Source organism: Hemicordylus capensis, chromosome 5 (genome assembly GCF_027244095.1).
Source record: "Hemicordylus capensis ecotype Gifberg chromosome 5, rHemCap1.1.pri, whole genome shotgun sequence".
Lineage (NCBI taxonomy): Eukaryota > Metazoa > Chordata > Lepidosauria > Squamata > Cordylidae > Hemicordylus > Hemicordylus capensis.
Genome location: NC_069661.1, coordinates 183663550 through 183735638, shown reverse-complemented (window position 1 = coordinate 183735638; position 72089 = coordinate 183663550). Strand labels below are relative to the sequence as shown.

The 72089-nt window shown below is 41.7% G+C and overlaps 1 long non-coding RNA gene across 1 annotated transcript; it reads right to left on the bottom strand.

Annotated features, from left to right (window-relative positions):
* Positions 1–21288: 21288 nt before the first annotated feature.
* On the bottom strand, positions 21289–47626 carry LOC128327629 (uncharacterized). Its single transcript, XR_008308708.1, has 4 exons — positions 47532–47626; positions 45660–45718; positions 23164–23260; positions 21289–22621 (listed from the first exon to the last, which is right to left on the bottom strand). It is a non-coding gene; the product is annotated as an uncharacterized LOC128327629 (long non-coding RNA).
* Between the last annotated feature and the right edge of the window lie 24463 nt (positions 47627–72089).

Genomic DNA, 72089 nt, shown 5'->3' with positions numbered 1-72089 from the left:
CCTAAACGGCTTGGGCCCTGGGTATTTAAAAGAATGCCTTCTTCGTTATGTGCCCCACCATCCACTGAGGTCACTTGAGGAGGTCCATCTCCAGTTACCGCCAGCTCGTCTGGTGGCCACACGGAGACGGGCCTTCTCTATTGCTGCCCCGAGATTGTGGAATGCACTCCCTGCTGAGATGCGATCCTCCCCATCCCTGACTATTTTTAAAAAACTTCTGAAGACCCACTTCTTCACCCAAGCCTTTTCAGCTTTTTAAATGTGTAGTTTTAATTTTATACTGTTTTAGGGCTTTTAGCTGTCTTGTTGGTTTTACTGTGTTTTAATAGTTTGATTTTAATTGTTAATTTGTTTTAATTGTTTTTATCATGTTGTGAACCACCCTGAGTCATTTTTGGAAGGGCGGTATATAAATTTAATAAATAAATAAATAAATATTAAAGAATTTCCATATATGAAAATTAGATTACTTGGCCAGACATATCTCACATTATCTGTCGATGCATGGTAAACTCAGATTTAAAGACTACAATAGCCACACTTCTCTCTTAGAATCACTACCGCACACCTGAACTCTCAACAGTGCCTGTTCTTATAAAACTTAACTCTACTAGCCAAATAACAAAGGTTACTGCAGGTCAGGCTCAAAGTACGTTAGCAGCACAATGTGTACATCTGCTTGGCTGAATATAGACCAGATGATCAGGCTTTTGTAATCACAAAAATAAATGGAAGGTATTCTTTTAAACACATTTTCCCAGTCCAATCTTCCCTAGCCAACAGGCATATTACTGACCAAGCTTCTTCTTGTGTTATAACGAAGGGATGATGCAGAAGTTCACAGGTTTCAATTTCAATTTGGATCTTATTATTTTATGACACCTGAATCTCACTGAGAATTTTTGACCCACCAGCAGTTCATTCCTGATTGGGAAGAGGTGTATTTTTGCAAGCCTTTCCAGAGATACTAAGTGATGCACACATGAAGCTCCTGCACAAGCACTCCCAATGTGATGTATTATCACTGACATAGAAGTAAATGGGAAAGCCTCTGCTTACATCATAGTGGTGTTTGGGTCTCAGCTTTGTGTAAAAGGACTGTGGCAGAGTGAGCTGGACTGTGAGAAGGAGAGTACAGACTAGGAGCAAAGAAGTGGCTATTACTGTAACTATACTTACTGGAGTGTGTTGCCCTCCAGTCAATGACTGGTACTTTCATCTCTTTGAGGTGTGGAAAGTTCAGAAGAAGAAGAAAGGAAAACCACCCTCTGGGAAATTGAATAAAGGCAACATTTTAGCTACAAACAAGCACTGAATTTTCAATCAGGAACAGAACCAAATTTAGATCACAACCTATTGGTTGGTTTCATTATCAGTACACCAAATTAAATACCTTACTATACATTCCTAAAATGCAGGGACAATGTGACCAAACCATGATCCTTAATCGTACATTCTTTCCTGCCTCATTCATAACATGATGGCATGGCCTGTTTGATCCTTTTATACATTTAAAGGCTATGCAATAAAATGTCCTGTTTTAATGAAACGATGAACTACAGGCAATTCTCAGCTGACCTCATTCCTTTGTTGGGTGCTTGAAAAGCCACATTGTTAGGTTTTTTTCAGAAGTTTCTAGGGCTTCCTATGTGTACTTTAGATGCAGTATCACTAGTTATTAAACCATAAATCCAATATTGTTCAGCAAGAAGGATGACTAAACATCTTCCCCACCTTGTAACAATATTGCTTGAGAATATCATCTGTATGAAGTATAAACTACAAATGTTATTTGGGTAAATAAATAAAAGAAGATTCCAACTCATCAATATAGCAAGAATATTACCATCTTATCTCCTTCTTATATAGGGTATTGGACTAGCAGACTCTTTGGGTGCCTAGCCCATTGAGAGGCATTGCATACAATGACAGTAGCATATTTTGGATTACTTAAAGGTTGCATGACTATTATGCCAAGTAATTTGACAAATAGGATGTTTAAAAAAGAGAGAGAGAGAGATTAACCAGTGGGATGCAAAGAGGGCTGGCTTTTGTATTTCCTAAATACAAACTCATTGATAAGTAGGAGAGTGATTATTTTTCCAACCTCACATGCCATTGTGCCTCTAAAGTTGTATTCAAGCTATGATTCCTAACTCACCCTGCCGCCCCATGCCCCCACACTTTTACTTACCCATTTCTAACTGCAAGAATAAAACTCGGGATGAATCATTTACTTTTTGTTTTGCTTAGCTTAAGAATGGTGGGGGGGATGGGTGTGTCTGTGTTTTAACTGAAGTAACTATGTACCATTCACAAAATGCAAACCAGTTCCCTAAAGTGATTTCAGTAGGATTATGTGGATATTAATTTATACCCCTTTTAAAAACTGGAGAATCTAATGCATTTTTGATATTTCTTCAAGGACATGCAGTCCATGCTGTGAATATAGGATAGAGGCTAGTATTGAATCACATGTGCTCTAAGACTGCTTAATTTTTTAAGAAATGTGACCGACTTCCATTAAGAGTGCGGTGCTTTCAGTCTTGATATAGCAAGTCAAAAGCATCAAAATCAATATTGCAAAGAACTTCCTTTTAAGCCTATAATCAATGCTCGCCAATGCTGAATGAGCATCAATTATTAACAATGGATGTGGTTTGGGTTGTTTTACTTATGTCTGCTTTTAGAGTACTTGTAAAGGATTGCTACTGTCAAGTGCATCCATTAAACTGAGATCACAGCTCTGAAAGCAAGCAAAAAGGGTCAAAACTGTTGACAAGTAATGCTTACTAGGCTAGCTTAGGTGCTAAATTTCCTCCTCTCAAAGCTCTCAAATATCGTCCTCTATATCTCAGTGTTGTTGCTTCACAATAGGACTTATTGAAAGATGCAAAATATCTGAAAGCATTGGAAATCTTTTTCAGCAGCTGCAATGCAGAATTATTGCATTGGAAATAAGGAGATTCACACTACTTTCTTACCAGAACTGATAAATCAATGACACCAATCAATCACCAATTCATTGTGTAGCTATCCAGTGAATATTTGGGCGTGAAATATACTCCTGTGCTAGGATTTTAAATTATGTGCAAAAGCATTTTGTAAAGCAATCTCGTTTTCTCCATACAGCTTTCTTTCACACACAAAAACTGGATTTTATATTTTTCATCATTTCCTTGACCAACTTTGTTATCCTCTGTCACACATACAGACAAAGCCTGAGAAAGTATTGTTTCAAATTCAAACAGTGTTCTGCTATATTTTTAAGGACACTGTATCATCTTTACTGCTTCTTCCTAGAAAAGACTGTTTGGGGCTGTTCAAACAATACCCACTCTCTGATTTGGAACTGCAGCTTACAGTCTGCATCTTGGCTATGTGTTCATGGGACCATGAACTCTGCACATGTCCATTTTTGGCAAAACTCTCTTAGCACAAGCAAACATGTGACAACAATAACTCGAGCTCAGTATGACAAGCAACTGCCAGATGTAACCCTATTTCCCCTTTCTATTCAGAGAAGGAAGCTGGCTGAGCAGATGAGAGTTGAGAGAAACTATTTCTCAAAGGAATAGTAAAACTCCCTTTGGGCATAAAAGATTAGTTGCACTAATAATCCCCACAGGAACTCAGATAAGGCTGAGCACTCCCATCCCACTATTGCTGTGTTAATGGCCTGGCATGGGCCAGAAGAAACAGTCATTGGTATCAAAAGAACATTATCTTTACACCTGGAAGGTCTTCCTGGTGGGCAAGATTGAGTGTGCCTATTCACTCCAGCCCATACAATTTGTTCAAACCATTTCACTTTATTGTTCATCAATATCACACCTACCAGTGATCCAATCAATCAATATGACTTCTTTTATCAACCACAGATGTCAGCCCCAACAGCAAGGAGGTGTAACCTATGTATGGCCTGATGGCTTGATTTTGCCTGTTTCTAGCCCAAACACCAACAAATGTTGTGCTCTGGCTTTAGATATAGCATCAGCTACAGCTTTTGCTCCAGCCTTGATTCCAGTTCAGATCTCCGGTTTGGACCTATCTCCAGACCCAAACTGTGTGGATCTTGGAAACCCGATTACTTCTGGACTTTTCTTGGAACCAGACACTATCTTGATTTCCTGGCCTGTGAGTGACATGCTTGCCTCTCCTTTTTCCTGCATTGGCCCTTCGAGGAAATCCACACACTACTCTGCAAGTGTGTATTACTAATTGTCTATCTTCCTAAGTCTCCTCACTCCCTTCTCTTTACGTCTAAAGGTGCTCTTCAGGCCCTTTCTCTAAACAGTCCTGTATTGATTTTGCAATAATTCAAACCTTAAGTTAAAATGCCTCTTCATAAGATCCCAAATTAACATGATTAGTCAATATTTTATTGCCACCTTAATCAATTTTTCTCTTCCTGTACCCAATTCCCTAAAAATATCTGATTGTACCACATTTCCATCTCCTCTTCATTTTGCAAACCAAAACTTTGCACAAATTTATTCTGTAATTAACTGTTCCACCTAGTCAAGCTGATTCCTCCATGTTAGCCCAAAAGCCCAGTTTGAGTGCAAGTCAGCACTCCGGAACAGTCTCATTAACACACTGTCAACCTAATCTTATGATCTCTTGCACAATGGCAACAGAGCATGAGGTTCTTGGCTTTCAGTGCTGGTAAGAATTCTCACATTGCTAATATTTAGAGCAACTGATCCTAGTACCCTGCTCAGGAGTGTGCTCACTTTGCTTGCACTACTAAACAGATGATGAGCACAATCTATATATGATTTCCAAAGGAGCTGGAAACATTCCTGTCATTATGGATTGAGAACTGTATCCTGCAGATACGTTGGTTCCACAAACAGCTGAAGAAAAAAAAACAGGGGGCCAAACACTGTCACCAACCTCCCCCATACTAATCAATGGGACAGAATGTTCATGAGCTGACAGTCAAGCCAAGGTGGTGGGCAGAGCTAGTAGAAATCAATGGTTATCCAGAGGAAGGAGGGCTTCAGCAAAAATAACAGGAAATTTCTCAGCTTGAACAACTCTTTCTTCGTCTGAGGGGGAAAAGCTGTCTCCACAAAATAAAATGCTGAAACTCTGTGGCTCCATCACCAGTCAGGTAACCGTGTTCTGTTTCTAAAGGGAAAGGAGTTTAACAGTTAAACTTTTGGTGTTCTAAAGCATTGCCCTCCCAGGTGCAGGTGGGAAGGTTTTAAGGGAATTTCCTTACAACTTCCCAGCTTTATGGGAACACTCTCGAAGTTCAGACAACCACAGTAAGACTTAACAGAAGAAATATTCTTTAGCCCACTCTGTAGTAGTTTCACAAAACTGAAAAGCCCTGCTTCTTAACATTAATTCTTGAAGCTTTGGGGCTGGGTGAAAAGGAGCTGAGACTGAGTACAAGCACCTTAAAAGGACCCCAGAAAACAATAAAATAAAATAAAATTTGCACATGAAATAAGACTCACGTAAAGTAAGGACTCCTGTCTTTGAAGTCCTTGTTATTCTTTGCTAACTTGTGTTTTTCCATCATGCACCATGAGAGGCTCAAGTAACACATGCACATCAAGGGTATACTGCAAAATTTTGTCAAGGGTACCTCCTTGTCAGATTTAATCAGTACCGATCACCTGACTGAAGGGAGAAGAATCTAGTGAACTTTCCCTCTCGAAACAAGTGACCAGCACTGTCAGCAGGTACTTACAAAGGACCATTTCACCACACATCTGCAGTGATAATAATTGTTCTCACCACAACAGGATGATAAAGACAATCTGTCCTAGAGATAGCCATACCTAGCTACTCAGACAAGTAGGTTCGTATAGGTGAAATTGGTTTTCAGAAGCTGGATCACAGTATGTACATGCACATATTGTTGAAGTTCACAGTATCATGGGGTTTTTATTGTTTGGATTCTGAATTACTGAAGCCAACAGTTGTGGAATGGGATCAGCAAGTCTAACTATGCCAGTTGAATCTGTCCTGGCATACTTGTATCACCAATCTAAATATGTTTGCTACACTTTAAAGAAACTGGTCAAAGAGATATTTCCCTTGTGGAAAAGATAAGTTCCAATGAAAGCTGAGTAATCTATTTTTATTGACTGTGGGGTTCACTACTTAAATTTCTTTGAAACACAAACTAAAGCATAATCTAGATAAAGTACCAATTAATTTATCTAAAAGATAGCTATCTTTAAGTAGTTTCGTTTCAATCTTTGAATGCTTCATTGACCTTTGTAAAGGATACAATTAATCCCTAAACATCACAAATAGCAACAATCAGTACCCTAAACAGTCACATAAAAACAAATCTACAGATTCTTGCACTGCATTCAGCTTCAGGCACAAGGGTAACTTCTACAGAAACAAGCATTGAGGCTGTTCTCATGAGCAGTCTAGGCCCCTGAGAGGACCCCTGAGAGCATTCTAACTCCCTGGGCTAGGCTGCTTATGGGGAGAGCCAGGATCCATGCGACGCTCCCACTCAGCCTAACCCTGCTCCTAAGCTCAGGTCTTAGCCAAAGTTAAGGGAGCAAACACAGGTGTTGGACTCTTAATCCCATCATGCCCAGCTGCAATGGACAATAAGGTGATGGGCATCAGAGAACAGCCAAAGCCAACGAGCCTCAGAATCCACCCCGCCCGGGGAGCATGGCTGCCCAACTTTGTCCTGCCTACATGTGTTGGACTCCAGCTCCCATTATGCCCTACTGCTATGGATGATAGGGCAATGGGTGTTGGAGTCTAGCCACATTGCCGCTGACCTAGAGCATGGTTGCCCAACTTTGGTCCTCTTGCAAGTGTTGGACTGTGAATTCCATCATGACCTGCTGTGATAGATGATAGAGTGATGTGCGTCAGAGTTCAGCCACAGCCAGCGAGCTCAGAATCTATCCAACCTAGAAGAGCATGGCTGCCCAACTGTTGCTATAGGTGATAGGGTAACAGACACTGGTCTAGCTACAGCTGGTGACCCACAGGGAAACAATGCAATTTTAGAGTCATAAGGTACCAATATCTTTGTATAAATCTGAGCATGACCACACCACGTTCTTCAGAGAAGTTGGAAAAGGACACATGTCCAATTCTACTTCCCATACACAAAGTAACTAGTTGACCTGGTGCCAATCCCATGCTCAGATTAATCAAAATCAAATTACAAATACGAATATGACAAGTATTTCTATACCGCTTTTCAACCCAAGTTTCTAAAGTGGTTTACATAGAGAAATTAATTAAATAAATAAATTGATTATTTTTTTTTAAAAAACCTAACTTCCATACCTTAAAGCAAACTGCCTTTTTCAGAGAAAGCATGATTCTACCTCCCCTATTGAGAGAGATTAATTCCTGATGCTAAACTGGTAATAATCACCATCCATTCATATGTAAAAGACAGATTTAACCTTTCACAGAACCATCACTATACAATGAAGCATAAGGATTTCACAAATTCAAATGTTGGCTTTCTTTGAGAATATCCATGATTGAGAATTTACTGATGCAATGTTATTCTTTTAGCATTTTTATTCTGCTGCAGGTGCACAATATTAGAAAAATCAATTTGTAGAATATTCTTTTGCAAATCTAGAGAAATTCTGAGAAACAGAGTTGCCCACCAGATTTCAAAATACTGCCCCCCTGTGCAAGTTCAGGGTGAAATGACGCCAGGAAAAATTTATGGTGGAGCACAGTGAAATCTTCCAGTGAATGGGCAGAGCTGAAAGCTCCTGTGCTCAAGAGCAAAACATCATTATCGGGCTGATTCTCAAATTTACTTCCTTTTAGATTTTGATAAGGCTTATATGTCTGAACACACTTACATGTTGGATCAGTAAAATAATGTCTGATAATGTCTAATAATGTCTGGTTGGTAACCCTAGGGTGAAACTCTCCAACATTTCAGAGGAAAAGTATTTTCTCTTAGAGAGCTTGGAGGGGAGATTTATTTGTCTATCCTAGTTACCCACAGAAGTGTATAGGTACGGAGAGCACTGCTAATTGATATTGTCTGGAGACATGGAGTTAAAGTTCTAAATAAAGTAGTTTATTTAGAAAATCCATCAGGGAGATAGATTACGCCTACCTGCCTGGCTGATTGCTACATACAGGAAGTGGGGAAGGGAGAAGAAGGAAGTCTGTCTCCCAGGTGAGAGAATGAAACTATGAATCTAACAAAGGGGAATCAGAGGACAGAGACAGCATGGTCAGAGAGATAATGTCCTTATTGTCTTTCTCTACCCCAATGGCCCTAGTGGTCAATAGGGTTGCTGGTGCTAAGAGTCTATGCCATCCGGAGCTTCATATCCAACCACAGGACTATAAATGTAATTTCTCTTTATGGATATAACATATTCATTCATTCATTCATTCATTCATTCATTCATCATTATTAATATTTATAAAGCAGTTTTTGAGTAGGCACTGCACTGGGTGTATACATGCAAACATTTTCAGCTTGAAAAATGCATTGCCTGTGGCTTATTTGTGTTTTGTTTATAGCTTTAGATCAATAGGTGGAAGTCAGGGACAAGGCTAGAAGGTACACTCCCACTCATCCATACACTGAGATTCCCAGTTTTATTATCTGATCAGGCTTTAGTGAACAGTGTGTTCCTTGTACGTCAGGCAGGACAAAGAGATGGGAAATCACTCACCATAACATCCCCCTAATTCCACTGGAACTTTCCCATCATTATCGAAGAGAAATGACTTGCACTTCTTCTTTCTCAAAAGGTTTACCGGCAAGATTCATACTGTATTTATCCAAATACAAGGCGACTCTGAATTTAAGATAAGCCCGTAACAAAATATATAGGCTAAATACATGTTATACCCTTATTTACCCAAAAAGAAAAGGATTCTGAGTTTAAGGTGACCCTCTGATTTCTAACATCAAAGAAATGTTAGAAAGAAATGTTGGAAAAAAATAATCTTGAATTCAGCCAGTAAATACAGTGAGGCCATTGACACAACTGAAAACTGAGAGTATACACTTGTCCTACCCAGTTTTTGGTTGTGTGAATGACCACTGTGTCGTCTTTTCACTGCATGTATGTCATAGAAAAATCTGCTAGAAGAGGCTGTGCTTGAATTATAAAAAGTGCAGGATGTTCATGAACTATAGGAACTGCAATGTTCCTAGGTCCATAATTTTATTCCTTTGATATATGGGGGCGGGGGGACACACCTGTGTGACTTCTTGGTAGTTGTCTAAATTGGATTAAGAGAACAAATGAGTAATGCATATGGATGAAGGAAGCTATGCTACTGCCTTGACTTGTACAGGGTGAATTCAATGAAACACCTGTCTGAATAATTTATTTTTCTCTAATAATATAAACACAGTATCTAAACATGAGAGTCTTATCGATCTTTTGTATATTATTACTATTAATAATGGATGTGACAGGTTTATAAGTTTCCAAAATATGAATGTGTCAGCCTAAATAACGTTAGTAAATCACAAAGCTTACCATCAAATTGAATTTCACTAATGCATCACTTTAGATTTTGCTCCTTCTACAGACAGGCAGAGGTTTTGCATAATAGTAGCAAAGCAAAGTGTTTTGCTGAGTAGGAATAAACCTAAACATATTTTATTGAATTTAACGGCGCCCACTCTATTAAGAACTTACACTAAACTTAATTGTACATTTTTTTAAAAAAATAGCTTAGTTAGGGTATGATCCAGCTGAGGTTAAATACAGTACTTTTAAATTCCATTGATTTCACTAGGAGAGAATTAAACACACTCTTTCCTCTTTCATTTAAATCGATGGATCTAAAAGTGCTTAACTTTGACTGGATTCTACCCACTCTAATTTGCAGCACTGTTGTATGTTGCTTTTTCTATGTGTCAGCAATACCATTTCATAGGATTAGTTTAATGATTGAAATAGATGCAGAAGCAATTTAAAAAATATATACCACAGCACCTCTAACTATGGAGAGAATTGGCTGTCTGCAGCCTCCAGCTGCACAATAAGCTCACTATTACCACCTTCCCATAATAATTAGATAAAAGTCAGGGGCATTGTAATGTTGGGTTAGCTAACATGGCTCAATGGAGGCTGCAGACAACCAATTACTAGCCAATATATATTTCTACCTTAAGCTACAAATGACCTGTATATTTCAACTACTTCCTAATATTAAACAGAAAAGCAAAGAATGCTTACAAGCATTATAATTACAACCCAGAACCTATTAGAAGAACCTTCAAGAAGCAGTTATCCATCTCCACTTCATCATGACTAAAATTGTGACTGACAGATCACCTCATACAAGATTTCCTCACAATTACCTTTCACTTTAATTAGAGTGTGCCTTTGATTTAGACAATGAGCAGTCCATGTTCAATTCCTAAAGTGCTAGCAGCCATGTAAGTTGTTCCAGTGAAAATTCCCAGAACCTTTCTGTTAAATCAATCAACAATCATTTAAGAATTTTTGTTATCTGAAGCAGGCATTGATAGCCTCAGTCTCTGGGCTTCTTCAACTAGATTTATGGCTGGCTATAGGATCAGGTGTCGTTTACCTGTGATGCAAGCTGACTGCAGATGTTGTACTAGCACAACTGTATGATTAAATGGTAATACACTAGCAGCACACCATCACCAGGTGCAGCACAGTGAAGGTGTGCAGATGAGGTGGAGTTTGGCAGGCTTAGGAGACGGACAGGACTGTAGATTACATATATGCCATCCTGAAACAGATTTGGTCACTAAGGGTAGCTCCTTAGCAACTGACGTTAGCCATCAAATTCCAGAAATCTAGAATTTGGCAGTGATGCCAATGTTAGTTTAGGGCAAAACATTAAATTGTGCAACACATTTGTCAGGGTATGCTAGGCTGCAGTTAGTCCGCCCAGAGGCTTCTAGGTCCAATAGTGTGACAGTAATGTCACTGATACACACCAGTGCCCAGTGGACCCCAATATGCCAATCAGGTCTTCCTTGCCACTTGTACTGTCCAACCTTCAGAAGGTATCTGGAGAGGGCATTAAATAAACTCAGAGAAAGCTGTGATAGTGCAAATAATTTCACAATCCAAAACAAAATATACCAGCTGACAAGCAGATGAAAGCTTACATGCAGACTGAGGGTTGCAAAAATCCCTCAGACACATATTTTTGGCATCATATTTCTTGGTTTCAGAGGGAAGGGGAGGTAATTAAAAAATGTTCCTTCCTCCCCCAACTAATGCAACTTTATTTTGGAAGTCAGCACTTCACCAGTGTTTCCTTCACCACTGCTTCCTTAGTTTGCATGTCAGCCACCTACAACAACAATATTTATATGCCACTTCTCAACAAAGTTCTGAAAGTAGTTTAGTTAGTTGACATGGAAAATAAAATGAATGACTGAATCAATCAATCAATCAATCAATCAGGTGGTTCCATGTCCCCAAAGGATTCACAATCTGAAAAGAAACAAGCATAAGGTAAACATCAGCAAAAGCCCCTGAAGGGATGCTCTGCTGTGGCTGGGTTAGGCCAGTTGCTCTCTCCCTGCTAAATATTATTACATTTAGCAGGTGGATTGCAACTGGCCCTGTCACCACTTAAAAGGCATCTGTTTGCTCAGTTAGCAAGGGTCTTAGCATCTATTCTGCTAAGATGCCAAGAACCTTCCCACTTAAAATGAGGTCAGGAAGTGGTTCATCTCCCTTCCCCTTATCATACAGTGAATCAGTAATGAAATAGACTGCAGAATTTTAAATCTTAGCAAAGTGTCCCCTTTTCTTGCACCTGTTGCATGTGACCTTTCATGCAGGACAGTGAGCAAAATTAGTTTTGTGGGCAGAGTCTCCACATCAGTAGCACTGGTACCTCTTTCTTTCTTCTGCTTTCTTTCTGGGGTAGTGCCATATGCAAAGATTAGATTTGGAAGGATTTAGACTGAACAGCCTGGATTTCAGGAGGTGGGTTTTGGGGTACCAAAGAGAGTGATTTGGCACAATGAAGAGTATTTTCCATCCTCCTAGCCAGCTCTATAACTGTATCCAAGTTAAATTTCCATTCCACTTTTTCATGCATTTTGGAGCAGTTTGATTTTATAACAAACTGAACCCTGATAATTTCTTCAGTAAAGTTGGCAAACTCACAGGTTACTTACACTTAAGACATGCAATGTGTGACATATCGATCAATAGATCCACCAGGCAGTTGGGATGAAGAATAGAACCTGTAATATTCAGCAATCACATCCAAAGTAGGCTTGAAATGATCATCTAAGGCTTGAAGAGCAGCTTCATAAGGGTTGACATCCCCTTCCAAGTTGGCAGGAAATGGCAAACGATTATTTGGCCTTCAAGGCCCAGGCAGTTAAGCAATATAGCCTTCTGCTCTGCTGGAGTAAAATCAGAGATCTGTATGATCAGGAGGTAATTGCAGAAATAGGGCCTCCATTGTTTCCAGGGAAGAGTAGGTTCTCCTGGGGTGCACAAGAAAAAGGCTGGTGGTGACAATTGAGCCATGCTACCGTGGGCATCCAGTGAACAACAAAGTCCAGGATTGGTAAGGGAAAAGTACCTTTGGGGGTTGTACAGGTCAGGAAGCTGGAGAAACCATCAGCAGCAATAACAGAATGCAGCAGTTCAGGAATGAAGGCCCAATAATACAATGAAATGAAGGTGCAGGAACCTTCACAAACTTTGCAGGTTCACACAAATCGTTGGTTCAAATCTTTTAGCCAAATGTTTTATAACTGCTTCCCTCTTAAACACAAATAAATCTTACATAGGTTCAACATGTAAAATAAAGTATGCCGTTGAGTCGGTGTCAACTCCTGGTGACCACAGAGCCCTGTGGTTGTCTTTGGTAGAATACAGGAGGGGTTTACCATTGCCTTCTCTCGCTCAGTGTGAGATGATGCCTTTCAGCATCTTCCTATATTGCTGCTGCCCAATATAGGTGTTTCCCATAGTCTGGGAAACATAACAGCAGGGATTTGAACAGGCATCCTCTGGCTTGCTAGTCAAGTCATTTCCCCACTGCACCATTAGGTGGCTTATGTAGGTTTAACTAAGACTTTATTCAGAAAACAACTCCATTTCCCCCCTTTCCTTTCCTTCCTTTTTCTTTCTGACTCCCCACTCCACCCCCAACACACACAAACACACTCTCCACAGGATCCCCACCGGAACAAACTTCTAAAAGATAAAACCTAAAAGACTTCTGAATAGATACTTACCTGATACTTAGGACAGCTGCTGCCTGTCAGAGTGGGCAGCACAAGCAGACAGCTTGATCAAAAGTCTGATTACATTTTCAGCATCTCCAAGTTTTCATGCATTGGTTCAGATGTCATGCAGAGTCAAGCTTCATGGTAACTTAAGGGTATGTAACAAACCAGAATGTGTGACACAGCCAATTACCAAAACTTTGTTTGGCTATGTCTCAGTTTGTTTGGGTCCCATCGCCCTCCTGTCCTCCCATGAAGTACCTGGATTCTGTTGCAGTCTGCTTTGCCCTGCAGTACTGCTGGAAAGGTGTCATCTTGTCAGCTACTCTGTCACCTTTGGTCCAATTAGAAAGAGATTGTGGGCTTCATGCGCAAGCTTCTTTGGAAACACAGAAGCTACTTTCAATACTGCCCTGCCCCCTGACACTGGCCTATTTCCTTTTTCCTATCCACCATTTCCTAGCCACTCCAAGACTAGCAGAATGCAATGCCAATGTCTGCTGAGGAAGCTGAGAGACATCAGAGACTTATTAAATTTTTGAAAGCACCAATTCTTCTTGTGGTTTTGTTCTTGAAATGCTGTACACAGCTATTCTCAATAATTTTTGTGCCTGAGTATACATATTTATTTTTATTCCGCGATGAAAACCTAAAATCTATTCTACTTTATCCTGCATCACAACATTCACAACTGTGCATGTGATTTCTTTTTGTCAAGAACTCTTACAGCAAATGCAACCCAATATAGTCATTGTCAACCCAATATGCAAACTCAGACAGAGAAATGATATTTCAAAGCCTATGTAATGGCTCTTTAAGCTGTTTGCATTTTTCAGTGAGATAAAATTAGCCTTCCAGCATTTCACTATATCAGTATTATGTTTCCTTTAAGATTTCATTGATCTCTAAGTATATGAGATATATTTTCCAAAGGTACATTTGTATAGCCTTTAAAGTCAGTAAACCAGGTGTCATTCCAAATATAGTTCTCTCTCAATTTTCAGCATAATTATAAAGGTGGACGTTGTTTTATCAGCGGATTCCATATCCGCACCCAGTTTCATTATTGGTAGGTAGAAAAAGAGATGAAACTAGTGGCTTGAAATGATCCGGAAATGACTTCTGATGTCATTTCTAGCTGCCTCTTTCCAGAAGAGAGCCATTTTGTGGCTCTTAATTTTTTATTTTTTATTTGGCAAATATTTGACCATTTTCGGGGTTTGTGGGGGCATTGCTGGAAAGCTGGAGGGCTAGATAATAAGGCACTGTCCTTTTCTTCGCTTATTCTGCCCCCTCCTGCTTTTTTGGCCCATCCCCCCCCATTCCCATTGACTCAAGGTTTTGTTATTCACAGTTTCTATATCCGTGCCTCCTTTTGAAAGCACCAGTTCTTGTGGTTTTATTCTTGAAATGCTTTACACAGCTATTCTCAATATTTTTTGTGCCTGAGTATGCATGTGTGTGTGTGTGTGTGTGCACGCCTCCTGTAGGTTTGACTTGTTAAATTCTCAAAACATGTTGTAATGAAAATATGTTATCAACATACCCATATCTGTGTTGAAAAATGAAGTTTATGCAAGAAACAAACTTTTTGTATTTTGATCACTTTTTGAATTTTCGTAGTGCTATTCATACATAAATACTACTAGGCCTTAGTTCAGATAAAAGACAGTAACAGGATGATAACAAGTCCAGTATGCCCTGATCTACCCCCCCCCCCCCGCAATTTCTTTAAATGGCTTAAGTCTTACTTGGCACCAGCGATGTTTCTAGGTACTTTAAAGATCCATGGCCCAGGCCCACAGCCTTGTTTTTGATAATTAAACTCAATCATACCTCCCAAGATTACTTTCTTATGTTTTTTTAAAGCCTCTATTAGAATACAGAGGCGGAAGGAGCAGAAAACTAGCTAAGTGAGGCTAGGAGCTCTTTCCTATGTTCTGTTCAGATGCATCCTTCACTGCTCTACTTCCTTTCTGGAAGAGGTTATGAAGGAGGGGGGTGACTGGTGTGATTCAGTTCTCCGAGCAATTCGTTGAGGGCCCATGCCTCATGGACCACCCCTAAAGATGGCTCTGCTTGGCACACCAACTACCTGGACCAAGCCCTCTTATCTCATAACCTCTATCTCCAGGCCCATCTCCAGAGCAATAAACCTTGTTAACTGGTCCTAAATTTTCTCCAAGTCATGGCTAAATTAAAGTCAGTCCAATAGGCTAATGCCCTGCACCCTCATCCCACAATCTCCTGAGTTTGTCTACTATATATTGACCCACTATTCTTGAGCTATTTCTGAAATCTTGTTCCCTTTATTCTCATGTCCTTTTATTCTTCCTCACCAAATTAATTTATTCAGTTGTACAATTCTATGCAGCTCTTATAGCCATCAGGGTTCGATTGCCAATGAGCTGCATTCTTGCACCAGCACTAACATATACAGTACAATGCATTACATGGCTGTATAAATCTTTTTTAAAAGGCCATTAGTGGCATTCTCTGGAATAATAATACTAGAAAAAAACATCTGGAGTAAACTGGAAGCATTAGTCCAGTTGTGTTTAAATATTATTATCCTGTTGATCATGAGCCAAGATTAAGCAATATAAGAATAATGCGACTAGATATGGATAAGTATTTCTTTTTCTTGGCAGACTTTCCATGCACTGATGGGAAGAGGGCCATTAATCTTATTTCATCTTGCAGGTGTCAAAAATTCTGAAAACTAGTTTCACTTGCATTTCTTTTCAGGATAAGATGTAGAACACTGAGTCTGCTTCTTGTCCTGTACTCAGTTGTACCTCCCATGGAGATCAACAGAATTTACTCTTGAGCAAAGATATTTAAAAACCCTGCAACACACGACATTAAACTCAAGATTGGGGAACATCAATTATCTGTTGAGGTCATTGCTTCCACACAATTAAAAATTGGGAGCACACACAGCTCCCAAACCCGAGCAGAAAACAGTTTTTGATTGTGTGAAAAAAACTGTTATATTTATCAAGGCCAAGTAGTCATTTGTTTACATTAATGTCCTAAGGTTGCCAATTACCAGCAACTGCAATTTCATCACCAAAGATTTTAAAAGATTCTGTTTGCAGCCTTAAGAAGAGACAAGATTGTCCAGTACAAACATATCTTTAAGATTAATAAATTGAAGAGTATTGGAAGGAAGGAAGAGGTAAACACTATATACTGACGAAAACCACTGACTGCACAAGAAATTGAAAACATGGCCAGTTAACAATTCATTAATGCAAATTATTGATTTCATACTGTTTTTATTTGTTTAATAGAAATTTTAAAACATCAAATTTTTCTCATTGTTCATTTTGTTCCAGTCCCTGATTGAGGAATAGCACTGTTGCAAGGTGGGTGGGGTGGATGAACATTTAAAATTTCCTTCTATGGAGTCAGACCATTGGTCCATCCAGTCTAGTATTGACTTCACTGGTTGACTGCAGCTTTCAGGATTTCAGACAAGGCTTGTTGCCAGCCTAACATGGAGATGCTAGGAATTAATCAGGAACCTTCAACATGCAGGAAATGTGCTCTGTCACTGAGGCCTTTTCTGGTGGCACCTACCAAAGTGTTACACTAGAAGCCTATGCAAATCCTTTGAGTTCTACTTCACCCTTAAATTCTACTTTTTTTAGACATTAATGGTTTTTCCCCCCTGCGAGGGAAACAAGCATTCAGGTGCAAATAATTTATATGAAATAACTGAATTGAAATTGGACATAGAGATTTCCCCACAAAAATCTGCTAAGACCAGGACAATAGAATTCCTCCTGTTGATTTCTCATAAGAGAAAGGCCAATTCAATTACTGTTTTCTATCTCTGATTATAGACATTTATAGTATTCTTTTCATGTGCCTAGTGGGAGCAACTGTAATTGAACTAACGGAGCTAATAAAGCAAAGGGGGAATAATCTAACAATAACAATTGAAGGATGCTATTCTACAATTGGGAAGAATCCATGGAGACACTCTATTCCTGCTATATCTAAATACAGAAATAAAGGTTAATTTGGTGGCAGTAAAAGTTAATTTATAAATTCCTCAGTGGAACAGAGTCACCAAATTATATTGTGCAGCTGGTTGATTGAATTGGGAATCAGAGGTCATCATAATTTAGTAGTATAATAATGGAGCTAGAAGATACTGAAAAACATCAGTTATGCACCTGAATTTAGTCTGCCTATATACATTTGCAGTTGTGAACTGGGTCTCCAACTTGGCCTGAAGACCTCTCTCTCTTTAAAATATGCAATAAAAAGTCTTGGGTTACTTCAGATGTTACTTTCTGTTATTCATGCAATTAGTCAGGGCAAATCAAGGGGCCATTCACACAACCTACTGGGTGGATAGGCAGGTGGGCGGAAGGCTCCGCAAACCTTGCCTTCCCCCCAGACAATCACTTTTTGGTTGCTAGGAGCACGAAGCATGCTTCGACATGATCAGCCCTGTTCCATGCAGCGCAGAGCAGGGTGGATCACTCTGAGGCCAATACTTGTTGTCCTGGCCTCCAGGAATCCCACAGAGCACTGCGTGTTGAGCCCAGGGCACTGGAGAATTCCCTCAGGGGATGGGCACTCTAGGTGCCTGTCTCTGTGTCAGAATGAGCTGCAAGCAGCTCGTGCTGATACACAATCCCTGGCAGGTGGGTTGAGGGTGTGTTTGCACCCTTAAGCTCAGCTAAGAGTTGGGCTTCAGTAAAGGGTTTGGTGCCGAGGCACCACCGAGATCCACATGGATCCTAGCAGTTCTCACAGGCAGCCAAGCCCAGGTTTGGCTACCTAAGCCTGGGCTTGGCTGCTCATGAAAACAGCCTCTAAGTGTCAATGGGCCAAACATCTGTGAACACCACAATTCTCCAACTTGCTTTTTTTTTTTTTTTAAATGACCTTGATCTGGAATTGTGTGATTCTTATTCAGCTCCATATTTACTTCCATCTTCCTTGTTTGGGACAAAATATACTATTGTTCAAGGACTGAACCGACATGACTTTCCATTGAAGAAAAATCTAGGAGTCTCACTGAATGCCACTGGGCATCTATTACAATTTTTGCAAGAGCCTGGCACAAACATACAGTGTCGATTACTGAGGTGTCAACATCATTGGAAGAATTGCATTTATGTCCAAGAGAACTGTAATTAGATCCTTACACAGGCAGGTAGTTTAATGCTTTTTAAAGAAGTGTCATCTGTGTCTACACTACCATCTAAGAATTGTCTGTATGTCAAGAAAGGAAAGAAGTGTGACCAACAGAGGCATGAGACTATCTATATTGTATTGCAGCAACATGTAAAATAAAGAGTTTAAGAATGTAAAGTAAAAGTAAAGTGTGCCGTCGAGTCAGTGGCAACTCCTGGCAACTCCTGGCTAGTCTGGGAAACATACTAGTGGGGATTTGAACCAGCAACCTCTGACTTGCTAGTCAAGTCATTTCCCCACTGCACCATTAGGTGGCACAGAATGTACATGCTAGTAAACACTGTATTCCAGGGCTGAAAATATTGTATACCATTACAAACAATATATTAATTCAAATATACTCTTTTAATGACACTCTAGCATAATAGGTACTCAGATGAACTGCGGGAGTTGAAGCAGCAAGGTAGATGACTAGAGTGCAAGTGAAGGGAGACTCGGCATGAATCCGATAGACCGCAACACAGAGCTCATTTGAAGGTCTATGCTCTGGCCGTGAGGACAGCAAAGAAGCGGTTCTTCTCTGCCTGCATTGCTTCTGCGAATTTGCATCCAGCTGAGTTGTCTAGGGTTGTGAGTAGTTCATGCCCCCTCTGCCTTGAATTTGAACTTGGAACCATCTGTCACTCGCTGTGCTGTGTTTAACAACTTTTTTGCAGATAAAATATCTTGTATTCACGCTGAACTAGACTCCACAGTTACTGCAGAATCTATCGTGGAGGAATCCAGCAACCACTCTTGTAGGATTGAATTGGGTCATTTTAAGTTTGTTGCTTCTGAAGATGTGGACAAAATGCTTCGGACAGTACGTCCCACCACCTGCTCTCTTGACCCTTGCCCAACTTGGTTTATTTCATCTGGCAGTCATATTATCAGAGAGTGTCTGGTAAATATAATAAATGCTTTTCTGAGGGAGGGCAGGATGCCTCCTTGTCTTAAGGAGGCTATTATTAGAACTTATTTGAAGAAACCTGCATTGGATCCCTCAGAGTTAGCTAATTACAGACCTAAGTCTAATCTTCCTTGGCTGGGCAAGGTGATTGAGCAAGTGGCTGCTTCTCAACTCCAGGCAGTTTTGGATGACACAGAATATTTGGATCCTTTCCAGACTGGCTTTTGGGTGGGCTATGGGCATTGGGACTGCCTTGGTCAGTCTGATGGATGATCTCCAATTGGCGATCGGCAGACAGAATGCAACTCTGCTGATCCTTTTGGGTCTCTCAGCAGCTTTCGATACCATTGACCATGATATCTTGCTGGGTCACTTTAAGGAGGTGGGATTGGGTGGCACTGTTTTGCAGTGGTTCCATTCCTACCTTTCTGCCAGATTCCAGATGGTGTCACTTGGAGAAGTTTGCTCTGAAAAACAACCTAAAATGTGGTGTTCCACAGGGCTCCATACTGTCTCCATTGCTTTTTAACATCTATATGAAATCGCTGGGAGAGATGGTCAGGAAGTTTGGTCTGAGGTACTTTCAATATGCTGATGACACCCAGATCTACTTTTCCATATCAACCTCATCAGGAAATGGCATGACCCCCTAAATGCCTGCCTGGAGGGAATATTGGGTTTGAATTAGGGATAACAGGCTGAAGCTGAATCCAAACAAGACGGAGGTCCTATCTGCAGGTGGTTTGGATCCGAGAGATGGTTTAGATTTGCCTGTTCTGGATGGGGTTACACTCCCCCTAAAAGGTCAGATTAATAGTCTGGTAACCTCTAGGCTTGATTACTGCAATGCACTCTACGTAGGGCTGCCTTTGCATGTAGTATGGAAACTACAATTGGTTCAGAATGCGGCAGCCAGATTGTTCTCTGGGACAACATGAAGGGACCATATAACACCAATTCTAAAAGAACTGCTCTGGCTGCCGATATATTTCAGAACGAAATACAAAGTACTGGTTAAGAGAGCGCCTTCTCTGTCGTGAACCCTGTTGCCTATTAACATCATCTGGAGAGGTCTGGTTACAGTTGCCAGCAACTCGTTTAGTGGCAATCCGGGACTAGGCCTTTTCTGTAGCTGCCCCAGGGCTTTGGAATGCGCTCCCTGCTGAAATAAGAGCATCTCCTTCTCTGTTTGTATTTAGGAGGACCCTGAAGACATATCTATTTTCCCAGGCCTTCAACTGATACCAAATTTTTAAATTTTAATGTTTTTTAATCTTTTATTATTTTTATTTTTATGAATTTTAAATGTTTTATATTTTATATTATGTTTTAATTCTGTACACCACCTAGGAATGTTGATATTTGGCAGTATAGAAATAAAATAAAATAAAATAATTCTTGTGTTTTTTCCTGTGGTAGGAAAGTACTAGAATGCTGAATAATGTTTTTGTTTTCAAAGACATGATGCTGCAGACATGTTTGTGTGAAAGACTGGAGATACATGTATAGTAGTAGTAGTAATTCTTTTATTGAAGCCATAGGCCAAACAGAGAGATACATGTATATGAAGGTAGGAATAATCTGTTTCTTCACAAAGACAGGAATGATGTGTTTCTTGGACCTGTGAAGATGACTTGTGAGCTTCCTCTTGCAATCCAGCCATTTATGCCTTAGACTAGTGGGACAAAGAGGTGGCTCATTCACTTGTGGTGGATTACTGGAAGAAGCAGAATCCTTTTTTCTGCATTTGGAAGCTAGGAGAATTAGCTCCTGGCCAAAGTGAGTGGTCAATGGAGAAGACTAGATGCCTTCATGGATGGTGTTAGTATTTTCACTGTCCATTGCCATTACAGTCTTTGGCTAAGGTCTTTCATTCTTCACCCCACCAAAATCCCTGACAAGTTCCCCCCATCATGCAATACAAAGCAGCTAGCAGAAGATTTTGAGCTTGATCTTGATCTTTATGTTTCAGGTGCATCTAAGCAAGTGATATTCATATATTTATTCTGAGCTCAAACACAAAAGGAAGACAAAATACTATAGTTTCAAGTGTAGTCTTTTTCCATAGAATTGCATGGAGGCACATTCATCCAAAAGTAATGATACTATTCTTTTTTCCTCTGAAGAAACCTTTCAAACAGAGCTGAGGGAATACTGCAGCCTATAAAATTAATTTCACTAAGTTCCACATCTATAAGTTCCACATCTGTCCCCTTAATAGATTATATAATTTTACTGTGGGTGCTGCTCCTGAAGATAATAATAATAAACCTCACTGTAAAACCTATGAAAACATTGAATACATTCGGCTGAAAGCTAAAAGTCAGAGCAAGGTCCTTCTATTACAAATACGCAAATGCATCTAAGGTGCCCATTTGAAGCCCATAATAAGTAATAGTGCATTAAGATTTCTTGATGAATTGCAATTTTTATTGTTCCCCAATTAAAATGGAAATTGGAAAGATATTCTTTGCATATGCTTGACCATCAGCTTGGAATGAATTACCCAAATCTCTTAAACTGCTTGATACAATGACTAGTTTTTACAGGTGAGATTATTAGACTAAAGCATGTGTATAATAGTGAAGCATAGTTCAACACTGTATAGTTTCACCCTAATAATGAATTATCTGAGTTGTAACTGTGCATAATGCTTGGAGATTATTATGAAAATACAGTATGATAGTGAATTCAATATTGCAACCCAGGTTTCAATTAGATTCTTATAGCAACTGTATTTTTATGACAAATCATGTCCATGTTTAAATAAGGTTGAAATGATACTAAGCTAAATACAACAATTTTAGTGTGAGAGAAAAGTATACAAGGAATAATTTGTTTGGATATGTAAAGTTAATCACCATAATGTATTAAAACATTGTAGGATAATTTAGGAAGACAATGGGTTTAGGAAAGCAGGACCTAACTAGTACTTAAATGCAATGCTGCTGATAGTTCTCAATTGCTTGGAGGAAAAGCAGGAGTCAAAATGTGTGAAAGGTCCTATGTACATGCTAATATATTTTACCATGACTTTTTAATGCAGCATTTGTTTATTAATAATAATTTTAATTTAAACCATCTTTCAGCATAGGTTCACACTACAGAGTACCCGTCAAGGTACAAAAATATACAATTAGCACACTGTCAGACTATACAATTATTCTGAGTTAATATTAACAGCAAAATAATCTCAACAAATTTCCAAATGTTCTCCAGGCTTTCAGGCAGGGGTCTTCCGTGGCCCTACCTGGAGATGTCTGAGATCTTCTGCATCCAGATCAGATCCTCTTCTGTACGCAAAGCAATACTTCTGTTAACTGAGCATAGAGGCATCTTTTAAAGTGGTGATGCTCATACATTTAGCGGGGGCAGGGAGCAATTGCCTTATTCAAGCCCAGCGGCAACTTCCAGTGGTTTTTGCTGGTGTCCACCAGTGTTCCCTCTAACAGGGATTCCCAGATGTTGTGGACGGCAACTCCCATAACCCCCAAGCAAAAGCCATTGCAGCTGGGGATTCTGGGAGTGGTAGTCAACAACAACTGGGAATCCCTGTTAGAGGGAATGCTGGTGTCCACCCTATGGTGTTTTCCTCCCCACTTGTGAGCCCTTTTGGGTCACGGGATTGTTTTTCTATGCAAACCACTTTAAGCAAATTTGTTGAAAAGTGGTATATAAATATTCATGGTAGTAGTACTCTACCACTGAGTCACATCTCCATTCCCAGATATAATAAAGAGTAGCACTTATGGCAATGCACAGATAGTTCTCTTACACTAAGTCAATCCCTTGGTATATTTAGCTCAATATTGGCTATCAGTGACTTTCTAGGATTTCACAGAGGGGTCCTTCTCATCCCTACCTGGGTTTGAACCTGGGATCTTCCACATGCAAAGCAGGAGCTCTTCCACTGAGCTATGATTCCTCCCCACAATGTTTTTGAGAAGTGGCTAAAGTGGCTGTAGAGGAAGACAAATGAATAGTGAAGTGAAAGATAGAACAAACACAAGTAAATAATATTTGCTCCCTTCATAAGAACAGCTTTGCTGGATCGCTACAAAGGTCTATTTAGTCTACATTGTTTTTCCCGTAGTAGCCAGCCAGATGCCTCCTAGAAGTTCGCAAGCAAGGTACTGAGGCAACAGTCTGTCTCGGTTGCTGGTCCCTTACATCTGGCATTCAGAAGTATACTACCTCTGAACATGGAGGTTCCATTTATGAATCATGGCTAAATCTGTGAATATGTCAGTTGATTTTTTAAAACTATCCAAGCTGGCTGGTATCATACTGATAGTAAATTCCACAAGTTAATTAGGGTCAGTACTTGCTATTGTTTGTCCTGAATCTACTGCCGATCAATTTCACTGGGTGATGACTATTTCCAGTGAGAGAGAAAGGAAACATGTTTCTGTCCTCATCATTCATAATTCTTACAAAATATTGGGCAACATCCACATTAGTCAGTGGTGACTAAGCACAACCATACGTAATGAGAGAGCTCAGTCAGGACTAAATTAAATTCCAGTAATCTCAGTAGGATTTAGTTGTGACTATGTCTGCATTAGGGTGATGCGTGCGCACGTGCAAAGGACTCCTGGGAGTCTTTTGAAGCAACCTTGGGGAAGGGGCGGCATGGAGGTGTCCTGCCACCCCAATTACTCTAAACTTTATGGCACAACACCGGGAAAGCGGCGGGAGGGGTAAGTAAACCCTCCCGCCGCTCTTAAAGGGACCCCCCCCAGTGCCGGACTGCAATTGGCGGTTCCGTGCACACCCCTAGTCTGCATGCTGTCCGTGGTATTTTAAGACTTAAATGCCCCAAATGATTTAGCCTGAGTTAGCCATACCGGGTTGACCCTTCATTGCACTGAGGAGGTCCAATATTGCTGTTTATATGGTTGGGACATGTTTAAAGACAATGGTCGACCTCCTGACTGATGCTGCCCTAGTGCTGTCATTAGGCTATTGCACTAAATCTGAAGTGCAATATTTTGCAGGCTAGTGTTGCACTAATATAAATATGTTCATTATGCAACATTCAGCCATGAAACCCACTGGGTGGCTCTGGGCCAGCCACTTTTCTCTCAGCCTATCCTGCATCACAGGGTTGTTGTGAGAATGACTATAACCATGTACACCACTCTGGGCTCCCTGAAAGAAGAGTGGGATATAAATGTACTACTAATAACGATGATGATGATGATGATGATGATGATGATGATGATGATGATGATAATGCTATAGGAATGGTTTTCCATGAGTTCATCCCATTACTTCAGAGTAACTTTTAAAGTTGTGCAACTGCACACACAGGACCAAAAGGTAGGGTGCTGTTGTTGTTTTTAAAAGACCCATGTAATCCACCTTGGGAGTATAATTTAAGGCCTTTTAATGTACACTAGTGTAGTGGGGTAAATACTTGCAAAAGCACCTCCCATACTTCTAAAGTAACAACTAAAGATCAGTTTGGAATTCCACATCCTCTACCCAGTGCTCACACAAACGGGCAAATCACAGAGGCCTAACTGCCAACTGAATATTCTAAAGTAAATAAAGACCAATTTTGTCAAGAACTATCAGCCATAATACAGCCTGTTCCCATGATGAACTTATCACAGGCCTGCACAACTTGTAACTAAGCCAGATGCAGCTCATCAGCCATGTATTGTGATCTGCCAGGTGCTTGACGCCTCTCATTTCCCAGGCCAAGGCAGGTGGCAAAAAAAGAAAGAAAAGAAAGATTTAGTGAGTCGCTGATGGAGCACCATATCGAGTATACCGTATTGGCTGATGCACTGCAATCAGCTTGGACACAAATTGTGCAAGCCAAGCCTGGTCTAAGTAACTTTTACCCCAGAAAGCCTTGCACAGTCCCAGAGGAGATTTTGATGCCCAATGTATCTGAGCCTTGCCACATGTGTACACAGGGGAAACACCACATGTGGGAACTGATCTTTACTTTCATTCAAAATTAAGAACATAAGAGCAGCCCTGCTGGATCAGGCCCCAGGCCCATCTAGTCCAGCATCCTGTTTCACACAGTGGCCCACCAGATGCCACATTGGAGCCTACAGGCAGGAGTTGAGGGCATGCCTTCTCTCCTGCTGTTACTCCTCTGCAGCTGGTACTCAGAGGCATCCTGCACCTCCTCTGAGGCTGGAGGTGGCCTATAGCCCTCTAAGTGGGTTCAGACTGGGTTCAAAATTCATGGGTTCAGATTGGCATTGCACCATATGCAGATCTGCCACCATGGAGAATCATGGGAGATAGGAGCCCCCATTTCCAGTGATCCCAGAAAAGCGGGGTCACACTTTCGAGGTACATGCAAGGGTGCAAATGTCCAAATGGGTGGATGGGATCACAGAGGGAATGCTTTGACAGCTTCTTAGTGATAGTCACTAACATGGGGAGAGCAGTTGGTGGGGGTACCTCTCCCCATGACTTCCCTATATAGAGCATCTGGGCTGGGCAGCATCTGCCATCCAGCCCCAGTGGCATAACATGAGAAAATGGTCCACGGGGCCAACCTGCTATTTGACAGGTTGACATGATTTGGCTGAGATGTGGTGGTGTCCCTGTTGCTGGGCAACTGATTTGTTGGATTGGAGACAAGAAGGGTGGGGTGATGGCTCAGAGGGGCAGCCAGTGAGATGCACTACGAGAATGGAGTGGGCGCTATTCTGAATGGGTCTGCACTGCCATCTCTATGATTGTGGTTCCAAAAGCTGCACAGAACTGCAGTTATGGCACCATCCATGTTTGGATGTAAAGTTGCAGCAGCCAAACCTCAGATTATGGTGGCAAATGTAACTGCAAACTGAAGGTTCAAATTGGAGTTTTGTGAGGCAAAGCAGGTCGCTTTTGCAGTTTCACCTATTCGGATGTAACGGATTTCAAACCTCTGCCCCATTTAACTTCAGCTGCACATTACATCCAGGTTTGGCCGGTGTAAATGATTCAGCATTCCAAAAAACTTCAGTTTAAGGTGAGACTTAAAGTGCTTTATATTTTCGCTTGTCCCCTAAAAATAACAGAAATTGCAAATTAAGGTGCCCATGTACCCATGTAAGATTTTGTAAGCCATGATAAGGAAATTAAATTAAGTAGGAGAACTGTGAGCTTTATAGGAAATTTCTGGGAAGATAATCTGTAGTTTTTGACATGGTTGTTAAAGCATTTGTTCTTTTTAATTATCATTGGTGTGTGTTTGTGTTTAAGAAAAGGGGGGAAATGAAGTACAGATTTAAAGTGAACACAAATTAACTGTTTCTAGTTGTGTCATTCACTGCTGGATAATCATGAGGTGGAATCACATTGTCACTATTACTGAATCCACTAATTTCATTTGATTGTTTTTACAGGTGGTCGGGGGGGGGATGTGTCTTTATCTTAACTGAAGTTATTACAAAGGTTATGGTGTTCAGCATCAGGAAGTTTAAGATGAGAGTTAAGATGCTTTACATGTTCACTTGTTCCCTAAAGGAAATGGAAATTGCAAGTCTTATCTTCCATGCCAAATAAGCTGTAAAGACTTTGTACAGTCTGATGATGACATTAGAAATGAGGCTTCATGAGCTTGTGGCTTGGGGGTGGTTGGCACCCTATGTGTACTACACCACCACTAGCTCTGGGCCACCCCAGTGCGCCCCCAAGTGGAGTTATGGGGCTGCTGAAATCCCCATTATTCCATATGGGGGGAAAGCTTAAAGATGCACAAACTTCTTGCATTTTACATTTTTATTGGCTTTTACAATATAACACTTTATAATCTCTCCTTTTTCTTTCCCTGTAAACAGACAATGAATGGCCTTTCCTGCAATACCTTATTTGAGATGTAAGAACAGTAAGTAAGTAAGTAAATAATAATTTATTAAGGTCAATAACCAGTCAACATACACACCAAAATATAAATCAGCGTAAAACAAAACAAAATCAAAACAGTAAAACTTGATAACACCACATCAGGTTATGCAAAATTTTCAGTTACAACTAAGTTGTTCCCATCTCATTTTACAGGCTGCTGCACAGAATCTTGCTGTCCCTGCTGTTACAACTGCATGCTGATCCACCAAAAGACAGGAGATGTAATACTCTTCTGATTGACCAGATGTAAGAACAGTAGCACACACCAGATGTCTTCTTATAACAGAACTATTGACTGCTTACAACTGGAAACACCAAGGTGTATAAAACAGACTGATGGGAAACAGATACAACTTATCCAACGACTGCCTCTATTTCCTATTCCATTTGAGCCTAGGACCATTCAGGCCACTGAGAAGATCATACAGGCCCAACTACTGAAAGAGGCTTCTGCTACATAACTGATCCCGCTCAGTTCTCTCACATGGCCTTTTTTCCTGAAGTCTTCTGGGCATGGATTTTAAGGAGGTGAAGGAGTTGCTAACATGAGGGAGTTAATATCAAGAGGGAGAAATAGAGTCACATTGCTTTTTAATTGCCCCACTCTCATCTTGCTATCCACAGACGGCATAAGATATAAAAGGAGTTTAATTTAATGTTCTCTTTCTTGTTCATATTCACCCACAAGCAGACCACATCTTGTATAGATTTTGGATTCAAACAATTGAGTAGAAAAGCACTGAGAAAGATGTATGGCTGTTAACACAGAAGAAGATTTGGAAAGGCATTGGCATAGATAATTGGTTCTGTTACTACTTGTGCTAAGGACAGTGCATACAGCTCCCAAAGAAATTTTTGAAAAATAAAAATAATTTGAGTGAATCACTAATAGTGCATTCATTTTAAAATATAATAATTTCCTGCTCTGCACTGCCTTGTGGGGTGCTCGAATAACACTTAATGTCTTTCCTACTTCCCAAGCCCAAGCAAATCAAGACTAAACAGAATGAGGGAAGAATAATGAAAAATATGCAGCACAACTGGAAAGATTCAGAGGCTATGTTATGTATAGGAATAAATGAGGATATTTCTCCCATACATTTTAAAGATCACAATGTGGAACTCTGTCAAAGTAGGAGTACTGTTGGGATGCTACATCCTTACCCAGCTTTTTAATGTTACAACACTGGTTCAGAGAATGGTCCTAAACCTAAAGTAAGAAGAAAATTGTTGCTATGGGAACAGCCAGTGTTCAGCACTTTGTAAAGCCTTGGACAAGGACTTTTTTCATTAAAATGTCTAAGTTTTTTTAAAAGACAGGGTGAATGGAGAGAGCTGCCAGATCAGAATCTCAAAAATAATGGACAGAATGCTGGGTGCAGCATCTGTCGGGAGAATACTGGATCTTGATTGTATGCATACTTATTCAGAAATCAGCCTCACTGTATCCAGTAAGCCTTCTTCAGGGGTAAGTGCATGCTAAGATTGCAACCACACAGTTATGAAACGAAGAATATGTGTTATGCGGCTCTGACAGCCTAAAGTGAAATATAGTTTTTTTAACCTTGCCTAGAAGCCATGAAAATGCAACCGTTGCTATTGTTATGGGGTAACTATGTACCCCACATTGGCCAGCCTTGGCAATCATGGCAGAGAGGTACACAAAAGTATTTACTGTTGAAGGAGCTTCCATTATGCTTTGCTCTCCTCCTCCTCCTGTTCTCTTGTTTGATCTTCATATTTACTTGCTTTTCTGATCTTGCTGGTAGGAAAGGGGCTATTTTATAGGCAATGTTGACTGGCTGTCATGCGACTTCTTATTTTGAAAGGTCAAAGTGCAATGGCGTGGCAAGAATCTCAAGGTCAAGAAAAGGTTCCTTCCTCTTGAGAACAGGTGATAATAACTTTTTCCTGTGCCCAGGGATGACCCAGGGGTCAGATAACATTGTTAGGTGTTAAGGAGCAGTCATTGCTAGGTGAGATTGTTCCAAAGTTGCCATTATGGTGAACATTGAATGCACCCTGACCAATAGGTCACCTACAAAACATATAAAGGCGTTAAACAAGGGGCAGTCATTGCTATGTGCCAAGAGGTTAACTTCTTTTTTAAAATATGGCATTATGGTGATGGTGAACTTTGAATGAACTCTGACCCATAAGTCAACCAAATAAAACTTGCATAGGCAAACCAAGTCCTAGAAGAGTATATTTCGCTAAGATAGTGGGTGGTTTTCAAGTCAACTAACTCAGGGCTACGACTGTATCCCAATGGGGCACTTTTGTACCATGCTCCCAAAGCCTTGCCCCACTCACCCCACCCTTGTTTAACTTTGGTAGAAACCAGATTTCAAGGTGGGCTCATAGAAGAGAATCAGAACAGAGTCCACCACTGACTGATTATCAGTTACTGTTGTAGTGGAGGGAAAAATCTTGCAGGTACCATTGGTTTTGTAGGTGATATCTGATCTTTGATTGCCCTAGGATAAATAGTGCCCTAGATGAGGTGAACCTTCAACAACGTCTCCTTGGATAGTTTATCAGTGATGCATGCCAAGTTGTGTGGCTTGTGCAGGACTGCCAGACATAGTAGCGTTAACAGGCTCTATTGATCCCTGGCTTTCCCTGCAATGCTCATGAAAAGGGCTCAGAGCTACCTCTCAGTAATTTGCTGCTTTGCTGCCAATGCTCTTCTGTTACAGTTCTGGGATCCTATTGAAGTATCATAGATCTTCTGCAAGCTAAGCCTGGTGCCCTTTTCAGGCAGGTGTCCTGGGTGACCACCCAACCCCTCCACACCTAAGGCCAGCCATTATTCTATTAGTGGTGTGCACGGAAACACGGAGGCACGGTCCGGCACTGGTGGGGGGTCTAGCTTTAAGGGTGGGGGGTAGTACTTACCCCTCCCACCATTCTTCCCCCTCCAGCGCTGCAGTTAAAAGTGAAGTTTTGGGGTCAGCAGCGTTCCTCCCTGCCGTCCCTGCCCCCGTCGTTGCCTGGAAGTAGAGTAAAGTACCAGTGCGCATGCGCCTGCCGCGGTGTGCGGTCACGCCCATCGCTGCCGTGCACATGCCCGCTGCGACAGGCACATGCGTGCTGGTACCTTACTCTACTTCCAGGCAATGACGGGGGCAGGGGCGGCAGGGAGGAACGCTGCCGCCCCCAAAACTTCACTTTTAACTGCAGCGCCAGAGGGGGAAGAGCGGCGGGAGGGGTAAGTACTACCCCCACCCTTAAAGCTAGACCCCCCCAGTGCCGGACCGCCGGACCGGCCAGGTTCTGAACCAGTTCGGAGGTCTCTAACATGGCCTCCAGACCGGTTCGTGCACACCACTAGATTCTATCCCTGATAAGTAACAGAAAAATTAAGTACAATAAGGATCCAGCAGGCCTATTCATCAAACTGATTTAACAACAACAACAAAAACCAATAATGATAATGATAATATCAAGTTTTTTTCTTGTAAAACTTTGTCAGTGCACATATACGTGCTAACAAAAGTACAATAATTACACCAAAGATTGCCATAATAGTCCTAAGGTACAGGCTAATATACTAATAAAGAATACAAATGTTGTTTAGCTAAAAGAAGCAAACAAGAGAGATCAAGTGAAAGAAGTGGAAGACAATGGACCTTTTCGCACGTAACGAGAAACTGGAGTTAAAGAGGGCAGAGGATGGATTTTTTTTGTACATCCAATGCCTCTGCCCCATTGGAAAAGTGACCCCTGGTTTTCCTTCCCATCTTCAATTTGAACCTTGGTCTGTTGTAAGTTTTACTGATTCTACCTGAGGTTAGCAGCCAGCTGCTGTATATCCAATGCAGGACTTAAGGCTGGATTCTCCAAACCAGAGTTGAGGGAGGAGCTCCTCCCTCTCTCCATTTGAACTGGCTGCTGCAGCTGAGCTTCATGCAAACGCAACCAGTTCCTCCTCCTCTCTGCAATCTCCCTGACTGCAGTTTGGGTCCTGGGCAGTATGTCAAAATGCAGACAGGTAAGTGTGGGGGTGGGGGTGGAGGGTGGAACCGTGGGCCCATTGAGCCCTCAGTTCTGCATCATGTGTGAATGCAACCAATACTTTCTGAATCCAACTGCTATGATTGTAGAAAAAATAGTACTCAGCATGGATGGGTCATGAGTAGTATGCCACACATTTGTGAGGTGCATGTGAAGGCTCTGAAAGGTTAAGTCATTTTGCTACATTTGGAAATTAACATGCACATGACAAGCATTGTGTAGATAGACCACAAGTATTAACACACAAAACTGAGCAAGGTAAGCCTTAAATCCAAAGCATTTCCAATCCAATCCAAATATTTCTCCCTTATCTATACCATGTGCACAGCTCAAAGTAATGACATTTTGGTGACCCAACTAGAATGCTGGGTCATTCAATAAATATGGTTAGACAAAGGTCTTCACGAATGCTTCTACAGAGAAGATTAAACCTCATGAACGCTGGGGAAGCATTATTCTTCCCATAATCCTTTCAATCAGAATTTAGGCTCTCTGTTTGTGGAGCAGGATGGCCTAGGTGGTTGTTGTTGTTGTTGTTGTTGTTATTATTATTTTTACATTTATATCCCGCTCTTCCTCCAAGGAGCCCAGAGCGGTGTACTACATACTTGAGTTTCTCTTTCACAACAATCCTGTGAAGTAGGTTAGGCTGAGAGAGAAGTGACTGGCCCAGAGTCACCCAGCTAGTTTCATGGCTGAATGGGGATTTGAACTCGGGTCTCCTCGGTCCTAGTCCAGCACTCTAACCGCTACACCACAGGTTGAAGTCTGGTATATGGAGGGTCTTCCACCTTGGAGCAAAGGGTTTTATTGGGTAGCCTTTTAGTTCCTTCCAGTTCTATGAATCTGTATTTGCTCACTGCTAATCTAGCAGAAGAATTAGATTCCTTCCTCTGGAACAGTATCAGCCACATCACTTCTTTCATGCATTATGCATCCAAGATAAACTAACATATCTAAGCCACTCACCTGAACACAGCTTAGCCCCAAAAGACTTTCTAGGGAGGCTCATATGTACATTTTGCTACAGCTGATGGAATTCAGGATGACTGCTCTTTTAGTAGTGACCTTTCAAATAAATGTATCTACCCTGTTCATGCTGGTCTACTCTCGTTGTATCTGTAGAGTCTAACTAGACACTCACATTTCCATATTTGGGCAGAAATTATGATCTATGGGAATAGCATGTGTTTCCTCGTGTACTTGTCATCTAAAGTACTCCTACAATTTAATTATGTATCTGAGAGCAATGGGATTTCATCATATTAGGAAAACAGACATTACCTTCTTTGAGACACTGGCCATAGAAAACAACATAACTGAAAGTGTCACAATACATTTATTTTCATTCATTTTCTCTACAGTTTTGGGCTTAAAATTTCTCTCTCTGTGGTGAACGAATTTCAGGGAAATATATTTCAGTGGACTTTTTCTCCCTTTGCCACATTTCAGGATCTGCACTTGAAATTAAGTAAGAAAGATTTATTTAGTCCTAATGACAAGTTTGCTAAATTTGAGATATTTCACTGGGATCTAATTTTGAAGAAATGAGTGCTAGGCAGAAATGAGGGTTAGACGGAAATTTCAAAAATCTTCTCATAAAATTCCTACCTCAGGGAAATTAACAGTCGTAGTTCACAATCCTTTGCATACTTGCTTGGAAATAAATTCCATTGTATTAAGTAGGACTTACTTATGAGAAAACATTTATAGGCTGGAACTACACGTGTGAAAAAAGATGGAGCAGGAATAGATCATTCTTACAATTGAAAGAAGGAAACAGTTACATTCTGAAATGTTTGGCTTAAGATTACACTATAATCAATAATTTGGCGTCATCCATAGTTAACAGCTCCAAGAAAATCTTGCCATCTTGGTGTTTGAGCAACAAAATGGCAGGTGATATTTAATATAAGTGCAACCTGTGTGCATTGAGACCTCAGAATTCCTACCTCAAAACATATGCAGAAGAACTTTTTATTAAAATAAGGGGGGGGGGTTATATTATGGTCATCTGGAGAAGCTGAATAGAGGGAATTTTTTCTTTCTTGTGCGCAATACTACAACTGGCGGTCTTCTAGGTCCTATCCATCCCCAGTACAGCATCCCTCCAGTGGCTGCTGCTGGTATCTATCTTAGATGTGTATGTTTTAGATTGTGAGCCTTTTGGGGACAGGGAGACATTTCATCCATATCTATATCTATATCTGTATCTATATCATCTATATCTATCAGATATTATATATCTCTGTGTGTAAACACACTTTGGGAACTTTTTTTGAAAAGCAGTATATAAATATTCATCATATTCATGTTTGTATTGTAATGAAATTAATTGGTAGCACATTCTTTAAAAATGAAAGGAAGTACATCTCTCACAGCTCATGATTTACATATGGAACTTATTATCACAAGGACTTCTGATGGACACTAGCTTATGCCCAGTGGCTGGCTGTCACATTAGATTGGTAAAATATGGAAGTTATAAGCACAGAGCTAGCAAAGAGCATGTGAGTGTAGTTCCTATGCCAGCACTGGGGTCCTGTGCTAGTAAGATATTGAATACATTTTTTCCTTTGATGGCTTTAAAAAAGAATTAGACAAATTCATGTAACGTCAGTAAGTGTTGGCAATGATTCCTATAGAAAACTAAACTGTCATATTCAGAGGCAGTATGTATCTGGGTAGCGGTTACTAGAAAGTGGGCCCAAACAATGGAGAGATAGAGGCAATCACTATTATCTAGGAAGCCATCCTCCCCGCCCGCCAACTATCATTTATTTGATGCCTTTAACAGCAGCTTCATGTGAAGACATTAGCAAGGACAAATGCTTATCTTCATGGTAGAAAAAACTTCACCAGCTGATTTTCCACAGCATCGTGCTGTTAAAAACACAGCAGGCCAAAACATCTGTTCTGAGTGTTTGGCAATCCCATTGTCATGCCCTGCTTATGAGCTTCCCAGAGACATCTGGTTGGCCACTGCTGGAGACAGATTATTGGACCAGACTGTCTTTTGCTCTGATCTAGCAATGCAGTTCTTAACATATGATTGATTGGGAATGCCACCCTCTTTACAATACCACCTATAAACCATGCTGAGACAATAGCAGCTGCCTCAACTCGAGAGTGTTCTTCCTTTCAAGGCTCACCACAGTCTGATCTTGAATATCTTTCAAAAGCAGGAGAAGTCCTTTGTACCTAGATGGCTTTGGGAAACTAAGGTGGTAGAGAATGGAAGGTTTTAATATATGCTGATTTGGATTCCCCTCTGCTCCCATTTTAAAGACATGTTTTATTTTTATTTTAAAACTATTTCAAATATATTTTATTTTATTTTCAAAAAACATCTTTAAAAATATTTTTAAAATATTTCAATGTTAGTCCATTCTGAGTCTCCTAGATGGTTCGGACTATAATTGTTAAATGAATTAATACATCTCAGCTGGCAACTGAAAGACAAAACTTGTTCTGGTGTGGTACAAAATTTAATAATGTCCCTTTGCCTTTTAGCAGTGAATTACTGCCTACCCAAATTATAACTTTTTTAATGTCAAAGGCAAGACCTTATGTGCATAGTAGGATTAGAGTGCAAATGAAATCTTATGCATGCTTACTTGGAAGAAAGTCCCACAGAACTCCATAGAACTTACTTCTCAGTAAATATGCATTTGTGTGGGCAGCATATTGTGTGTCTCATGACCCTCACCAGTGAAGCAAAGAACATTGAAGCCCTATTCACACATTATGTTCAATGCATGTGCAATCTGCACATTGTATGCGTATTCAGAATAATACACACCGACAGTTACTCTCATGTTATGTTCAATGCACATATAGTACACTTCCCATCAATACTATCTGTTTGATGTAGCCTGTACCCAGGTTAACCATTACAGTGAATGCTTGTATAATCATTCACACAGATACATGTAATGTGTACAGACAACTGTTCACACTGCAACTTAATGACTCAACAGGGCTCAAGAAAAGCTGAAATCCTAAGCTTTACTTCCCAGGAAATAAGGCTCACTAAGTCTGTGGCTGAGATCCACTAACACTCAATGGGAGCTGCATCCTCACAGCAGGAACCTGCTCTTAACATAGCTAGAAAGGCTTTCCCAGTGTGTGTGTGTGTGTGTGTGTGTGTGTGTGTGTGTGTGTGTGTTGGGTGAAGTGATTTTTGGCAGTCTTCTCTATCTCCAGAAGTGCTCTGTGCCTGCTGAAAATATGTCCTGGAGAGCTGTGTAAAAATTGCTTCCCTAACCTGTGAGCGCAGTGTTAGTGGAATGATCTCCCATGGGCATCCAGAGGGGGAGTAAGAAGCGGCAGTTGGCCCCCTGGATTGAACCAGTTGCCATGGAATTCAATGGGCACACTCCTGGGGGGGAGATTGTCTGGCTGGCTCCCCACCCCAGAAAAAGTACTGCAGATGCCGCTGTGCTCTCTATAGTGTGCACACATATACCTGGCATGTCCACACTGCCTTAGGATGCCCGCCAGGATGTAAGCCAGTGAGGTTTACAGGGTCAGGCTACATTTGATATAAAATGCATAATTTGATTTTGTATGGATTTTGTTGTTGTTATTGGTAACTTAAGTAGCAGCCAGGGCAGTGGCTTATGGATCAGGACCATGGCATGTGTGGAGAGGAATTTTGCCCTTTCCTCTTTTACCACAGTTCTGATGAAAAATTCCCCCCTTCAAGCTGGACTCTGGTGTGAGGGGAAATGATTAAATACTCCACATGTGCCATGATTCTGATAGGCAGGATTGCTCTACTTCCACAACTTCTGTTTAAGTTCAAAAATGCATATATACATGGGCCACGATAAATGTTTAACGTACACGTAGTTTGCTCATGAGAACAGCTACAATTTCACACCCACATTGGGGAGTAAACTTGTTTGAATACAATAGAAGTTACTTCTGAATAAACACACATTAGACTAGAGTGCATAGCTGCAGTCCACAGCAAACTTATTCTGAAGTAAACTCCATTGGAAGAAATGGGATTTATTTCCAAGGTTAGGCTCAGGTTTGAAGTACAGCCACCATTTTGTGAAAGAGGCTTCAGAATAAAAGTGTCAGTAGAGTGATGCTTTGAATAGCACTGAATACCTCATCACTCTTCTGAAATTGATCCCATTACATCCACTTTAATGAAGTCTAACAAAATAAGTCACTGAGGAATTTCAATGTCATCTTCTCTCTCAATATTTGCCATGCCAGGTCTTACTTCATCTGAGTGGGTGGGGGGAGGAGAGAGAGCCATGCAAGAGCTTTCTTTTTCCCCATCAAGTGGCTGAGTGTGTATCCCTTTGCCCACCTTAGATGTGGCTATATCAAGAGTTGTTCCTAGTACGAATATTGGCTCTTTGGAAATTTCATGATAAAGATTTCTAGGCTGAGTGCATGTGCTCTGGTTTCAAAGGTCGTTTCAGTATTACTATATATTTAGATATTTAAATTCAGGAAAGAGTTAGCCTAGGGAAAATGAGAATTGGGCTATAAGTTTGTTTCTCCTGAGTGACAGACAAGAGAAATGGTGGTGATGTGGTAATTCTGTGTTAAAAGGATTGACTGCGGCATGAGGGAGAAGCTGCTCAGAGAGCAGAAATATACACTTGAAAAGATTATGGGGAAGGGACTTCTGTGGGTTAAAGAAATAGATGAGGGTAGAGCAGAACAAATGGAAAGATAGAGTTGGGGACTACAACTAACTATATTTTTCTTTCAGTTTTAATTTTGGTTTTTGTCAGGAACAGGGGAGCATTTTGTGACCTGTTCAGAAACTTTGTATAGGTTTTTAAAAACTCAAAATTTGATGGTTACCAGAACATAAGATGATTCTGAATTTAAGATGACCCTGCTTAAAAATATAAGTTGAACACAGTTATACCTGTATTAACCCCAAAGGAAGAGGATTCTGAATTTAAGACATGCCCCCGCCCCACTACACTATTTCTTAAATTTTTTGAAAAAAATAGAAAAAGCCTCATCTTGGATTCAGGTATGGTAAATGTAGTTTACCATATTAGTATGCTGAAGATCTCCTGAAATTCACTTAGTTTGTACAAACTAGAGAGCTTTGGGGCACCGGGGGGCGGGGGGCGGGGATACCATGTTTCCTTAGCTGCATCCTTCTCTCAAAAAGTGATTAATTATCCTTAAATGTAGCATGCCAAATTTGGCTATGTTTCTACTTTATCTTATTCTTAAAATAGGGTGACTGGATCCAAGGAGAAAAGGGCCTTAACTATTTCTGAAAGAACTGGAAATTTCATTATTGTTATGGATGAATAACTGGAGCACCTGCAGGCAAGAGGGATGTAATGGCAGTAGGGATGTGCATGTTGGAGCTGGAACTAGCAGTAGGGGTGTGCCCAAATTGATTTTTTTGTTTCTATTTGTACCCGAACTGAAACACCCCCAATTTGTTTTGGGTCTGAATCTGACCCTCCCAAATCACCCCTGATTCTATTCTGGCCACTTCCTTGTTTTTTGATACAAATAGAATATAATTCTATTTTTGATACAAATAGAATAGAATTCTGGAAGCTTCCTTGTCCCCACTGGGCACTACCACCCACCCTACTCTGCCCTGGGCCACCCCTTTCCCCCTGGCGTGAAGCTATACTTTTGCTGAAACCTCCATTATTATCTATGGGAAAAATCTTAAACTTCAAAAATTCACCAAAAATCAGCCCTTTGCCCAATTCCTTTGAAATTTGAGTGGTAGCTTCCACCCATTGGGCACTACCACCCCCACCCACTAGTTTTGCCCTGGGGCCATTTTTTAAAATCCAAAATGTTTTGAATTTGGATTTTGCAATTTCGAACAAAGAACACAATTGGAGTGTCTCAGATTGGCCGATTTTGAACAAAGAACAAAATGGGAGTGTTTCGGATTCGGGCCAAAAACAAAATGCACAACCCTAACAAGAGTGCTAAGTGCTGTACAGAACATAGCAATGACACAATTCCTGCCCAGAAGTCCCACACACTATATTTAATAAGGGTGAGAAAACAGAGGTTTTTAAAAGATGTGAATACTGTTAAGAACAAAAGAACAATTTGCACCACTACACACACACACATTAATTCTAGGCAAATGCATGCAAAGTAAGTCTCACTTCTTGGGGAGATTTAGGATCTGGGTGGGGGGGAAATGTCTCTGTCTCCTTGCAAGAGAAAGAGGACCTGCAAAATTTAATGATCGCAAATGGATGCTTGATTATCTACCGTGTTCGGTAGAGTAGAAATCACTCGAGTTCTATTGCTGAGAGTGAATCAGAGCCATCCATTAGGTCTCTGCCTCATAAAATATTTATGAATATCAGTGCAACCTCGGGATGTAGAAGCATGCCCTCTCCCAATGATATCTGATAAAAGGCACTGTAGCATTTCAATCTTATCTCCAAGGATCAGGTTGTGGTAGTACTATTTGCACAAATACAATTTAAACAGCTACACACATCACCTCACTTCAAGAGTATACCACAGAATTGTTATAAGTCAGAACAAAAAGCTTTCTCCAGACAACCAAATATTTGAAAGATGCTCCTAACAACAACCACAATGTACTGGTATGACTACTATATGCTTTCAGGGTATTTGATTTGTATCAGTGTTCCCATGCTTTTATAACTATCAACATACTGCTATAGAACAGTAAATTTGCCTTTCATCTTAAAGTCAAATAACAGTTCTCTAGTCCTGAACAGTCTTCCACAGAGCAAACAACTTACAATCTGGGCATAGAATATTGGTGCCTGTGGAGATCATTTTGAGGATGGAAAACCCTTCCGTTCCATACGGTTCTGAAGTATGCAGTTGTAATTTCGTGCAGGATTCAAGAGATCTGTCCTATCCCCAAATCAGAAACCCTCAAGGCAAGGGTTTCAGTCCCCTGGATAGTTCCCAGTGAGCAACTTGCTTTGACAAGGACCAGAAGTAGAATGAGGTCTTAAATAGCTCCAGGTATTAGATTATCCTTCTTATCATAGGTACTTAGATTATCTTTCCTGGGCATCAGCTCCCTACCTAGAGTAGAACGATTTAAAGAGGCAGCCCACTGGTCTGGAGTCTCACTCTTCTCCCTGCTGCAGTAAGTCCCTCCTGGCCCATTGCCAATGTTATCATACAGAGTCTGGGGGAGCATTCATTATGGAGTGTGGAAGAGGCCGGTTAAATAAGGGGGGCATTCAGTCTCAGTGTTCTGATTCTGGAGTGCCTTGGAGATACAGTTCCAGCTCTTTACACCTGTTTACACCATTCTATCTTATTGGCCACTGGGGCATTAGGAACAGAGATAGTAAGCAAGGGTCTTCCTCTTTGTTTCCCGACTCTTGTTCTCTCTCTCTGCTCTGACTTCTGATTGGTAGACTGATACTCTCAGGTCTTCCCCTCCTCTTCATACCCGTGTGTTGCATTTCTACCTTCCCCCTTCCTTGTTCTGTTCTTGAATTGTGAAAACATAGAAAGCTCTGAGACACCGGCTTTCTGGTCAATGGAGCTCTTCTCATGATCAGTGAGAAGAGCTCAGGGGTGGTCTGCGGGGAGAATGAGTTACACTCACCCTCCCCGCAGATGAGCAGCTGTCCCTCCTTGGGCGGGTGGATCACCCACCCAGATGAGCACTGGCTCCTGCCGGTAGCTCCAGGCTCAGGGTGCAGGGAAGTGCCGCCATGTGTTGCCTTACCCCCCAGAGCTCCAATAATGCACTGCACAAGTGCACAGTGTATTATTGGGATACCACCCACCCCCTCGAGTGTGCAGGCCGCGGCTGACACACTAGCACAAAAATGGCATTAAGAGAGCACTTGCTCCCTTAACCTCATTTAAAAGGAAGGTTACTTGGGAGGGTTTGCTGCTCTGTGGCCACCAGGATCCGTCCCAGTCCTGGTCCCAGTCCCGGTCCCAGTGGTTCACACATGTGTGCAAAACTGAGCTGGACTCCCTTAGCCCAGTTTTGCACACGTGTGTGAATAGCCTCAATATGTATTTTCCTAAATAAGTTGTTTGGACCTCAAATGTCTCAAGAAACTCTTAATGGGGTTTGGTTCTTCTCTCACACACACTTGTTCTGTTACAATAGGGATCACTGAAATCCCTTCCCTACAACAGAGCCTCCAGTTCCAGAGTTTCCCAAATGGCAGCTTCAGGCTCCAGCCTGGTGTCAGAACTTGGGGCTAGGGCTTGGCTCATCTGGTCCAACTTCTCCCCAACTTACTGCATGTTGGACCTCCTTCCCCTCTTGTTGCTCACTGGAAGCTCTGTCCCGGAGATTAGTGCAAGTTGTTCAGTTAACACAGATATTTTCCTTCACTCACCAAAGGTTATCTATGAGATATTTGTCTTGCCATAATACATAGGTGCTAATACTGCTAGCATAGGTGCTAATGCATCATTTGTGCTAATACTGTTTTTGGTTGTGGTACTGCAAACCAATGATCCTGAAAGCCTATGGGGCTATTCCCACGATCAGCCAAAATCAGGCTAGGGGAGCCTAGCCTGATTCTGGCTGATCATGGGAGCCACCGGGCTCGCAAGTGAGCCCAGTGGCTCCCAGGCAGTTAACCCGCCTAAATACCCCTCCCCCTAAACCCGGGTTTGTGGAGCGAGCACTCTGCAAACCTGGGTTTTTTTTTATCGTGAGTAGCCATGGTGCGGCTCTGTGCCATGGCTACGCACGAGGAGACCCCCGGAGGGAAGCCGCCTGTTTGTGCAAATTTCAGGTGGTTCTGTTTGTATGGCTATTTCCTCAATGTTATATGTTACCCATTTCAGTTGAAGTATTTTTCATGTCATGTTGTATTTTGCTCATAGTCACACTACATGATGGATTTAGTTATGTCAAGGTTGCTTGTGTAGCTAATCTCATACATGCATGTTTTATCCACTACTATGAATTAAAATAGTATGTGAATGGTTTGGTATAAAAAAGATTAAACTGTGATGAAATCAGGTTGGTTGGTACAAGGTTTTTCAGAATCAAAAGAGTACACAATGCTTATTTACTGAAAATATGGAACAGTTCGGAATGATTCTAAGACGCGCTTCACATGATTGGTGTGAAGTGCCATTAGGGTTAGTGCAGAGAGAGCGGGCTAAGCCCTGCACATGGGCAGGGAGCCGTCCCTTGGCAGCCAGATCGGCCGGCCACATGATTGCCAGTTCCATCACAGAGACAGCAGGGGCAGCAGGGATTGGGACCAGCTGGCCCCCGGAAGTTCCAGGATTGTGACTCCCAGGGCCAGGAGGCTTGTTTTAGCCTCCTGGTGGGGGGTATCCTTGTGCATTGCCATGGTGCAGACCCTCACCGCAGCAGTACACGATCAACTATATGGGATTAGTAGAGCGCTTGCTTTGCTAACCTCGTTTAAGGGGAGAGGTAGTTTGCTGCTGGGAGCCACACGGCTCCTGTAGCAGCAAATGATCAGGAGAAATCAGGCTAGGCCCCCTTCGCCCGGTCTCTCCTGGTCGTGGGAATAGCTTCCAATAATTTTCTGATGAAAATTCTAAACAGCAATATTTGACCTTAAAACTCTTCTTTAAAAACAAAACAAAACAAAACAAAAACCTAGTTCAATTTCCCTCAATGAAAAAGGAATACCAAACAGGCCCTATATACAGCGTCTCCTTCAATAACCTCCAGGCCCAAGTGCTGCATTCCTAAACTACCCTTAGATTTAGAGATTTATATCCTACATAACCTCTATCTACATCCATCTACATCCCTGATGTCATCTTATACCAGTTTTTCCCCTTCAGAAATGACATTGCCTAGATATTCTCACAATATAACTCACAAGTTCCAATTCTGTTATTATATTCTCTAGCTAATCATGTCTTATACTCCATTTGTAAAATGCAGTGTACATTCTGTATACTGACTCTTCTTCAAGCTGATATTAAGATAATTGCCTTATATTACCAAAGAAAATGTTTCAAATTACAGCAATAAATTTGCGAGCAGATGTGAAGAGGGACTTGAGGTAGACATTTTGATAGCAAGCCCCACAACAGATTGCACTTCTTGATAGTTACTCATGTCTGACTGGTGGCAGTAGTATTTTAATATTATTAGCACTTTTTGTCCAAGGATCTCAACTTTTTGTTTCAAACATATGACATGTTTAAATTAACATTCCTTAATTTAAGGAATGACGTATATGATGTGTAGAAATACATTGCAACAATTGCAAGTAACATGCCCTGAAGAGGAATAAAAAAGCAGGGGATATGGAGGGAGAGGTCTTAGAAAATGAGATGCACATGATAGGTAAGTTATCTGCTGAACCAAGGAGAGAAGAAGAGCTATCTGGTGCCTTATGATGTGGCAATGACTTTAAAAATGTGCAACAGGAAAGGAAAACCCACATTCTGTGGAGAACAAATTGCCTTAATTTAACATACCTTCAAGGGTAGGAAGAAAGTTAGGGTTTGCATGGAATCGCTCCAGGTGGTTCGGTTCAAATTTGAACCAAACTGCCGGTCCACAAGCTGGTTTGTTAGAACCATCTGGCAGTTGGGTTTATGCACTAGACCTGGGTTGAACCAGTTCAGCCTGGTTTGATCTGATTTGTTATGCTGCAAAGGAGTTTCCTGCAAGGATTCTCCTTTACAAGCAAAGGGGAAAAGTGAGCAGGCGGGGTGGGTGGGAGGTCACTGTATGTGCTGCCATTGGCTGGTGGTGGCTCCTCAAGGCCCTGCTAGCACTCCCCCCATTAGTGCAGGCTGGCAGGAGCCTGGTTCAGGCCTCCACGCAAGCATGGAGGCCATTGGAGTGACCTCCATGCATGCGTGGAGACCATTTGTGTCACCACACAAATTTTTGTGCAGATGCAAATGGCATCTACACATGCACAGAGGTCACTCTAATGGTCTCCGTGCTTGTGCAGAGTCCTGAACCAGACCCACACCGAGCTGCACTGATGGGGGAATGCCGGTGGGGCCTAGGGAAGCCGCTGTTGGACCACCACCAGCCCGCTGTCACCAAGGATCTGTTGCCGCCACTGTGGCATGTAAGGTGACCTACCCTGCCCCCCTGCTCACTCTTTTCAACCCCAAAGAGTTCTCCTTGTAAAAGGGAATCCTTACCGCATTCCCCTTTGCAAGAATGCCGAGCTGGTTGGGCTGAACCAGTTCAATCCGAACTTGCCTAAATTAGTTCAGTTCAAACCAGGCCTGGTTCATCTCAAACTCAGATTGCCCCCCCTTTTGAGGCGATGGTCCAGTTCGAGTTTGAACTGGTTGAACCAGGCTGGTTTGAATCAAACCCAGTTCAATTTGAACTTGTTCTGCACAACCCTAGAGGGAAGTGTAGTCCGGGAAGAATGAATCACATGCTGACTGGAAGATCACAATGCCCCCATATGGGTAGATCAGTAGATGGGACTGATCTACCCATCTAAACTGATTTTTTTTGTATCAGTTCTTTGTCCCTACTGAAATATATTTTTTTTTACAGAATTGTCATCCAACCGACAATAATAACAATGGGCACACAAGTCTGCATGGCCCATCAATTAGAACTCCTCAGTAGGGCATTTTTAAAGGAACTTTCACTAAAGGGAGTAAACTCAAAAGGGTATGTTGTTTATATCGTGCAAAAAGAGGCCTCATTAAACATATGTTTTGAAGCACATTTATTTTAATAAAGAAATACCATAAGACATATATTTAAGGAAACCTAGCACTTATACTGTTTCTGTGCTCCCTATCCCCACCGCTTCACTTCACTTGCCTACCCAATTTCTCCACTGTTGTAGACTCAGGAGTTACAAAAACAGCTGCATTTCTTCTCTTAGCAAGAAAAAGCCCTCAGAAAACAAGAGTCCTTGTGAGAAATGTAAACATGTTAACAGCTCATTCTTCTGGTAGGATAAACCAGCATCCAGCTCTTAGGCAGTCAAAGGGCTCCTAGAGCTGTGGGAGTCTTCTGCCCCCGTTTCTCAGCTAAGCTCAGCATATTTGAAAAGCCATTAAGCTTGGAAACTGTTCATCTGCCTATAGCTTGATATTTAGCGGCCGGGGGGGGGGGAGGGGTGTTTAGAGAGCCTAGGCAAATTTGTAAATTAAGGCCAACTCACTTTCATACATTCTGTGGCTTGTAAATGTAACAGCAGCACTTGCTCCCACTCTTATTGGGATCAATTCCCTGATTGTGCTGGTGCCTCTCTTCTGCAGCCAATTGTCTGCCGGTGCCACAACTTGTGGTGTTGACTTCTATTGCAAGTACACAGAAAATGCCTGCAGGAACTAAGGAACTCTGGCACTTGTCGCTCTTAAGAGATTATATGCCATAGGAGCATACACTACTCTTTGCCTTTCAAACAATGGTGATTTATTCTGTTTCACTACAATTAAGGTTGGGGAGAGTTTGGATGGTGGTGGGGGGATTTACAGCAACTTCAATAGGGTAACAACAAGGTGCTGATCATACAGCCAGTGGCATTGATGTACTGGTGTTCTTGCACAACAACGTCAGAAAATTATTACGACAAATTTCCAGATGACAATAAGAATAAAAAGCACTTCCATTCCAGAGGGAAGCTTCCCCCACCATCCCCATCCCCAGTGAGACCGCAAAACGTGGTATGGAATTAGTGCTCCATTACAGTAGCTGGAGGTTCCCACTGATCTAATGTGCAGTTATTGTTATGTAAGAAAACCAGAATTTTTTTGAAGGCATAAAATTACATTTTGGGGGATCCATAGGCACCTACTTCCCCCATTCTCTTCACTACCTGGACACAAGTAACTGCACCAATCGGAAACAGGAGGCAAGGGCATCCTCTACAACCCTATTGGGCAGAAATTAGCAGGGTGGATCAGTGGAAGCCAGCAATGTGAATAAACCAATGTTTGAAAAACCATAATGAAACATATTTATTTACTTTTGTACACTTCTGTTCATGTTTATATACTCTTATCCTAAATTATATCACTTTCTCTCACAGTATAGCCCCCAGTCTGGGAATCCTACTAGAGAGTTTCCTGTAGAAGGGCTGTCTTGGTCTGTTCTAATACAACAGAAGTTAGGAGTTACATCTCTAACTTAACTCACAGTCATACTATCACCACGGCTACTATTATCACCACAGTTCTGAATGCAGAACTGTAAACACCATATTTTGGTGAATCCAAACAGAATGAAATGGGCAGTTCACCAGGAGAACAGGTATCGGGCTGGGATTCATGAAGGCTGGTGGGGGGAATTGGTTTTGACATTAGAATCTGGTAAGATCGTTTATGTCCAATTATATCAAAACTTCTCCCAAGGCTTTGTACACTCTCTGTGAATGCCAAAACTTGGAGCGGTGAAGGGCAGCAGTCATCAATTGCACATAATATCATGACTTGTCTAAAACTGTAGAGTGCATGGGCAGGTTCCAAATTTGCCTCTTGCTTCAGTTATTTAGGTCATTGTGAGAGTTAGTTCTACACTAGTATTTTCTATTTGAAACTCACCTTTGATTCCCCACAGTGGTAAGCAACGTTTTATCCAGCTTTATAGAGCTATTGGAGATCTGCCAGGAAAGTACAATAAAAAGAAGTAAGCATGAATAAATAAAAAATATTCATCAAGCTTGAAAGCTTTTTCTTCCTTTATTTTTCTTTCTCTGTTTCCTTATTCCTTTATGTCCACCTTTCCCCAGTTTTTTCAACAATGATCCAACTTACTTAAATCTCTCTCTGTCTCTGTCTCTGTCTCTATCTCTCTCCCCACCCGTCTCTCATTCTTATCTAGGCTTTGTCCTTTTTTCTTTTAACCATATCCCACACCTAGCTATTGAACACAAACACATTCTGAGGCTATTCACACATGCATGCAAAACCAGGCTAAAGGAGCTCAGTCCAGTTTTGCATGCGTGTGTGAACAGCTGGGATTGGGGTGATCCCAGCGACAAACCCTCCTGTGATCCAAGTGGCAAACCCGCTTCCCTCTATAATGGAGTTAGGAGAGCAAGCGCTCTCCTAACCCCATTTTTAAAAATTGTCTGCAAGCAACCGTGGCTGCCAAACTCTGGGGAGTACAGCGAGGGGGAATCCCCATAATCACACGGTGCATTATGGTATTTCTGGGGGTGGGGTGACACATACTGGCACCCCAACACCCGGAGCCACCAACAGCAGCAGGTGCCTGTCTGGACGAGTAAGCTTTTCTGAGGCTACTCCCCACAGACAGGGTAGCCCTTTCTCACTAGTCGTCAGAAAGGGCTCATTATGCCATAGGTGACAATGCCAGAGTTCGGTTAAGTTTATTGGGTTGGCATGGACAATATGTCAAACTGGCCCTCCATCACATGGGGAGAAGTGTGTATTCATTTCATACATGTCTCCTCACTACCGGGTGTATGCTGCCACTTAACTGTATGGGGCTGGAGAGTCCCAACTCCCCCTCAATGTACCATTTAAATATTTTTAAATGAGTATTTAAATCGTGTGGTGAGGGACAGTTTAGAAGTTCTGTTCACCCATGTGATTATTTTTCAGGGAGAGGGTGCACTAATGTGTGACCCACACACATCTGCTCCCCACATGATTTGGTGGGCCAGTTGGACCATATCAACTGAAACAGCCCCATTCAGTTTATCATTTGCAACCATAGCTTTATTTATTTATTAGATTTATATACCGCCCTTCCAAAATGGCTCAGGGCAGTTCACAGCATGATAAAAACAATTAAAACAAATTAACAATTAAAAACTATTAAAACACAATAAAACCAATAAAACAGCTAAAAGCCCTGAAAATCAGGGCAACAATTTAAAACAGTTAATCATTTAAAACTCTGGAAGGCCAGGCCAAATAGGTAGGTTTTAAGGGCTCTCCTGAAGGATGGCAATGAACTCAAATTACGAATTTCTGCCAGGAGTGCATTCCACAGCCCAGGAGCAGCTACAGAGAAGGCCCACCTCTGCGTTGCCACCAGACGAACTGGTGGCAACTGGAGACGGACCTCCTCAGATGATGTTAAGGTGCTGTGGGGATCATGTAAAAAGAAGAAGAAGGCATTCTCTTACCTTTTCCTTTCCTGTTTGTTACAATATAAAGCTTGCAAATATAAAACTCAGTGAGCAAGCTAATTATTGCACTCAATTAATTACAATATGTATATGCTGTCTTCCAACAAAAAAGTGACCCCGCAAGGCCGCGGATAGATAAAAGTGATAGCACAAAAGGATCAAATTCACATTAAGACCTGAACAATGGCAAACATTTCAGAATGCATCTATATTGTAATGATATTATTCACCATTCCAAAACCCAATCAAGATAATTTCTTTCGTGAATATTTCTATCATCTCTTCACTGAATTTCCAATGGAATTTCACTTACAGTAAAATTTTGAAGTTAATGTGAAGGTCCTTGCTCAGATTGAAATTACTTGCTGACTCCAGAGAGGAGGAAGAACTGGCTGTGCAGGCTTCCTTTTGTCATGAAGGGCAGCCCACACAGCCAATAGCAGCTGGAGTGAGGGAGGAACTTCCTCCTTCAACTCTGGTTGAGAATCAGGCAGACTGTAGTGCTTACACTGCCACCATGGAACCAGAGGTTCCATCCAGGCAGCAGACCTCACCTCAAATATCTGTCCAGAGAGGGAAACTGTGGGAGAATTTTTTGGCAAAACTGCAGTTGCCTGAATTTGGACGTGCAATTTCCGAAATCAGGGATCCCTTCTCCTCTGGTTTCATGTTACATGCGAATGCAGCCTCTGATTTTTATGCTTAATTTTATGCCTGAGTCCACATAGTTCCTATGATCTTCCTGGGTCTCACCAGCTACTGCATGGCTGCAAGGACATTGAGGCTTTGGGGCTCGCTTCTGCCTGCACCTCCCAATCCTGCCTACTGGTAGAAGCAGCTTGAGATACCTGCTGGGGTTGAGTCTGCAGTCTGCAGAACTCTCTCTTCTCTTGCTTGCTTAAATGTGAAGGCTTTTAAGGGCAACTACTTGATGCACAGAAGTTGGACAGCCAGTGTGCAGGCACCTGCAGTACCAAGGCCCTTCCAGCACCTCTCAGTCCGTAACCAGAGAAAGGAGCTGAGGGAAACATTCAGTGTGGTTGCTGACACACAAAGTTTAGTTTAAATGTTTGTATTGACGAGATAAGACTTCTAATGATACTTAAGCGATGAATGCCCTCAAATATCTTAACCCTTGACAGTGAAACCATTGAAAATGTCTTCTTTCCTCAATATTTCCACCAAAAGTGAGTACAGAATCATTGTGTGCTGCAGTAGGATACTGGCATAATGGAAAGCAAATTTGCTTTGAAGATGGCTAATATCACATGCTGCGATGTGTTCATGCTGTTATGTGTACAGAAGCTTCTATCGGTTTTCAATGTTAGGTTCGCTGACCCTCATTTAAAAGCTCAGATAGACTTTAACCTGCAATGTTCCTTGTGGAAGGACACTTTTGTCTTTGCTCATCAACAGTTCCTCACTTTTCATCAGTTTAATTGGGCAACTGTGACTTTTCAGTAGACAGAGGTTTAAGTAAAAAGCACTCAAAAACAACAGGTAAAAACAACAAAAACAAAAAATAAATTGGCTCCCTGTAGGGCAACTTGGCAAAACCACTAGCAGTGCACTTTTACTCAGATCTTGACTAAAACAACAAAAGTCAGCATTTAATGAATTTATATCACATTTTATGTCTTTCTACACATCACTGGATGTTTTGTTATCTGCTGGCACTTTTCGAGATTTCCCTTGTTGTTACTGTTTTTGTGCTACCAGGCCTAATTTGGCTTTCAGAAAAGCCTTTGAATTTTTTATAATAAAGTAATTTACAGATGCTAGTAGATAAATTAGCACCACAAATGCAGTTAAATTGCATAATCACACAGATTGATTTTGTGTTAGCCTTCAAGATGTATAGATACCTTGTGGCATCTCTGTCAAGAAGAGGCAATGAGAGCTAAAACTCTTCAATTTCTCTGGAAAACAAGGGGAAACCATGTCAAGGGAGTTGGGAGAAATAAAAGAAAAAATCCTGACTGTGTATAAAAGTTGTATATACAGATGATGGTTGCTCTTGGTACTTTTAACATTTTTTTGACACAGAGCATTCATTCTCTAATACATACAGAGTCAAATACAAAAAGCAGCAATGCTCTCTTTCTCATATTATGCACAAACAGTCACCTTACTTTTTATTTCTAAGGAAAAATTATTTAGCTCTTTAGTTCATTGTATGAATCTTTTATGACTATTGGATGCATTAAAGAGCAAATAAAGCAAATAACATGCAGTGGATAAATGCCCTGCTGAGTATATATTTTAAAATTAGAGGTATCTTTCCCACCCACCTCATCACAAAAAAGCATATAATTAAATATTGAATTCACAGCTATAATGACGTAGTAATGGCAAAAACATGCATTTAATTAGAGATGTGCATAACCTGAGGTTCGTGTCCGGGTTTGAGGCCGAACTGGTTTAGGTTGCTGCCAAATCGGTTTGGTGGTTTGAGTGCAGTGCCAGGGGCAGCGGTGAGTGGGACCTTTTAAAGTGAGTTCAGCAGGTCCTTACCTGCTTGCCCGCCACCACATGCAGCTTTCTGCTGCAGTGGTGCTCTGTCCAATAGCCCATGCACAGCACCAACACACACATGGCCACCGTGCATATGCAGCTGCCATTTGCGTGGTCAGCATGGTGTTGCTGACTACACAAATGGCATCCGTACATGTGCAGAAGCCACGCGTGTGCTAATGCCATGCACAGACTTTTAAAATAACACTGCAGCAGCAGGAAGCTGCATGGAGCAGTGGGCGAGCAGGACCTGCTGTACTAACTTGCAATAGTCCTACTCACCGCTCCCCCACAATCCCGCACTTGAACTGCCGAACTGGTTTGGTGGCAACCTAAACCGGTTTGGCCTCAAACAGGGGTTTTGAGGTGCGTGCACCAAAGTTCGTGCACTTGGTGACACTTAATTTTATTTAATACAAGGCATTGACATACTCCTGTAAGATAGGAATATCCGCTGGTTATGTTGGTGGTGTTTGCTCCTCTCTTTCTGAGATAGCAGTTTGGGTCTAGATTTAGACAAAAACAGAATAAATTTTATTGAAGGACAATGGGCAGGATCCCGCCTCAGTTAGTCATGACTAAGTACCATTGAAACAAATGAGACAGCTTAGCAATAACTAAATTAAGTCCTTAATTTCACTATCATGACTGACTTGAACTAGATCCTGCCCACTCTAATATAGTGCAGTAGATTTGGAGATTAGGTGAGTTCACTCTTCATTAAAACATTTCCACAAATGGCTGTAAAGATCATCCAGAGTTTTCAAACAATGGATAACTGCTTCCAAATGTTTTCCAAATGTGAAAAATTTAAAATGTGTCCAAGAGTTCCATGAGGTAAGCTGTGTAAATGTGACATCTATTGAAACCCATATTGATGTGCTGCCTTATTTTTCTTCTTCTAACAGGCTACATGACAGTTTGTAACACTGGTCTTCTAATGAAGAAGATGAAAGAGAGGCACAAGTGCAAGTCTTTTGAATTAGACATCAGAACAGGTTTGCTTTCTTTATGCAGGGGCGGCCATCAAAGCTTGTCATGATCCAAACGAATACTTCTAGAATTTTTATTTTTAGCACTTTTGCTGAAGAGAAGAAAGTAACGTTCTTTTCAATGAAAAGCTAGGAAGACCCATGTCATTTCTGAACAAAAGGGTTTGCATATATTGAAAATATTAGCACTATTTAAATATTATAAAACTGTGAGGCTCTCTACATGAGCAGTGTGGAGAGCCTAAAAGGGTTCTGCTTGACCCGCTCTCCCCACAGAACCCTGAACCCAGGACGAACTCTTGCTAGGGAACCCACCCTGGGTGGCTGGATCGGCTGTCCACACGATTACCGGCTCCGTCACAGAGCCATTGGGATGGCAGGGTTTCCCAGCTCCCGGAAGTCCCAGCATGCTCCACACAAGTACATGGGGCATTCTGGGGAGCCCCGCCAATGCCGGGAGGCTTGTTCAGACATCCCAGTCAGGGGGCTACTCACGAGACACCCTGGTGCAGAGCTGTGGTGACACATGACCGGGTAAACCGGGTAAGCGGAGCACACGCTCCTTTAACCTCATTTAAGGGGGACCTTTATGCTGGCTTGCCGCCGGGAGCTGGGTGGCTCCCGTTGCAGCACGTGACCAGCTGAAACCGGGCTGGGCTCCCTTAGCTCAGTTTCGGCTGGTCGTGAGAATAGCCTCTGTGAGTACTGGACTCAGGTATAGTACCAACAGTAGCAGACTAGCAAGCCCCCACATACTCCAACACCACTTAGACAATGCCTCGGCCACATTCTCCACAGATACAGAATTTGCCAGTGTAGTTGGGGAGAGATCCCGCCCCATGTTTGGAAATACTGGGTATCCACCCGTGTGCACTCCCACTGGTGATGTACAAGGCCATTCTTAGGGCGGGGCAACTGGCGTGATCACCCCCAGCCCCATGCTGGCACAGGTCATACCCTGGGAACACGGCAGCCTGCCCTGTTCTCTCTCTCAGTCCCAGTCCCAAGTCCATTCTGGTCCCAGCAATTTATATTTCCCTGCGCAGCCCAGCTGAGAGCTGGCCCTTTTTCCCTGCGTGCAGTGCAAGCTTGCCTGTGACTGAAAGGTTCCCTCCAAGTAAGCTGCTACTACAGCTCCTTACTTCTCCGCCTTTCAGTTATTTGGTGGGTAGGTGGGTGAATGGGTGGGGCTTCCAGAGAGACCTTTCCGGCCGGCCTTGCTGAAGCCTGAAGCTCTCCAGTGCTGACTAGCAGGCAGTCTGCCTGCTGAAGGAAGGAAGGGAAGGAAGGAAGGAGGCAGAGTGGCCAGCACTGGCTGCCCTTGCCCACCCTCTGCCCTAAGCCCTGCTCAGCCCAGCCTTTGCCTGCCAACAGTCAGACTCCTTAGGCTTAGTAATAGAGGTATAATGTGATTTCCTTTTTGTTCTTTCCTTTTGTGGTTATTCCCCCACTTGAAGATTTAGGGATTGGCTTGCCATAGGGCTTTGATATTGGCACAGATGCAGGGTACATTGAGAAGACTCTGAATATTTAATTTGAAATGATGTGGGGAATTTATTGGTTTTTAACTTTTAAACTTTTTTTTAATCCATTAAAAAAAAGTCCTATAAGTGGCTTGTTTCATGGCATAAAATTACAAAAATGTCTAGAATTGAAGCCCCTCCTCCCCGACCATCATTCCACCACCATATGGAAGAATCTGCCCTCAACTCCTGCCTGTGGCTTCTAGCAGCATCTGGTGGGCCACTGTGCAAAACAGGATGCTGGACTAGATGGGCCTTGGGCCTGATCCAGCAGCGCTGTTCTTATGTTCTTATGTGCTATTATTCCAGTTAATAATTTGAACATGGTTGGCAGGCAGGTTATCGGTCTATAATTACTTGGAACTGCACCTTTTGCTGGGTCTTTCGTTATGAGATGAGTTTTCCCAGTTCTTAGCCATTGCTCAATATCACCTCCTTGCAAAATGTGATTGAACTGTTTTGATAGTTGTTAATGGAGGCTTGTTAGGTGTTTAAGCCATGCAGTTCATTGTCACCTGGTACAGTCCAATTTTTTATTTTCTTTGCTCTTTCACTTATTAATTCTGATATTATTAGATCTTGCATTTGTTGGTTACATTTTTTGACCTCTTTCATCCAGTCTGCTTTTTTATTATAATCTATTGGATTGTCCCATAATTTTCCCCAGAATTGCACTGTTTCTACTTTATTTGGTGTTTCTACGTTTCTTGCAGTTTCTCCTTCTATGCTTTGGTAGAAACGTCTCTGATTCGATTGGAATTGGAGATTCTGCCTGTGTTGTGTAATTCTGGCTTCATACCTGCTAATCTTCTTTGACACTGCTGTTATTTGCTGCTTTATTATTTCCAGGACTTCTCTGATTTTCCTTGAATCTACATGGTATTTTTGGATCAGATACTGTTTGGTTTTTTCATTCGTCAGCTTCTTGTCTTTCATATCTTTGCATTTACTAGCCTCCGATCTAAGCCTGGCAATTTTATTTTCTAATCTAATCTTCCATTTAGGTGATGTACTACTTTCTTTTTTTACAGGTTCACTGATCTTCTATCCGAGCTCTTGTGTTGTTATTGTTGCTGCACTGTACATTAGTTGGTTTGTTTCTTGCAAATTCTTGGTTGTTATTTCTGCAAGTGCAGCATTGACATCTTTTAGTGCCTGAGCAATTTGTTTTTTTGGCAACTGTTTTTAGAGCTGGAAGTCGAACCCTGGTAGTTGTTTGGTTCATGTGCTCAGTTATTTTTTGCTTTAGTTCTTATTGCTTTACTGTTAAATGGCATTTGGGTTTTTGAGGTGAAGGCAAAGGGGAGGTTGCCTGGTTTTGATTTTGAAACAGTTCAGCAACAGTGGTATCCTCTATTTCCAACACCTCCTCCTCCACTTGTGCCTGAGCAACTTCTTCAGTTGCTGGTATCTTCCATATCTTGAGCCTGTGTTGCTCTTTGCAGTTCTTCCAGCTCAACTTCTGTGAATACTTTATTTCTTATTATGTATCTTCTCTGGTCTGCTAGCCTTTGTTCTGTGATTTCTGTATCTGGATGCTTCTCTTTCCAAATTTGGTACATTCTTTTTAAATAACCTCTTCTAGTTGGACTAGTTGGTTTTTAATATTTTTTTTAATTAAAAAAATCCCATTAAAAAGTGCTATGTGACTTGTTTCATGGCAGAAAATGACAAAAAACTTATGGAATAAACAAACAATATATTATATATTTATTTATTTATTTATTTATTTATTTATAAACACGCTATGCTCAAGTTGGTTTGCAACCCAGAAGATCTGAGCAAGAACTGTGAAGCATGTGTTGTGCTTTTATTCTATTTTTATTTTTATTTATTTAGAGATGCATTATATGTCCAAGCTTGTTGGACATGTCCAAAAACCTCACTCATGCTATTTACACTGTATTCCATCAATAAGTATGATTCTGTAATGATATGAAATGTTAAGGAGGCCCCACACATGCTGATCACCCCCCCCCCAAGCCCCACACACTCCTAGGGACAGCCCTGGTGATGTACTTAGATACAGCATCCATGGTTGATAATTTTTAACAGGGCTATAGTCTGTCAGTACACTGTATACTGAAAAATATGGTGCCCATTAATTCAAATGTCTTCTTTTAAGTAAGACAGTTCTTTAAATGCTAGCTTTTGACACAGAAAAATGAACAGTTGTCTTACAATTAATGCTTGTGAGGCTTTTCCCAAATAGACCACTCTCCAATTACTTCTGTGCTATACTAAACCTTAACAGGCTCAGAGTAGAGGGTAAATGATGCTTTTACAATTTATGTATGGTTTATGTAATCACACAAAATCAGCATTACAGAATACAATCCTGGGTCTATCCTTAATGTTTCCCATCTCTCATAATGTGCTATGATGACTGAAAGTTCATTTCTGCTCAGTTGACTAACCACTGTTGGTTATCGGTTCGGTTCCTGCTCTTCTAAACAGCCGGGGGGGGAAATGCTTTCATATACTGAACAAGACCATTTTCCAGTTTGCTCAGTATTTGTCTGCACTAACTGGCAGTAGCTCTCTAATGTTTCAGACAGAGAGGTGATAAGATTTCTCCAGAAAAGAGAAGATTTCTCCAGAATGGTTACCTGGAGATGCCCACGATTGAACCTGATATCTTCTACATGCAAAATATTTGCTCTTTCACTCGGCTATGGCCCCTCTGTGCCCTTGGGATACATGAAGGTCAATGATAACAGCCTTGCCATATTTTCACCAACCTCAGCTTCTTTGCATAGCCTCACTGAGATCCCCCAGTCAGTATTGGCTTCCATGGCCAGGCACTATTACAGCTATTGCTCCTCCTCTGGCTGATGTTATGCTAGCACTGACTTAAATGTCCCCCTCCATTCCTGTGTGCCTACTAGGGGGACTAATGGTGAGGCTACTGCCCACATTGCTCCTCTGTTCATTTTTCTGCCTGCCATTCCTTGGGCTTTTCATTTGCTTGGCTCCAGCCCCCTTTCCACTGTCAGAACTGCACACACAATTCACCACTCATCACCTAAATGTACCCCTCACAATGTCCAGTTCACCATATTTACTTCTAGTTAGTCTAGTGAGACACCACACAAACATAGTGAGCATGGTACCTTACAGTTGTCAACAATACCTCGGATTTCTATAGCTTTTTAGAACACAAGGCATTCCATAAACATATTTTCAGTTATTCTTATCCTTGTAAGGTAGGTCAGTTGGGTCAAAATTGAGAGATTAAGATCAGAGAATCACTTTGTGGGTAAAGGGAGATTTGAACTGGGGCTTCTGGGCTTTCTAAAAGCATCTGGCTGGCCACTATGGGAAACAAAAAAATGTTGGACTAGGTAGAGCATTGTCAGCTCCATCAGGACTTACTTACGCTCTTGCCGGGTACAACACATCTCATTGCTTCTTGGACCTGGGGTTTCTTTCTATGCTGCAACTGGGATTACCAAGTGATTTGACTTAGAAAGTGGCTTTCTAAGTGAACTTTTTACATTAGAGTGATCCTGTAGATGCACAATTCTATTGCTCCCTGACCAAGGAAGACATGAGGCATATTTGGAAATATTAGGCCACAATTATATTCATTGAACAAGCCAAAGAACATCATCAAAAGATTGGCTCTTCGGCCCTTACAGTGTGGAAACTAGAGACGCTCATTTCACATTGAGTGTCAGCTAAAATGCATCAGGTGACACATGACTTCAAGCAGCATCGTTGTCTGGAAAGCTGATTCTGCAAAAGGCATCATCACCACCACCCAAGCTGCCAAGCCTTTAGGTTGGCATGCCTCAGCAAACTAGAGAAATCCCCAGCCAGCACTCCTTTAGCTGTGGAGCATCTAGGAACTGATCCACAACATCTGATCATGCCAAGCGCATGCCTTAAGGTGCACACCAAACTCTACACTAATATTACCCATTCTGCATTGTATCTGTCATTGTGACCAGGAAAGACATAACTAACTAAGGAGTATAATGCAAGACAGGCAAAAACGATCTCCATCATGAGCCAATTGACTTCAGGCCAAAACATTCCTACTCAGCCTCTAAAAGGACAACCAGCCAAAACCCACCTTATGTCCAAGGGTGGGTTGGGAAGGGTCACTTCCAGAATGCTGACTGCCAGGCCAGGTGAGAGAGAGCTGCAATGGATATCCAACTCCACCCTCTCTTGGCCTGGCATCCAAGGAAAATGCCCCATTTCCCTCATGCTCCATCAAGCCAATGCTGGGGCAAACAAGGACACACCAGGGCAGGTGGCTAGATACCAGCAATGCCTTACAAAATTATTATTATTATTATATATTTTATATCCTGCTCTTCCTCCAAGGAGCCCAGAGCAGTGTACTACAAGTTTCTCCGCACAACAACCTGTGAAGTAGGTTAGACTGAGAGAGAAGTGACCGGCCCAGAGTCACCCAGCAGGTGTCATGGCTGAATGGGGATTTGAACTCGGGTCTCCCCGGTCCTAGTCCAGCACTCTAACCACTACACCATGCTGGCTCTTTGTAAATATGCTCTTTGTAAAAATTTCTCAAGGCAACTATAACTGGCAGTCAGCTAATTACCGCCATAATTAAAGCATATTATAAATCCTGGGATGTGAAAACAGTTTGGGAGTGAGGCAACAGTACTGCTGCTGCACTCTAAAACAGGGAAATCTCTCCTCTGATGTCTCGTATATAGGTGTAAAGAGAAGATTTAATTTGGTGTGAAAAAGGCAGCTGTCAGTGTTTGACATTTAAAAAAACCTCCATGCTGTTCTCTTTCTAAGCTGCCCACTCTAAACAGTTGTACTAAATGAATATTTAATGCTGCAGGTGGCATTGATTCCTTGCTTTTGTGCTGAGAGGACCTACGGCAACCCTTCAAGAGTTGGTTCAAGCAGCCAGTAAACTATTGCAGAAGTGGGCACCTGGCTCCAAATGTACAAAATAATTGGTGAAGGTCTGGATTTTTCAGAGGGGGAAATCCCATCCAACATATCCCCTACGAATGGATCTCTAAACTCTTTCTCAATTTCCTACAGAGTGACCCAGTATTATACTATGGTATAATATACTATGTTTGCTTGTACGAGGAACAATATTATACTATGGTATAATACACTCTGTTTGCTTGTTCAGATCATGTTGGTACAAGATGAACAGATGGATATTATAAGCCACAGTAGCAAGGGCATAGCAAGGTTGGAGTGGGCCCAGAGACAAGATTTTAAAATGGGCCCCCCTCACTGAAGCTCAGCTCAAGAAGTAAAGGAATCTTAAATGAGGCTAATAGTGGTAACAAAAAGCATAGTTTATATGTGTGTATGTACACACACACACACACACACACACACACACACACACACACACAGAGTTTATATATATAAACTATGTTTATATATATATATAAACATATACACACATAGTTTATACACACAGAGACACACACACACACGATGTGCCACAATAGAACAGCATCCAATTTTTTTTTTTTTAAGGTTCTGTAAATTGTGGATGATGCAAGTCATTTAATGGTACTAGAGAAAGACATGCTGTTCTGGTAGCTCCATGTCTTAACACTCACATCAATTTTGGAGGATGGATACAACTGAAGGAAGCCTGGGCAGGTGTGCGGCTTGGGAGAGTAAGTCATGTGACTTGCCCCTGGGGCCCCCCAAGGCAGTGGGCCCCCAGACAACTATCTCCCCTTGCCCTATTATAGTTATGCCCCTGCACAGTAGTAATTGCTTATACTGATGACAAATACTAACTTGGCAAAGAGGCACCTTTTAACTTGGTGGTTCTATCTGTTTAGCAGGGGGAGAGTAACTGGCCCTATCTACCCGCAGCATAGTACATCCAGTGACCGTTGCTGGTGTCTCTCTTATGTTTCTTTTTAGATTGTGAGCCATTTGGGGACAGGGATCCATCCATCTTATTTATGTATCTATTATTTATCTGTGTAAACTGCCCGGAGCCATTTTTGGAAGGGCGGTATAGAAATCAAATCAATAAATAATGATCTATATATTTAATTCTCCTGGGTGCACCTTTAGAATGTTGGCTGGGCGGCAGAGGTGTCTGATAGGCTGGAGGCCAGGCCAGGCCACGCCAAATGGCAACACAGCCGCAGGACCCAGCAGCAGCGAGGCGGTGGAGAGGCCGGGCCGTGGCGAGGCAGAGCCGCTGGACCCAGCAGCGGCGAGACAGCGGAGAGGCTGGGCCACGGCAAAAAGAAGGCGAGGCCGGGTTTGGCCCACGGTGAGCCAGAGCCGGTGGACACAGGCTGGGGCGAGGCAGAGTTACTGGACCTGGCTGCGCTGAGGTGGCCGAGAGCGGGGCAAGGCAAAGCTGCTGGACCCAACTGTGCTGAGGTGGCGGAGAGGCCAGGCTGCGGCAAAAAGAAGGAAAAGGGCCTGGGCCGGGGTGATGAAGAGCCGCTGGACCAGGCTGCGGCGAGGCTAGGCCACGGCAAAAAGGAGGTGAGGCAAGGAAAGACACTGGGGCAGAAGGTGGGGAGAGGGCAGGAGAGGTGGGGGGAGGGCAGGAGAGAGACTGGGGCAGAAGGTGGGGGGAGGGGGGACCACCGTCCCCAAAGAGCGCACATGCTCTGTGTGGGTTCAGCTAGTTACCAGTAATACTCAAAGGAACAATGCACAGTATCACTGGAAAACAATGTCCATCTGCATACAGTGAATTTGCAGTTTGAAAATGCTCCAAGTCTACTCAGTGCTTGTATTTTGGAATGCCCCATTCAGAGAGTGCCAGATTTCTAGTTTCTTAGAGCTAGTGCTGTGCGCATCCCTCAGTTCAAATTGTAACTGGGTTGCAAACTGAGACTGTCAAACATGAAGACAAAATTGCCGTATTTGATACACATGTCCTCTTGCAATGCCACTTTGAAATGATCAAGGGCGGGGGTCAGGGAAGACTCAAAACCAAAATAAAAACATATATATAAATTCCATATATTTATAGAGGTTTCTCTAAAGAGACAAAATGGAGGGCTCAAACTGGAGTGCAAGGCAGCACTGATCCCCTATCCTCACCACTTCCTCAGTCACATTCAATATGTGACATCCCAGAGTCCATTGATTGCACAGGAACCACGGTATGGCTCTTTAAATACATTCCTGTTTTAAAAATGTAAAGAAATGTGTTCAATCAAAACCAGCTTCATTAGAGAGTAAAGGTTAAGAGCATGTCCCTATGGTGGATACTGTGGATACTGGCTTTGTATGCCTGGCCTGATGAATTCTGACCACACATGTGCCAAATCGGTAGATATGTCTCTCAGTTTTAATTGCCGTGGAGTAAAGGTTTGAAGCAAGGGTGCTTAACTCACAGTCATCCAAGTATTGTGAGCAGGGGGAAATTAATATTTCAAGCCCATTATTTTCAAAGTTCAGCTCTACTACTTAGGGCTACAAAGATTTATTTGCAAATCTGTGGCAATGCCTGCTGAAATGTCAGAACCTGAGAAGACAAGGATTATGGAATTCCCAATAGTTATGTCTTTGAGACATAATTCAGCTTTCTAAAGACATAATTCAGGTAGAACAAAGTAGGTACTACTACATCAATTCCTAGCTTACAACTTGAGTTATTTCAACTCGGTCATGCAACAGATATTTCTATTTCCCTCTCAGTCTGACATCCTTGTATCTCGTAACATTATGTTATGTAGTGATGGGAAAGGTTTGAAGGAGGACTAGGCCTCACTTAGAGCAGCTGCTGGGTGGGTAGACCTTTCCTAATAAGGGGGAAAGCTCAGGAAGATCAAAACAGAAGAACCAATCCAGAGGACTGGGTGGGAACTACACTCAAGCAATCAGCAAAGGAAGAGATAGCTTTGTTCTGTTTGTTTATTTGTTCTGTCCCAAGAGTTCCCTGAAGAAGCAGCTGTCTGAGAAGCTGCTAGGGAATTGAGAAGGCCACAACCTGGAGGCTGGAAACAGCAGGAAGACCTCTGCCTGTAAGTAGTAAGATAGGGACCAGTTCAGTTAGACACATACGGGAAGTTATATTGTGGTGCTTGAATCTGAGTTGCCTGGTGAGTGTTTCTCTCTCTTTCTTGCAATCTCCTCTGCGAAAAGAACATTGTTCTTATTACCTACCTGCGTATCTACAGTAGCTATATATTTCTCTAAGGTGTACCCACTGCTAATCCCATGCCTGGCAGCTCTTATGAGATTTCGTGAGCGAGCTGCCGGCAGGGGAAAAGTGGTGGTGCCAGTGGACAGGCTTGTGGGCAAGGCAGGAAACAAAATGGTAGTGGGTGGGGGGAGAGAAAATGGCAGCAGTGGGCGGGTGGGCAGGGAAGAAAATGGTGGTGGCAGGTGGGCGGGGAAGAAAATGGTGGCAGTGGCGGTGGGCGGGCAGAGAAGGAAAATGGCGGTGGCGGATGGGCAGTTGTGGGGAGAACTAGAGGTGCATATGCTCTTTGCCCAGCCCAGCTAGTTTATTTTAAACTGAAAATAAACCCTTGTTGGTGAAGTATGCAACTCTTCTTTTTGGGTCTGCCTTAGTCACATGCCTTTGGGGGCCTAGGACATCAGTCCTTCTAGGGAGGGTTTTTCCACTTTACCCCCCTCCCTGAAATCTTGTACGGAGAGCAGGTTTTCCCACAAAAATAAAGTGGATAGTGGCAGCCTACTGTAAATTCCTTGCAATCAAGGATTCACCCCAGTGAACTCCCTGCTTCCCCTCTGCCTCTGGTAGGAGCGATGACATGTTATTTTAGGGTTGTATGTTAAGTAGAGTATGCTGTTTTATAATTAACATACTCACATAGCATACTAACAATATTTCATATTGTAAGTATGTTAAGCATAGTATTTTTTATAGTTGTATAAGAAGCAGGAACTGCTGTTGAGTCTTGGATGAAGTTAGTCTACAATGTGTCTAAGCTTATCTGAAGATGGGGAGCTGAGGGGCGTGTCCATTGACTATGGGGCAGCTATTCTGGTGGTGAGAATAGAAGAAGTAGCATTGGCAGGTTAACAAGCCATTACAGAGGAAGGGAATAGGAGTGTGCACAAAACCACCTGGCCCAGTTCAGTTCGAGTTTGAACTGGACCAGAACCAGACTGGGCCAATTTGATTATGCCCCCCCCAACCCATTTGGTTTGTTTTTGGGGGTTGCAAAACATTTTTAAATCCCCCCTTTTAACTTACCCCCTCAGGGGGGCTTCTCTGAGGTGATGGGGGTCCATGGAGGTTCACCCTCCCACTGCTGCCTGTCCTTTTTGTAAAAATCACCCAGTTCAGTGGCCATTTTGGAGACTGTCGCACCTGCGCAGTGGGATCCTGCATGGCCTGGGTCATCAGCTACCCAGCAGCGGCATCCAGGACTTTAATGAGGTAGGATGATCCAGCTACTACTCAGCATGTCATCACTGTCAGAACCTCCAGTCTTGTTTTTAACTCATAGATAATCAGAAAAAACCTGCACAGCTCTGTATAGGAGGCTTCTCCTACCCTAATAATATTCATGTGGACAAGCCAAATGTGTTGGAAAATCCTTGCTCCCCCAATAATGTTCTTTGGTACCCCTTTGATCCCCCATACTAATTGTTCAAGAGTTGCTCGTGTGTGTGCGTGTGTGTGTGTAAAAGTTATTGTATGTTTAACATTTAAAGTAAAGGTAAGGTGTCCCATCAAGTCGGTGTTGACTCCTGGTGACCACAGAGCCCTGTGGTTGTCTTTGGTAGAATACAGGAGGGGTTTACCATTTCCATCTCCAGTGCACAGTGTGAGATGATGCCTTTCAGCATATTTCTATATCGCTGCTGCCCGATATAGGTGTTTCCCATAGTCTGGGAAACATACCAGCGGGGATTCAAACTGGCAACCTCTGGCTTGCTAGTCAAGTCATTTCCCTGCTGTGCCATGAGGTGGCTTGTGTAACATTTATCCAGATTCTTTCTTCCCTGCCCTTGTCTCTCCCTTCCTATTGTTTCCCCATGGTCAATTATAAATCATAAATGCCCTGGGAAGAGGAATATGTCTATGTTGGTTTTGTAGCTCTGTAAGGCACATTAGTAGATGGTGTGGAAAAAATAATAAAGTAATGTTACAGTGAGGGAAATAAGTATTTGATCCCCTGCTGATTTTGTCCGTTTGCCCTCTGACACAGAAATGACCAGGCTATAATTGGAATGGTAGGTTTATTGTAGCTGTGAGAGACAGAATAACAACAAACAAACCCTCAAAAGCCCAGTGCCCAAAAGTCAGCGATGGATTTGCATTGTAGTGAGGGAAATAAGTATTCGATCCCCTATCAACCAGCAAGATTTCAGGCTCCCAGGTGTCTTTTCACTATATGCAGGTAACAAGCTGAGATGAGGAACACCCTCTGTAAGGGAGTGCTCCTAATCCCATCTTGTTACAGTACCTGTATAAAAGACACCTGTCCATCGAAGCAAGCAATCACTCAGCTTCCAAACTCACCACCATGCCCAAGACCAAAGAGCTGTCGAAGGATGTCAGGGACAAGGTTGTAGACCTGCACAAGGCTGGACTGGGCTACAAGACTATCGCCAAGTAGCTTGGTGAGAAGGTGACTACAGTTGGCACGATAACTCGCAAATTGAAGAAACACAAAACAACTGTCAATCTCCCTCGGTCTGGGGCTCCATGCAAGATCTCACCTCGTGGAGTTGCAATGATCATGAGAATGGTGACAAAGCAGCCCAGAACTACACGGGGGGAACTTGTCAATGATCTCAGGGCAGCTGGAACCATAGTCACCAAGAAAACAATTGGTAACACACTATGCCGTGAAGGACTGAAATCTTGCAGTGCCCGCAAGGTCCCCCTGCTCAAGGCAGCACATGTACAGGCCCGTCTGCAGTTTGCCAATGCACATCTGAATGATCCAGAGGAGAACTGGGCGAAAGTGTTGTGGTCAGATGAGACCAAAATCGAACTCTTTGGCATCAACTCAACTTGCCGTGCGTGGAGGAGGAGGAATGCTGCCTATGAGCCCAAGAACACCATCCCCACCGTCAAACATGGAGGTGGACACATTATGCTTTGGGGGTGTTTTTCTGCTAAGGGGACAGGACACCTTCACCGCATTGAAGGGACGATGGACGGGACCATGTACCGTCAGATCTTGGGTGAGCACCTCCTTCCCTCAGCCAGGGCATTGAGAATGGGTCGTGGATGGGTATTCCAGCAGGACAATGACCCAAAACACACAGCCAAGGCAACAAAGGAGTGGCTCAAGAAGAAGCACATGAAGGTCCTGGAGTGGCCCAGCCAGTCTCCAGACCTTAATCCCATAGAAAATCTGTGGAGGGAGCTGAAGGTTCGGGTTGCCAAACATCAGCCTCGAAACCTTTCTGACTTGGAGAGGATCTGCAAAGAGGAGTGGGACAACATCCCTCCTGGGTTGTGTGCAAACCTGGTGGCCAACTACAAGAAACGTCTGACCTCTGTGATTGCCAACAAGGGTTTTGCCACCAAGTACTAAGACATCTTTTGTGAAGGGATCGAATACTTCTTTCCCTCACTACAATGCAAATCCATCGCTGACTTTTGGGCACTGGGCTTTTGAGGGTTTGTTTGTTGTTATTCTGTCTCTCACAGCTAAAATAAACCTACCATTCCAATTATAGCCTGGTCATTTCTGTGTCAGAGGGCAAACGGACAAAATCAGCAGGGGATCAAATACTTATTTCCCTCACTGTACCATGATCTTGTTAAAAGTCATTTAGCAGTTTAAATACTAGAATAATGGATTTAAATGTCATTGCTTACCCTGATTCACAGAATACCTTGTGGGCTAACTGCCTACATTAAACACTAAAATCAAATACATTAATTCAGAAATAAAGAATAGGAGTAGAGATAAATGAGCTAATTCATGTAGCACTTCTTGTTATACCAAGAGTAAAGCAATAAATAACAGGCAATGGAAAAAATGCTCCTTTCTGAGATCAGATTTGGATCAAATTATGCAGCCTTAAAGTCCAGAGGTGTCCCAGATGTTCTGTAAGGAGTTACCTCGATTTTCATCACTGTAACTGCTGGTTGGATCTGGCTCTGAGGCTTTGATAGTACTGTTTGGGGAATACATTTGCTCACTTTGTGTCATCTAAAATTCATATCCTTAGCTTTCTACGGCAGGGAATAGCCAAGACACTTGCACTTTGCTATGTTAGCACAATCCTCAAAAACATTTAGAAATACACTGTAGAGGCTGTCTTTTTTCACACTTATTTTTCGGTATTGCAGGGCTATGTTTCAGGGTTGTATTGATTTCCATTCTGTCTGGGGGTTGATTAATGTTCCAGGAAGGCGGCAGGTGCATTAGTGCAGAGCGGAATAGAAATATCAGTGTGTTTTCTCAAGACAAAAATACTGTGTGATTTTATCTCATAATATACATGCACAATAAACTAGGCTGTAGACTGGTTATCAGAATGTTTTGTAGGCACCTTCCACACATGTTATTAAAGGGACAATGAAAAACTAGAAATAGCCAATAAAATTGTGCCCTTTTGGCAGGGAAATTAATAGCCTCTTTCTTTCTTTCTTTTTTTAAAAGGAGATTTCATCTCCAGGTTAAGTGTTTTCACCTTATAAACTTGCAGCATGGAATGAACATTCTTCAGTAATTGGTTTTTAGTGGGTAGAAACTCCTTACACATCTATATGTAACATGAGAAGAACAGCAAGTTAAGAAAAGTCTTCAGAAGAGAAATATTTTTCATCCACATCCTATTACCAAGGTTTTAGAAATTGCTCGGAAGCTTAATGTGTGCACTTATTTCTTTAGTAGCTGTGAGGTTTCTCTTATTTTAATAGCTCATTTTCAACCTTCCTTCCCCTCCCATTTCTTTCTCATTTAAGCTTAGCTTCTTTTTATTTTTAATACTGTTCCAGTAATGCAATGTTCTGTGAACATTTCTTAGTCAGCATACTGTTCCAACATAGTGGAATCCAGAAAAATCTCATCTAATTAATGTGATGGAAACTCTCCAGTCTATTCGAAGACTACAGAATGATCTCTTAAAAATAAGCTGCCGCTAGTGGATAGCTTTCTGTCAGAATAGATTCCACGTCATTTTACAAACCACTGGTGTGACAGTGAGAAATACGGAACTATATTTCTAGTCTACCCATCAGTAGCAATGCGTGAGATGCATAATAACTGGATACAGATCAGACAAACTTTTTGTGACTTTCCCAGACACCGCTATGCTTTCCCCCATCTTTAAGACTGCAATTAGGAGACTCTTTTCACACATGATAAGATTCATGCATTGAAAAAAATCACTTCCTTGTGGGAAACTGTGGTTAACCCACATGTTTAGCAATTACAATTTGATGCAGAGACATTGTCAGTGTGTGCACATGTCCTCTTTTCACTAATGCATGCAAAACAGCAAAGGGAGCATAGTCCTCATAATTCCCTTTCATAATTCCTTTTTGTTTTTGTGTATCTTACAGCAGGTCACTGGTTTGGTAGTGGTGGCAAGGCTTTCTGCAGCATTGCCTTCCAGCAACTGGCCCATGCTTCTGCAAATTATGTAACAGTGAAGACTTCAATTTGACAAGGCTCATATCATGAACAATACCCCTTCTCTACATTCCTCTGGTTGTGTCCTTCCTCCCATCAGAAAGATGTTGTTGGTGTTGAGAAACAAACCTGCTGCAGGAAACCAAATGAAGACATAATACTATGGATATTGGCTCAGCATACTTTCTAAATAATAGTAGACTGTTTCCAACCTAATTCATGATGAATCCAGAAAACTAGATTATTACCCAGATGTTCATCATAGCCATCAATTGGTTAGGATCTTACAGATGCTTGATAACATCATTAGGCACTTGAAGAGCCAAAACCAAAGACTCAGAGACCTGCTTTTGGGGGCGGGGTGGGTGGGTGGTTGTGATTGGGATGACTACCATAGTGGATGAGTGGCATTGTACCCATACTGAAATATGCCCCTGCCCCCCAAATTGGATCCTCTGCATGTTAAGGCCAAATGCAACCCATTTAGATAACAGCATAATTTCTAGTTTGATTGGTGAATGACCATGCAGCTCTGGTGCACCAGACTTGCAGCTCTTTGAAGCAAAGTTGGGTCAGTCTTTTTGTTCAAGAGCAACAATTCAACATCATAATTTTGGAAGTCAGAAGTTGCTGATCTCAGCATTTCATGCACACAGCCCAACTGGCTGATAGAGACCAGGCTAAGCAGTGTGTGACTGGAGGAAAAGTGCATATGCCTCTAGTAACACATTTTCCATGTGATTGCTTTTACATTACAGTGTGCAACAGAGAGCTACTGAACAAACTCATAATTTTCATGAACAGATTATCTGAATGTTAAACTAGCAACTACTTTTTAGAAAATATTTTGTTACTGATATTTTCTTTATGCCTAAGAGGGAAATGATGTCCAAATAAGTCATTATGATATACAGTTTCTACAAGAATTGCCCATATACTATTGTATTTATCTGAATAGAAGGTGACTCTGAATGTAAGAAGATGCCTTAAAAGATAGAGGTTAAATACTGGTTATATCTGTATTTATCCAAAAGAAAGAGGACTCTGAATTGATGATGACCCCTCCCCACAATATTTACCAGGAAATAACTAGGGGAAAACTAGGAATCTATATCTTCAATTCGGGTAAATATGGTACATACGTTCAGGTATCCAACCCCTGATTATACTAGATTGGTCTACTTAACAGTTCTGTTTTTGATATAGATTAATATGTAAATTTTGGGAAGTATAAAAATATGTTAAATACATACATACATACAATCCTTACACATGAATTCATGAAAAAGTCTAATAAGTTTTCAGACAGAAGACTGAAAAATATCATTCATAATGGATTATTAGAAAGGATAGCCTTTGGATGGTTCATGATAGTTTATATGTTAGACAAAAATGAAGGCTATTATACTAATGTAGTTGAAAGAATGGAAATTTACAGTGTTCTGTTGAGTGAATGCTTCAGCAAAATGATCATTTTGAGGATGCAACTTAATTTGCAATTTCATATAGTGCATCATACATTCATAAAAATTAAACTTGTCTACCACCACTCCATTTCCCTATGAAAAATAGCTTAGTTTTAAATAAAGCCATAAAAATTGCATTTCTTTCATATCTGGAGGTAATCAGCTATGACATTCAAAGACATGAATCTTTCCTCTACTCATTTTCTGCTTCTTCTAAAAAAAATCAAAATGAAATGTTTGTAAAGGTGATGATTAAAGCAAATGAAAGTAACCTCTACTCACTTTGGCATGACACAGAGTTTGAACATTAATTCAAATTAGCTTTGTTTTGTACCTCTATCCATTTTGAAACAATGGAAGAAACTTTTTACAACTTAGCTGGAGGAGAGCATCACCAGTTACCGCTTACCTCTGCATCAAACTGAACTAAAACCCCAATTAAGCCAAATTTCTACAAATATATATTGTCATATCAGTAAAACTGTTAGATCACAGGACACATCAATGTACTTGGGCCAGAAGCTCACGTCATTCTTATTGATCGGCTGCATTCTTATGACCAAACTGATTGCTTATAAAGAGTAACCATGGTCAGCCAGCCTTGAGCATTCCAGTAGAGTGTCTTGGGAAGCTGAAATTTCCAGACAATACCACCTTGGGGTTGTTTTTAGCGAAAGGCGGTATATAAATCTAACAATAAATAAACAAATAAATAAAATAATTGCAATTAGCCAGCGTTTAGCCAGGATTTCTAAGCAGGTTCTGATCCTGGCCAGCAATCCTGGTTAAATGTTGGCTAGCCGCAGCTATTTAACTGCGATTGCCTGGAAATTTCAGCTTCTCACATGTTCCATGGGAGCATGCGGGGCTGACTGATAGCAGTTGACTCTTTATCAACCTTTGTTCTGGCTGTGAGAATGTGGTCATTGTAAGATATGTTATTCCATTGTTGTGCTGTGTACTTCCCCTTTAAGAATCAAGTCCAGAGGGATGGCAAAGCCATGTGAGAAAACAATTTCAGATTTGCAGCAGAATGGTGGGGCCTAATGGACCCCACTAGAAACTAGGGTCCATCAGCAGATGAGTCACGTTGGTTTTGTTTTACCAGCCTTAAGTAATGGACTCAGCTTTTCCAGTGAGGAGTGAACAGAAGAGGTCTGCTATGTGCAGGTGTTGTCACCTATCCAATATTTAGAAACAAAGATCTTCTGTGCTAATTATGCCTTACTCATTATCAGATCAGTATTGTCTTTTAAATTCACCTCACATGTACCCATAGTAACATGGGAGCCACTTCCCTTGGTTGTAATCCCCTGCTATTGAACAGTGAGGCTATTCCCACAATCACCCAAAAGCGGGCTAAGGGAGCCCAGCCCGCTTTTGGGCGATTGTGTGCTGCAACAGGAGCCACATGGATGTATTCTACATCAACTATCTGCTCTCAGATCAGAAGGAGGAAGTAACAATTATAGTTGCTAAGTTTTGTGAGGCAGTTAAGAATGCTAGGCAACAGATGGTAAACCAGATTATGTAAACTGGAAACTGCTGATTAGGATGAGATAATATTGGATCTCTGTATATATTACTATTATATCATATGTGTATTATTATGTATGCTTTAAATTTTGGTCTATGACTGTAAATAAACATGATGATGATGGCTCCCGGCAGCTAGCCTCATTAAATCCCCCTCCCCTTAAATAAGGTTTCAATTAAATCCCCCTCCCCTTAAACATTTATTTTTTTGCTTCTGTGTTGCTGCGGCACACGGCAACACATGAGTAGACCCCTGACCAGGAGGCTGCATTGCCCCCAATCTCCACAGCCCCTGCCGGCTCTGTGACGAAGCCGGCAGCTGTGTGGGCGACCGATCTGGCCACCCAACTACATGCGGCTGCAGGGAGAGCAGGCTGAGCCCGCTCTCCCTGCAGAACTACGTCAGGCACTTCACACGTGTCATGTGAAGCGCCTCAGTGTGTGATTACAAGAAATAAAATAGGCAGGCTCCCTTTTTCACTCTGAGAGGGGAGATGACGAATGTGTGGGAATTAGACTCCTATAACTGACCTGAGCACATGGTTCTGATATTTTGTATATTGCCACCAGGGTTGGCACCAATATTTTTTATTTTTTTTTTCAGACATCCTTTGAAAAAAAGGTGAATTTCAGGATTCCTCTTGGGAAGAACATCTAATAATGGTCAAGGAAAGTCAAATGAGTTTCTATAAGAGAAATTTCTCAGTGGGTTTCTGAACATCCTTACATCATACCGTGGGGAAAGAGTTCCCATGCTGTTTCAGGTAAGTGGGATATATAAGGATCCATGCATACCCTCCAACCTTTTACCAATGGAAATAGGGATATGTCTGTGAATGTGTAGGGGAAATGGTCAAACAATTTGGGATGCATGGTGTACGATATGGGGTGTGTGTGTTTATGAACATGTGCATCCTATATTGGAGTGGCCAAAACAATTTGGAAAGCATGGCATACAATACTGACTCTAAGCATGTCACTGATATAAACCAGGTAATAAAAGTATTATGCATTACTGTAGATTGGATTCCACGTACTTTGTGTTTTGCACTGCATAGTGCTTTACTGTTGTGCACTCATTTATATGCAGGTGCACTAGAGATATGGTGCATCCACCCACTTAGAGATCTAATTTCTAGAGACTCTGGGGAGGGAGATGAATCCTGAAAAATGACAACCATACCAACTCTTGTGAAAAATGCTGGGAGGTATCCCCAAGAGGCAATGCAGGGTCCATGATTTACCAGGGATAGATTCCAAAAAATAGGGACTGTTGGAGCCTATGGCCTGGTTCACACAGTCAACTGAATCTAGATTTAAATTTGGTTACCTACATTAGCTTGAGTGTGTAAACCCACACCATGGTGGGAATCTCAACAATATCTTGGGACACAAACCAAAATCGGTAATCTTGGTATGGATTCACACAATCATGCAGTGCTGGTTAGTAGGGATGTGCGAACCGGTTCGGATCCGAACCCGGGTGGTTCGGTGGTTCGGATCCGAACCGAACCAGCCCTCAGGTTCAGGCTGCAGGTTCGAATTTGAACCGAACCGGGGGTGGTTCGATTTGGACTGGTTCGGACTGGTTATGACCGGTTTGGACCAGTTTGGACACTCAAAAATTGGTAGAATGGTAGCTGGCACCCAGGGGTACCTGTCACCCAAACACCAAAGCAATCGGACACTCGTACGGTTTTTTATGAATTTTTGAAAATTATTTTTATTTTTTTCTCATAGGATATAATGGGACTCGAACCACGCCATTATTCCTTATTGTGGAGCACCCATGGGTGCCAACAACGATGCAAACCCTGAAGCAATCAGACACCCCTATGATTTTTTATGAATATTTGAAATATTTTCAATTATTTTTCTCATTGAGTATAATTGGACCCGAACCAGTCCATATCCCCTATTGTCCATATCCCCTATTCAAAAATACTTTAACAATTCACCAATAATCAGAGGAGTGTCCAATTGCCTTGGGATTTTTTGGGTGGTAGGCACCCCTGTCTGTCTACCACCCACCCCGCTTTTGTGCCCCTAGGTGCTCCACAATAGGGGATATGGACTGGTTCGGGTCACTCATTAAAAAAAATAATTTAAAATATTTCAAATATTCATTAAAAATCATAGGGGTGTCTGATTGCTTCAGGGCTTGCATGGTTGTTGGCACCCATGGGTGCTCCACAATAAGGAATAATGGCCTGGTTTGAGTCCCATTATATCCTATGAGAAAAAAATAAAAATAATTTTCAAAAATTCATTAAAAATTGTACGAGTGTCCAATTGCTTTGGGGTATGGGTGACAGGTACCCCTGGGTGCCAGCTACCATACTACCAATTTTTGGGCATCCGAATGGGTCCAAACCAGTCCGGATCCAAACCAAACCAGGGGGAGGTTTGAACAAAACCAAAACTGAACCACCCCCTCCTGGTTCGGACCCGGTTCGGATCCGAACCGAACCGGGCAAACCGGTTTTGTGCACATCCCTACTGGTTAGTGACTTTAAGCCAAATGATTGTGTGCATCAGGTCTGTGTACTTGTTAGCCAGCCAGCTCTTCCTTTCTCTCAAATAGGAAGATCTATGTGGTGTGTGGAGCAGCAAACAGAATGCATCATGGAGATGTCAAATTTTGTGGCAGAAGCATATATTTTATACATAGTAGTATCCAACTAACTTCCAGGTCTAGCCCTGGAACAGAAATTTGTATACAGATGCTTTTCTTTATTGGTGCTGCTTTTAATCAATCACATCAGGAGAAGTAATCACCATACACAAAAAATACAAATGAGAATAATCCATATTTTTTGGCTTCAATTAGCATTGTCTTCCAAGCCTTCTCAAAATTCCCATTTAAAAACATAGCTGCTATTTATTCCATCAACACTTACAGCTACCTTTAACATCATGGTAAAAAAGCAATAAAACTGGATTGTTTTTTGTTTTTTTTTGCATTTATACAAATTAATTTCACCCTATATGAGACTGAAATGCTTGGCATAGACATTTTACTATCATACATAATAGCTGAAAAATTTAAAAAGTCCAGTGTTACACTTCAGCTTTCGTTAATTCAAATTAAGATGAAGGCTGCAATCCTGTTCACAGTTAGGCTGCTTAAATCTCAGTGAAATCAATGCATTTTAAGAAGCTTAAATCTATGCAGGATTACAGTCAAAGTTTCTGGTATATATCAACAAGCAAAAACAAAACACATATCTCTTCTCCCTAGGAATATATAATCTTGTAGACTTACAATTTTGATAACAGAGAAGAAAACAGAAAAAGATGAAAGAAGCAAAGAGTAG